Below are 60,948 nucleotides of genomic sequence, written 5' to 3' on the forward strand. Positions count from 1 at the left end.
TCAGCTATGAGACAACTTATACCTCCAATAATTGAAGTTCAAGGGGATTATTCACCAATTCATCTTTGAACCCCCGACATAATGATACAATTGTGATCCGGTTAACCATGAATAACTTGTTTCCTAAAAAAGAGATAGAAGTTTCCAAATGTCATAAAGAAGAAACCATTTCGTTACTTACAAAGATTTTTGTTGTTTTTACCAAAAATCAGGTACAAATGTCATTTTTATGGGGCATTCAGTCTTCAACTCAAAGAAAACTAATAATTTAAAACACCGGAGGATTTTCACAATTGTTAGAAAAACCGGATTTACAAATTGAGAATTGCATAAATTATGTCAGGATTACCAGAAAATATTTATGTAGGTATTGAATTAGTTGCAATCATTTTATAATGCAAATACACATTTCAACCATATGCAAGAAAGAGATACCTATTTTCGATAATAACACGATTCAGAATAATTTTGAAGGATTTTTTTTGATAAAAAGGCCTGACCAAAAAAATGCTCTGAGAACGAAAAAATTGGGGCAAATTACAGTGGAACCTTGGTACCACTCTATTGATCTTTTCATTTATAAAGTACAATTTTGTAATATTTTCGTATCTCAGATGCATATTTTTTCCGAAAAATTATCCTGTTCTTCCACATGATAATAAATGAATAATCAATTAACTGGTTCCCGTTATAATATTTTTATTACTGGTATCTATTTGAACATTGAAAATTGAAATGCTCACCAACAAAACAATTTGAGGTGATTTTGTAATTTTCTAAGCACATTTTCATTGAAAGTGCAAAATGGTATTTTCCTAATGAATGATAATTTGTGACGGTCTTGAAGAAATTTACGAGCATAAATTCGGACAAAAAATTCTATTAAAATGTGTCTGCTGGGAGAAAAAAATACTGAAAAGGATCAGCTTTCCACAATATGTGCTCAAGTGTGGTTTCATTTATTTTTGGTCATCGATGATACTTACTCACCAGGGAGATAATAACAGACAAACAATCGTCCGATACTCATCTCAACATGTCTTGTTGAGGAAATTCATCCTACCGGTGTAAAAATCGGAGTACATGCCAACACTTTCAAAATTAGTCAAAAATTCTGTGGAATTTTAGAAATTTCAAGTGTTCACTCAACTATTGCTGCTTTTTATCGGAAATAAGGCGAAATGAATTCAACAGTTGAAAGAAAGAACAGCCTAAAACGCACGAGAAGAAACGCAAACGAATGTCTTCCTATTATTCAGCAATATACGATAGATTTTGAAACGTTTTTAATCTAAAATTCTATTCAGAAAATACGTAAAACAAAATATTATCTTAAACATCCGGTGTGCCTATTTTTCTGAAAAAATCACTTCTTGAGACCTACCTAGTAATCAATGAATACGGTTCAAACACATTTTCAATAAATATAGGTGAATAAAAATTAACATTACCATAATATAAACGATTAGAAAATGGCACAAAAAACTTTATTACATATAATGTATATACTGGTGCAAAATTTATTGGAAAAGATTACTATCCACCTACCTGTAGTCAGTTAACTATTTATACTATAATTGTAAATAGGGATGGTTTGCTCGGATGTATATTTGAAACAAGTAAAAATTCATCCGGAAATAATAATTGACAAATTCGTTCATCAAACAAATTCACTGGTCTATACATCGTGCATTGTACTCATCCTATTTGAGATAACAGAAACTGGTTCATTATTGTTACTGGTTTAAATGAAGTACAAGGTGAATAAGCAAACTATTTTCATCCATATTCTGTACCAAAATGATGCATTTTCAACTCTGTTAAATGCAAATTCCACTTCGGCGAATTAATCCATCAGATCAAAAATTTATTCATCAAAGACCACCCATCAATAACTTGCTGTGTAAAATAACACGATCTATTGGGAAAAACTTGACGTAATAATTGGAAATCATATGGAGTTTAAACCGGACCTACCCAAACACACCAAAACATCTATTTTCTAATGAAAGATGCAATATTCTACTGATAAGTGAACAGTATCTTTCATTATTCGTGTTTATGTGTGTTTGAGTGATAATTGCATTATTGATCCAAGGCATGCGTGTATCTATCAATTTAAACCTATTGGTTCAATAAAATAATATCCGAAGCTTGTAAAAATTCCGCCTTACAAGTAGAATAATACGTGTACATGCATTATAAAACATTTAAACCGGTGAAATATAGTGTCAGCAAAAATTAATTATCAACATTTAGTTAGACTGTAGGAAGATTTTATTCAATACCTACATATTGCAATATCTGACTAGAATGAAGAAAGATACAGATACGCGAATTAGAATAATCTTGAACCGGTAGAATAGAAAAGGAAAATATTAAAATATCAACTATTGCAGTACTTCACAAAAATTTTATTCAATACCCCTGACAATGGCAGAAAAAAGTGAAACGAGCGATAAACCGGTTAATAAGAATTATAAAATCGAACTGATCATCTATCCGGAATGTAATATAACTATTACTGAAAGGAAGGAGTATGGGATAGTAGCGAATTGAGCATGCGGCCATATTTTTCACAGGAAATGCTACAATGCCATGGGTAAAATTGCAAATTCGATCCCAAATGCTCCGTAGACGGTTGTTCAAAAGAAATCAATAACCCAGTCGTTTTAACTCTCAATATAATCATCCTCGAAACTGCAATCATTGAAGCAGATGAGATCCAACGATTAAATGACATCATCAAGGGGAACGTCGTTAAATTGCAATATTAGAGAAAAAATGCAGTGACCTTACATACATGTCCAAGGCCGTTCTTAAAAAGAAAAGGATCGATCAATGATGAAGATAAATCAGACCTGAAGGTCAAGAAAAATAAATTGGAACCGGTTAATAAAATATACAATTCTAATATGACATGGTCAAAATTTTACGATTTTATCCGTTTCAGCAATTCACAAATTCGGTTGGACTTACCAAATAACAATACAATTCCGATGGGAATCGTTCTCCTTTAAAAATAGTAATTCACGACAATTTGGAATTATATTTTAACTCAAAAAGCCAGCCAGATGTAAATTTATTATTAGTTTCGGGGCAATGAGATATACACATTTCTACCAGAGCAAAAATGTGCAGGTTTTGACACACGTGTACATATGTTTGTTTTCAAACAAGTTCACTACAGCCTCTGCTAGTGGTTTGTACATTGTGTTCTACCTAATCTAGATTCTAGATAACGAATACGAGTAAGTTCGTTATTATTGTTCATTGAAATGAAATCCTAGCCAAAAATAAACCAACTATTTTCATCCTTAGTTTATACCAAGACGATGCATTTTTTTTTTTTACTCTGTCATTTATTTTTTAAAAAAACACAATTTAAACTATACTTCGGCGAATTAATTCTTCCGATTGAAAATTTGTTTATCAAATACCAGCCATCACTAACTTGCTGTGTAAGATGAATAATGCAATATTGATTTCTATGGTTATCAATTTTACTTTCCGTGTACTGGAATAAGGCATTATTACAATCAGAAGAGGCAGTTAGGTAATTTGAGAAATAAATGTCATTATTTACAATTTCATTCTTTTATAACAGAGAATCAAGATTTGAACCGCATTGTGACTTGTTTTTACCCATCTACAACTCCACTGGTTGAAGAATTTTATACTCCACAAACATAATATTGATCCGGATTATTCTAAAAATTAACAAATTGCCCATACTCATGGGGCATCTCAGAGTAAGAAATAGGTACTCACAATATCCTAGAAAATAATACATTCAATTCTACCGGTTATTATCATTTTTACCACGGTCACGCCACATATTCATCAGATAATATGTAACTTGGGTATTTTTTTTTATTTTAATGCACAAACTTGAGATTCTAAAAATCTCATTTTTCCGGAAAACAGTAAAAAACCATGCAACATGACACTTTATTATTTATATCCGGTTCAATACTATATTTTATACAGGCACATAATTTATGCTGTTTATCAACACCTCTTATGTCATGAAATGGCATAGGCATAGTTATTTGTACAAAACCAGAGACACGGACAAAAAGTATTTAATAATTCTTGCCAAAAATTGTATGAATTGACAGTAAAATCATACTATTTCAACCGGTTGAGTATTCAGAACTGATAACGAGTGTGCTCTCGTCTTAACTCAATTTAATATAGGCACGGTTCAACAAAAAGTATAATTATTCGATAATTGATATGTGATATGACGAATATTGATCAGCTATCAGTGCTCATTTTGATATTTCCTCTCTCCCACTCGGAATTCCCCTCCTCATAAATTCGATGTCCTGAAGAAATATCAATATTTTAATCGATTTGAAAACAAAAACTCGAAAAACGGAAATATTATCATTTTGTAGGAATGTACATTACTTAATAAAAAAAAAAAAAATAAAAAAAGGGGGGAGGCATATCTGCAGTACCTCTAATTGTCAATTGTACTATAAGCTATTAAAACATGCCAAACCATAGGCTTATCTGTTTTTTATACGGAAATATGTTGAGAGAAACACCTCAAGTAAAATTACTGTTTCTGATGCAAAATATCATAAAGTTCACAAGTACAATTTTTCCAAACCAAAATGGGTTTTTAAATTTCAAAGAACTGAATCCTAAACTCCACCGGTACCTATTAAGACAAATTTCCGGCGTTATTTTACTAAAAAATACATGGTCTCTGCCTCGAAAAATACTGATCACCGGTACAATCATAAAAAGAAGTAACTCAATGTAAGGGACACGTTTTTTTTTTATTAATATTATCAACCTCCGATTGAAAAGGATCTTAAATACCAACTCGTAGAGATCATCAATTTGTTGCTATTTATGAGAGAACCTCCAAGAATTTGATCTCATTCCGGTTTTTTACTCAACTGTTCTATTTAGCAAAAACCAAAACCATGATTTGGAAAGTGGAAACAATTTTCATGGAAAACTTTAACCTACGTAAATAAATTGACTTGAGTTGTTGAAAGTATTGCGATTTCCTTAAAATTATCAAAATACTCGTACCTAAGTTGACAGGGAACCAATATCCATAATACCACCTGTCAAATTAACACCTTACTGCATCATTTCAGGTGCCTACCTGAAATTACATGGAAATTACAAATACTGTCAGTTTGTAGATTATGGTGAAGTTTTGCCTTCTAATTTATCTAAACTTAATGGAGGCACTTTTGAAATAAGACACAAAAACAAAATAAGCATTTGAATGGAGCAACATAAAGTTGGCAAATGTATAAATTAGTCACTTCTCTTTGTTGGTATTTACGCATACATACTTTCACGAAAGTTATGGTGATTTGATAATATTGAACTGCGAAAATACCATATTACGCCACTGTATCAAAGCATACATGAAACGAAGGCTTGTTGGTTATGTTGCTTATTTTAAATGTCCCATGGAATCCGGCTAAATAATAAATAATAATAATTGATGAAACAGTTTTCATTCCCTTCCAGAATCATGGATATTCCAAAAATTAAACTAACAGGATACATATCTGAGAGTGTAACTTTCAGGAGAAGTTCTTTCATTTCATTATTTTTTACAAAGTATCACTATCAAGAAGAATTTTTATTATTTGTGATGATCGTGTGATTAAGTCTTCAATTTTCTGTCTTTCCTGAGTGTTCTCTTGAGCATATTGTTTTTACATACCCATCTATCAAATGCAGTAAATTTTTCAATTTTTAAAGAAAAATAAAGTTTGCTACAGTTTTATTTTAATAACAACAATGTACAAACATGGTCGACTAGATCTTGGATGCTCTGATGAAATTAATTCTGATCATCTCATTGGGAATTATACAGAATATTAGTACAATTCACATCCTTTGAAATACACCTAAGAAAGAACCTACATTATATTCTAGAGAAATTGTTAACTGATTTCACTCCTGCAGACATATCTAAAGCTCTTTTTTCTAACTGGAAATGGATCTGCATGATTGGTACTTAATGGGTCTATCGATCTATAAACTAACGCAGATATACAGAATTATCCAGATTTGCCAATTGATCAAAGAACTTATGGTCAAAAATACACTGGATTTAAAACAGGAGAATAATTGCAAATTAAAGACTTTATTGCCGGCTACATCACATAATAGACCAGAGACCACGAATTGATGATCCCAGTCACCGGAAATTATAATTTTACAATTTTTTACAAAAATCATTTAACAAAAACTTTTATTTTCATGTCTTTGTTCTTTATTTTTTATGATTATTTTTGTTTTTCTACTCATTTGAGGATTTCATTTTTTTTTTATGGTTGTTTATTTGTTTATTTTTATATAACAACTTTGAATTTGAATTTTTTTTTTTAGGCCATAAGATTGTTTTTATGCTTAGATACAAAAAATCTAAGTTGTTTAGATACTATTATTTATGACATTTTTTTTTTATTTTGATATCTACAAGAAGTAGTTTATTTATTTCTCATTTCTCATAATTTAATGGTATTTTTTTTTTTAACATTTTTTTTTATTCTCATTTATACTTTGATTTGTATCAAATTTTTTTTTTATTATTTGTCATTATTTTGGCGTTTTTAAACTTGTCTGGCTGATATGTTTGGCCATTTTTTCTATATTTTCTTTTATAATTTTTTTTATTAATATATATTTATTGTGTTTTGTGAACTACTCTGGTCAGAATCTCAAAATTTTTCAATTCAGGGGCAATTTATACCTTCGTCAATATTTACCCTTTCTATCCTTTCCTTCTCGGAAAACCTCCTATATTCGTTGTCTTATTGAATTAATAAATTTTTTATTCTTAAAGAATTTGTTAATTCAAGGGGCAATGTAGTGGGAGGTTTTTCCCTCTTTCCTCACGTTATTTGCTGGGTAAATATTTCCTTAAACGAAACTACCTTATTAATCTGCCTCCCACCTATATCATGATGAACCAATCATCTCATTGCACCGGTTAAATTATCATTATAGTAATCGACTAGCGGCGTTTTGCCGAACTTTTGTATGAGCTATCAACAATCCGAAGCTCCGTGTAAAACTTCAGTAGGTCCGAGCACCTCGGCCTGCTCATTCGATGTAAGTAGTGAAAAGTTAAACCGGTGTTATTTATTATGAAGTATGATACACGTTATATGAATCTCTATGAGACTATTCAATTATTCAACAACATAATTAAAACTGAACTTTTAATTATCCACAAAAACACTCACTCTTTTCCTATATTCGTCTTAATTTCCGTTTTTATTCTTCAAGAATAGGTGAAGTAAATTCATCCGGTTGTTTTAGGGTAGCTGCCACCTTTTTCGGCTGATTTCTCTGACCAAGGTATGCAAATTGGTTTTTTTTATTTAGTTTTAAGCTGCACGATTTTCTTTATCTTTGTTTTCATTTTTGTTGCTCAATATAAAATCTCAAAGCAGTGTGCTTGTTATTTTCTTCAAGTTCGATGGGTTAGGGGTGCCCGTTTTATCCCTTCATATTATTCTTGGTATACCTATTTTCTCCGTCCTGTGGTAGTTATTTAATGGTGAAAGACCCTGATTTTAATTACTCATCCGGTTACATTATTTCTATATATGAATCTTTATGGTAAATCTTCGAGATACATTCGTTTCATGATCAATATTGTGCCAATGCTAATATTGGTCCATTTGGGTTCAATATATTAATTCTGAAATGGGTCCAAGATTTTATGTTTTCTTTTTTCATTTTTATTTATTATGTCCGAATAACCTATGGTGAGGCGGTAAGTCGCCAGACATGGGTGTGCTTTGATTAGCTAGGTCATTTCCCAGGGGCTAATTCATTTCTTTTTGGTACTTGGGATGATTCGTGCTTGAAAAGGAATTTTCGGCACGCTTCAAGATGTGTATTTTTGCCCATTGGAAAAAATGCCAAAATTTGAAAATATTAAATATTCCATCTTTTGCGATGCTACCTATCCGAAATCAAGCTCCGACCTATTTTCGACGTTCCGAATGGGTAAAACCCCCATTTCAACCATTCTGGAGCCTCCAAGGATTTTTTATAATTTCTCCAGAAACTTGAAACTGCTCTGGAATGGCTAAAAATCAACTTCAGCACAAATCACTTTATTTGGGGGCAATTTGGATTGCTTTTAACCATTTTTTGCGGTTGTCGCAAAAATCAGCGTCTGCCGGTTCACATGTAAGTATATTTTTGTCTATTGACTTGTGCAATGAATGAACGGCAAAATTTGAAAATGTTTAATATTCCATCTATTGTGATGCTACCTATCCTGATTCAAACTCCAACATGTGTTTTTTTTTCCAAAGAAAGTACATACATACCTATGAGCCTACTTGGTACTGCACATGTACCTACAAGTCAATGGGCAAAATACACATCTGAACCGGCAGACGCCGATTTTCGCTACAACCGCAAAAATTGGTTAAAGGCAACCCACATAGGCCCCAAATTGAGTGATTTGTGCTGAAGTTGATTTTTAGCCATTCCAGAGCTATTTCAAGTTTCTGGAGAAATGATAAAAAATCGCTGGAAGCTCCAGAATGACTGGTATTGAGGTTTTACGAATTTCGATAGTTGTAAATGAGTTAGGGACGCCATCTGAACCACTTCCCGAGAAAATTTCAATTTTCATCAATATTTTCTATTTTTGGTATTATTTGGTAATTTTTTGATTTTTCAATTTTCAAAAATTCACCAAAAATCGAGAAATCAACTTCAGCACTTGAAATTTTGGATTTGGGGTCCTGAGGTAGTCCCCTTTCGATCTAGCTTTGATTCGTTCATTTTCGTTTCTGCCGGTTCAGGTAGTTCCCTTGTAAGGTCTCGCTTTCTGCAGCCAAAAATAGCAAAAAATCCTACTTTCCGTCAAAATTGCCGTTTTTTCGCAGAAAATTTCCAAAGTTCTCAATTTTTTTCCCAATAATTCCCGAGAAATTGTCAAAGTCCCGCTGTGGGCCAAAAATTCCAAAAAGTTTTTTTTTCTCTCAAAATGGTCCAGAATTCTCGCGGTTTTGATTAAAATTGAGAAAACGTATATTTTTTTCCAGTAATAATTGTCACAATACGCTACATATTGCTAAAATTGTCAAAGTCCGGGTAGTTGCCAAAAATTGTTAAAAAATGTCTTTCTTTTGCTAAAATTGTGCGAGTATTGCTTTTCGACAAAATATGTAAATTCACGGTTTTTCAAAAATGACAAAAATGTTTGCTTTTTAGCAAAATGATATGGCTCAAAATGGTGTCTTTTCACTTTTTCTCAAAAAATTTTCAAGTCTGTTTTTTTTTTGACAAAACCCACAAAGATGTAAGTAAGTAGGTATTATTTTTTGGTACTTGATTAAATGATTATGGTGCCCAACTGAAGGCTGTGCTTTTGGCTAAAAAAATCGTCAAAGTCTCGCTTATTGCCTAAAATTGACAAAATTCTCGCTTTTTCAAAATTTTACGAAACCAAAAAAAGAGCGTAGAAGTATTAAAATTACCGAAAATCATTTCAAATTAATGAAATTTTGGTAAAATTCGCCGAAAGTGCTAGAAAAAGTGTTGAAACGAGGTAAAAAAGCGCTCAACATTACCAAAAACTGATGATAATTTTGTAAAATTTAACAGAATTAAGCGAGAATTACCCGAATAAAATTGTTGAACTTTCTTTCACACATGTTGATGTTGAGACTTCGAAAAAGTTTCTGCAAAATCATCAAAAAAGGATGAAATTTCCTTAAAAAGTATCAAAATTTTGCCATAATTGTAGTAATAAACATCATTGAAATTGCTTAACAACGCGCATACAACGTCAAAATTGATCTAAGCTCATTAATTAGTGTCAACTCAATAATTTTGGTTATGGTTATGGTTTTTGGCGCATTTTAGTGGTCAAAATCCATAAAAATTACGGTCAAGGTTAACATACTTGATTTCAGCATCAAGTCCAAAATTCGGACCGTTATGGTTTCTTTTGGTTTGAACCATTTATTGACTCCGTCTTAAAGGAACGGAGGGGGGGAGGGGGTAATTTGATAAAAAACCAAAAAATGTCATCTTATACGTTCCAGATCTCGGATTTCAATAAATTTTCAAAAAATATAAAACTAAATTTTCTCACAAGGGAACCTCTCGAGGTGTCCGCCTCCGATTTGAACGGAACCGCGATTTTTGAAAAGAGCATGTTCCAAAACCCCCAAATCCAAATTTTCAGCTGCCCGAGTTCATTTTTCGATTTTTGGCGAATTTTTGAAAATCCAAAATTGACTATTTTGGTGATTTATGCTTTTTTTTAGAAAAAAGGACGTACTTGATCAGTAAAAATGTCCAAAATAAGTCCTAATACATACTGATATTAACCCCCAAATTCAAATGTCGCCATTTCCAGCCATTCTGGAGCCTCCAGCGCTATTTTTCAATTTCTCCAGAATTTTGAATTTGCTCCAGAAGGCGTGAATATGAAGTTGGGCAGCTAAAAGTCTAGTTGTGTGTTATACTCGATCTTTTTAACAAGTTTATCCACATTTGAGCCGATTCTGGAGGGGACACCTCAAGAGTGGTTTTTTGACCAGCTTTTTTTCAAAATAAAAATATCCAAAAACCAAAAATTCCTCGTTTGTGAGAACATTTTTAAAATTTGCGCGAATCGCTGTATTTTGTCATTAATTAACCACACGAGAGGGAATTTCACCATTTCCAGCCTTTCTTGGGCCTCCCTTTAATTTTTGGATATTTTTATTACGAAAAAAGCTGGTCAAAAACCCACTCTTGAGGTGTCCCCTCCAGAATCGGCTCAAATGTGGATAAACTTGTTAAAAAGATCGAGTATAACACACAACTAGACTTTTAGCTGCCCAACTTCATATTCACGCCTTCTGGAGCAAATTCAAAATTCTGGAGAAATTGAAAAATCGCGCTGGAGTCTCCAGAATGGCTGGAAATGGCGAAATTTGGTTTTGAGGGGTAAATATCAGTTTTAGGACTCAAGTACGTACTTTTTTTTAAAAAAAAGCATAAATCACCAAAATAGTCAATTTTGCATTTGAGGAGCGATATTCCAAAACGCACTTAAGACCATTTTTTTCGAATTGCGTTTTTTGGCGCCTTCTGGTGGATAATGTATGCACCTTCATACCTACACTTCTAATCTACCCAAATACAGCGCGAATCCCATCTAAAAAATCAATTTTTAAAAAAATTAAAAAATGAAAGTCTCGCCAAAACGGCCTTTATCCAGTGATTGTTGGAAATGTGTTTTAATTAAAGAGCAGGGCTATTCCACGTCAATTGGACCAAGAAGTGGTAGGGGGTTCGGCGATTTTTTTGAAATTTTTCCTGTGGAAAGACCTTCCGAAGGGATGACCAATGGTGCAAATCGCATCCCTCTAGCCCATTTTTAAAGGTAGCCAGTTTCAGTGATCCTAAAATATCATCCATTTCAACAGTGGATTACTCAATATAACCGCGATACCTCCTGAAATGGAACTTTTTCTCATAGTTAGGGTTTTTGAAAGGCTTTTGCCCAGGCATCGTAGCCAAATTTTTCTAAAAAAAGTGACTTTAGTGACTTTTATCAGTGAAAAAAGTGACCAATTTTTTTTAAATTCCAGCGTTCAGGAGCGCAAAAAATCGAAAAACAAAAGCAAAAAAACTTTCAATATCTCACCTAAAAATTATTAATGATGTTTTTTTGAAGGAAGTTGATTTTGAAAATGAAAAAAGATAGGCCTAATCAAGGGCGAAAGCTCTTGAAAATTTGTATTTTGAGAGGCAAAAAAACATGTTTTTTTGTAAGAAGTTTATTTTTTGGCTTTAGAACTTGATTTTAAAAAAAAATCTCTTTATTTTGAAAAAGAAAAGAAAACAAACCCGAGCGAAGCGAGGGCAAAAGCTTTCGAAAATTGATGTTTCGAAAAGTAAAAATTTGTGTTCTTAAAATTCTGAAATTGTTTAATAAAGAAAATTGGCATAAAATCCTTTGAAAATGAGTAAAAAAACGATAATTTGGATGAAAATTTTGTTTAAAAAACGAAAAAAAAAAAAACAAAATAGTGACTTTTTTGGAAGAAAAGTGACCAATAGTGATTTTTTGATGAAAAAAGTTACCAAAAGTTACTTTTCGTGATAAAAGTGACTAAGTCACTATAAAAGTGACCGGCTACGATGCCTGGTGTTGCCACTTTATTTTCTACAAAAAATTAGCTCAAAAAGTTTCAAAACATAGTTTTCATATCGTTCGGACTCTCAAAAATTCTGAAAAAAATATATTATGCACAACTTTTTATGCTGAACAACATATTAAAAAAGTGGCATGGTAACATGTTGCAAAGTCGATTTTAAAAAATTCAAAGTTTGCAAAAAAACGCGATTTTTTTATTCAAAACATGAAAAAAAGTTTTTATAGGTGAAGTTGACCCATTTGACCCCTATTTTTACGTACCTATCTGTCGGAAAAGTTGAAAAACCCCTTTCACCCGATGAAATGAAAAACAACTTTAAAAAAAAAATAATCTCGACGAACAGTTGAGAAATAGCTATTGAAACATTAATCATTTTTCATTTTGAAAAAAATTTTCCGAAACGGCCTTTGTCAACATAGGTCACTTTCATGAACGCTCAGAGGCACTAATCAACATATCGCGTAAAAATTGTTAAAGCATAGCACCAGGGAAGTGTTTGGGTAGGTAACAGAACAATCACCAATGCCAAATGTAACGTAACCTCTTACGTACCACGTTTTTTCCTTCTCCTGTAAAATTTCAAAAAGTGGACTAAGGGCGTTTTGGAATATCGCTCCTCATTTTCAAAAATTCCCCAAAAATCGAAAAATGAACTTGGGCAGCTGAAAATTTGTATTTGGGGGTTTTAGAACATGTTTTTCCCAAAAATCGCGGTCCCATTCAAATCGGAGGCGGACACCTCAAGAGGTACCTTTGTCAGATAGATTTCGATAGCCCTACCAGTTTGGGGGGGAGGGGGTGTCTCTTTAAGGGGATAGAGCATTGTTGGAGCAAATTAGAACATTTAGTCCAGGTGTTAGCGCATTTTTCCATTTCCCCCTCTGGTGGAGTGGTAGCGCTACCTATGCAGTCAAAAATCGTTGAAAATTATAAATGTTGAAGAATAGTGTATATCGGTAGAGCTGTTCAGAGCACTCAGTCCCAACGTTAGAGCACTTTCCTTTCTTCCCTCACTTTTTTTTTTGAAAAATAAAAAAAAAATTAGGTAGCAGTTAGACCGGCAAAATTAGCGAAATTCATGCAAAAGTTCAGAACATTTGTGAAGCTGGTCAAGCACCCACTCCAGACGATTTTGATTTTTGTAGGTTTGGGAAGTCAGACAAGTGCAGGGTGCCCAGAAATGTCGAGTACCCCTAAGAAAGTTTTTCATTAAAAATATAGGTTGGCAACGTGAAATATATGCATATGATTGGTGGAATGTTATCTGTCCAGCCCAACAACCAATCATGCGCTATCATTATTACGCGTATCATTCACTGTGATCAATCAAAGTATTTTAGTAGAAAACTTTTTTAGGGGTACTCGATATTTCTGGGCACCCTGTAGACAGACAAATGGGTTAATGACCTTAAGAGGTCAGACTGACAAACAGGCGGTCAGATGACCTTGGAAATCCAGACAGACAGGTCAATGACCTTCATTCAGAGGCAAGTGCTCTAACAATAACGCCCAGACTGGGTGCTCTAACTTGCTCAAACGATGCTCTATCTCTTCGAGGGGTCCCACTCCCCTCATGAAACTGATAGGTCCGGCGGCGCGGCGGAATCTATCTCATTGTCTCCAAAGAATGAGTACCTACCTATCTATCGTAGGTACGAGTAATTTGTAAAAATTTCAAATTGTACATAATGTGAAAAATCGAACCTCACATTTGAGTGTGTTGAAAAAAAAAACTGAAGAATTTGATTGAAAATTAGATGAAAATGTGGAAAGTAGGACGCACGTTACCAGAGTTTTCCCAAGTTGAATTGGTAGGTCTAGGCTCTAGGTAGTAGGTGCATACTCGTTTATTACTTGTAACTTACCCGAGTACTCCCTTCAACGATAGCCTATCGTACTCGTACGAGTGTCGAGTATATCTTGAACCTTGAAAACTATTTGTACCTCTACCTACTCTAATTCGAATCGAAATATTCAACAGTTTTTTTTTCGTGTGTTTTTTTTCTGTCATAGTCGAGTTAATATACTCGTAGTATAGATATACGGGCAACTTTATCAAGGATCACTAGTTCACGAAACACCTCACAATTATCGCAGCACAGCCGCGAGCCGCGAGCGTAATTTTACGTTTGTATTTTTATACACATACTCGTAGAGTAGGTGATAGCGTAGCTTACTCGTACATGTGTGTCTGTGTACATTTCGTGCGTATGTATGTATACTTATCTAATATTTTCTATAATTCCTAATACAAGCCAGCTACCCGGTCCCGGTTTATATTTTACTTGTACGAGTAAATATGCATTGCAGTTGTAGATCTAGGTACTAGGTAGCTGCTAGAGCTACGTATGTACTCGCTACCACCTTCCTATAGATATGCTAGGTATTACGATGTTCGAAATGATTAGGTAATCGTTCGCAATCGATTTATCGTGATTCGGAAATCGTGTACTCGACTACTCGTATACGTGTACTATGGCGTAAAAATTTGCTCTAGACCTTTCTAAGTGCAAGTTGTGCGTACCTACTTATGGTAGGTCTAGGTACTAGCGCCAGTATTGAAATTTTCGTTCAAGTTGACACTGCCAAAATGTGTTTTAAACCGAGTATTCGTACAAATTGCGTATAATTTAGGACTAAGGTGAAGGTACGCGCTCGTAAATTAATTTGTTCCGTGTATCTATCGTACTCGTATATGGGGCTTGAAATTGTTGTAATTGCGCGATGAATTTTTTTTCGTACGTTTACACGACGTTCAATTTGACGTGCCAGTGTTTCAGAGATAATCGTAATCGTTCGTAAATTATTTTTCGTTCATTTACTTACGTAGTGAGTTCGATATATTTACGTATTTTCCTATCTTCGATGATCGGAACGAAATCATAGTACGTATATACGTACTCGTACGTAGACGTAGACGCGGGATGGAGCCGGAGGGCACTGATGGCGACTTGGAAAGCGTGCGTTTCATCGCCGAAAAAACTAATTGCTCGATTGTAACATCGCCAAGCAAGGATGGAGATGGTAAACGCATTCTCGAGCATGCGGCTGCGAAATGGGATCGTGTCGCGTTAATAAGACAGGTAGATTCAATTTGCTTCATAATCACCGAGTATGTAGTATTGTAGTACGGTAGCTACGAGTATTATTTACTTGTACCTACAGTGTTTGTAGTCCATAGTCCTATACCGGCTATGCGAGTAAACGCGATGGCTTAGTTGTTGGCAGCGTGGGGCGCCGTAATCGGTTCCATTTCATTCGGCATGACGACTGGATTTTCGGCTACATTGTCGCACAATTTGAACAGAGGCGATGAAGCGATCGAAATCGACCAAAACGCCGAATCGTGGATAGGTGAGTTTTCTCTTCTCAAATGCCTCGAGAGTCGAGATGTTTGCTTTAATTTTAATTTGAAAAAATTGGCAGCTAGCAGCGTGGTGTTGTGGATGCTGATGGGCGTAATTTGCGGCAGCGTTTGTATGCGATTGTACGGTAGAAGAATAGCCCAGCTGTGCTTGTACGTGAATTGGATTTGCGGCTGGTTAATCGTGTCGTACTCGCGCAACGTTTGGAGTCTGCTGGCCGGATGCGTGCTGATAGGACTAAGCGCCGGAAGTCATTCGGTGGTTTCGGCCGTATACGTGGGCGAAATATCGGAGCCCGGTTTTCGGGGCTTAATCAGCGTACAAATCAGTCTGGGGGTAGCCGTTGGTATCCTCATCAGCCACGCGCAGGGTGTACTGCTCGATTGGAGAACGGCTCTGCGAAGTAGCGCCGTATTGCCGGCCATCGCTTTGGCCTTGGTGTCTACGTTCGCTTGCGAATCTCCTACGTGGCTGCTGCTCAAAGGACGCGTTCAAACCGCCAAAAATGTATTTTTGAGGTTACGAAACGACGCTTTGAATTGCGAAAACGAGCTAAACTCGTTGATCGACGCGGCCGCTGCTTATTCTAATCGTCAATCCCAATCGCAATCGTCCGCGTCCTCCTGGAGACGACAAATGTCGTCGAAAGCTTTTCGCAAATCGTTTCTAGTGCTGAACGTTTTATTCGTCGTCCAGCAAGGTTCCGGATTGAATGTAATCGTATTTTACGCCGTCACAATGCTGAAAACCTTATCCGCCGATAGCCAAAGTAGCAGCTCCGCCGCCGCCGCCACCGCCGATCTGCCTTCTTCGATGATCATCGTCGATACGGTGCGATTTTTCGCCACCTTGGCCGCCTGCGTATTGATCAAAGTCACCGGCCGACGCAAGTTGTACTTTTGCTCGGCCTGCGGAGCTGTGCTGTCGCTTTGCGCCGTCATCGTCTGTACGCTTTATCAACTTTCTCATCTTACGTTAGTCCTGCTGATGTGCGCTTATATCGCTTTTCTGTACGTTGGCGTGTCGCCGATACCGTGGATAATGGTTGGCGAAGTGAGTGAAAACCACTATATCGTACTTGTAATGTCGCCCCGTAATCGGTTCATTGCACGTCAAATCAGCCCAACATTCCGTACATCCAATTTGATGAAATTTTCACTTTATTCTGCTCGCCATTGGCGATTTACCTTGATTGCCAAAATTGACAAAACGTTTCGCCTTTTAGCAAAATGACTGGAAAAACACGATTTTTCCAACAAAAAAAAAAGAGCATCCTAAAATTAAGATTTTCTTCCATAAATTACCAAAACGTCTCGATTTTACCAAATATAGCCCATTTTTTTGACAAAAATTGAGAACTAATATCACTTTTTCACCAATAATTATTGTCAAAATCATTCTTTTCAACAAATATTCTCGTTTTTTGGCATAGTTTTTGCTCCCAAGTCTCGTTTTTGTTTTTATTTATACTTTGTTGAAAGAAAAAAAAAATAATATACTCACGTAAAATAATCATTCCTAATGCGAGGAAGGAACCTGAAAAAAAATAACATCGAGAGGAGTAGCTTAACCCAAAGCCAGTCTGATTTGACGTAGAATGGCCAACTTTCTGCTGATTTTTAATCTGTAATTTTTGTATGTACTTTTTTCGTGTTGCAGTTATATCCGGCCAATTTGAAAGAATTCGGCATTTGTATTAGCAGTTTTTGTTGTTTTCTTACCATGTTGACGGTGGTGAAAAGCGCTTTATTTTTCATCGTTCATCTAGGAACTGCCATCACATTCGCCATCTACGCTACTGTCATGTTAGTCGGCGTTGTATTTTTGTACTTTCATTTGCCAGAAACGAACAATATCACTTTGCAACAAATCGAGAAAAATCTCAACAGTTGAAGTTGTACGAGGTGTACTCTTAAATAGTTTCTCTCCGTGTTACCGAAGGCGATAATACCAACGCAAATTATGTATCATTTTTTAAAATAAAAAATGAAATATCGATTAAAAACTTTCTTCGATTCATTCAAATACCTAGAACATAATACTGAACAAACCAATGAACAAACGAGCTTATTAAAATAGTCATTTTTAGGAAAAAAATAGGAATATAAAAACGCGAAGAATTACAGGTACGAACATAAAACAAGAGTATTATTAATAAGAGAGCGATAAAATTCAGTTAAAATCGTTTTTAGTTACTCCCGGCGGTAAAGGAATATCAAACACGACCGGTGGATTGATAGGAAGGTAATTGATGTTGCAGGTCGAAGCGTTGATAAAGATGATTTTGCCATCCGAAGTTACTCCATAACCTGCAATGTACGTACGGTAAATATTTAGTATTTTGTTCGATTACGTATCATCATCTGCGAACTGATTGAATTACCTTCGTGAATATGTCCGAATATGTGATATTTAGGAAGTACTCGCTGTTGCACCGTGGACAAAAGTTCGACGCAGCCTGCGCGTGCTCCGGTACAACATAAATCGCCGAAACCCAACGGTGGCCCATGCGTGACTAAGATATCCGTACCTTCCGGTATCAAATCCCATTTGTCCAAACAGTCTTGTCCACGAGGTAAATTAAACGCCCAGTTACAAAATTCCGGTTGCCTAAAGTGTAAAAATGAAGAAAAAAAACGTAAATAATATTTTTAGAGTGAAATAATTCTCCGACTGCCGAAAGTAGCCATCTGTGCCAACGTTGGTGTTTGGCGATATATGTACTTATAATAAGCTTACCACGGTGTTCCGTAGATTTTTATTCCATACACGCTTATTTGCGAATCTTCTAAATATACGCAGTTGGTAAGCTTCTGTCTGATATCAGGTTTTTCCACTGCCTGTTTCAGATCGTTTCTGTCGAGTCCTAAAGTGGGTATTTCGTCTACTCGATTGCCTCGTTGGTAGGATATTCTGTTGGTCAACGGATGGGTGAACGTCGGATCAAAACTCAATTCGTGGTTACCGGCGATGACTATTTTGTGTTTGTGAGGAAGTTTTTCTACGAAAATGGCAGAAATACGGATGACAATGACAGAAAACTGTTGGTCGGATACCGTCGCGTCGTTTACGCAACTGGTAAGAAATTACGTTGATATTTTAATCGTGTAATTATTAATAATTACCTAGCCAAGTGTTGAAATTCACGACTTCTTCTTCGCCGCCGCATCGGGTAAAGTCGCCGGCGTGGATAAATATGTCGCCTTCTGGGATATCGTATTTTAGATGCGATGTTAAAGAATGCGTGTCACTCATGCAAACGACGCGCACCTGTAAATGAAGCAAATCATCGTGATGTACGAGTAAATAATATCTACGAAAGTATCGAAATAATTACACGAGGTACTCACCATGTTATCGGTGACGTTTGTTTTCGGCGCCGCAACATTTATTTTGAACACTTTCTGCGTTTTTGATATCACATCCCACGCCGCAGTTGGATTCTCGGTCAAGCTGTGTATCGCGATTTTCATGTTCGCTAATTTACTGAAAATCGCTTTTTTGAATAATTTTATTATTACCATTAATGGTTAAATCATGGATATCGTAACCGTAAGTGGACGATTCGGTGTCACTGCGTTTTCTGCTCGCTGAACCAGAGTTATATTATTATGAAAATGCGTTGCAACGTACTTCCGCTTGCTTTCTCACTTACACATCTGATGCTGGACACTGGAAGATTGCAGCATTTTCAAAGGCTGAATAACGATGCATCGTTGAGATGCAATTAATGTAATGATGCACTTTTCATTGCTAATTGCATGAGAAACCAGTTTCAAGTTTGTTATTGTTGTTATTAGTGATAAGGAAGTGTTTTGGTTTCGTGTTTACGCGAGTTACGGTAATTTACCGTTAGTTCCTTAATTTACCGTAATACGAAAGTTGTTGTAGCCGTGCCCACTTCACGAATCGACGTGACGCACCAATCCGGTTCCTGTTTCCGTTACGTTCGCGGCTGTCGCGGCACGAATTGACGTGACGTGCCAATGCGGTTACGGTTTTCGTTACGTGGCCGGCCTGAACCGGAACCCGCCTCTCCCCCTCTCTACAACCATTTTGTAGTTGTAATTGTAAATAAAAGATGATAAATTTTTTTCAATGGGTGTGTTTGCTGGTGTTTGAATAAAACTTGAACTTTTTAACGATTTAATTTAATTAAATAATACTATTTCGTCGTCATTTATCATTCCCGAGTGCGATTAGTTTGTTGAGCGTTCAATTGTTACTACATTCTTGTCGAATTAATCGATTGATTTCGGCTGGTTTGCGAAGAAATGCTGAAGAATTACGTTACAGAAGCTCGTAAACAGGTGGGTGATATGAAAAATACTTATATTATTTTTGTCGACTTTGCTTTATAACGAATACGATAAGTTCTCGTTAATCCTTATTCTTCGTTTCTGCGGCGAATCACTCAATTTGATAAACGATATTGAATTTTTCAGGTAGAATGTCAACTTTAGACGCTGATCTGAGATACAAAGATAATCCGCTGTACGAGTTCCACGAGCCAAGCGATTACTCGGTTTTCTATATTACTCTAGCATTTTGCTCAGCGCTCGCCCTGTTCCTTCTCGTCGTGAACGTTTACTTCTGTTGCTTCTCGGAGCATAAAAACTACTGGGTGAACACCTATACAGGTTATACATTTTCCGGTTAACTACTGTTCTCGCTAAGGTTCCACTTTACGATCAACTTACGTAATTTTCTTTTACATTTTGTAGGAAATTATTGGATTCTACCGTTTTGGGTTCGAACTCCGGCCGATCAAGTGCCTTTTGATTTGAAAGAACTCGAGTGGGTCATTCAACCCGAACGTTCCGTGTATCAAGCTCAAATTTCCGAAGAGTATTTGGAGTTGCAGAGAAAAGAAAGCGATATTTAGCGTCGTCGGTGAAAATGTTTCACGTTTATTATCCGCCTTTGTTCTTTTTAGCCATTTTCATCGTATTGGTGATCGTGTTGTTGCTGCGACACGGTCCACGATTCTTGAACATTCGCCATACCACCAATCCGGCATCTGCCGATTGGTTCGATCGTAATTACGAACAAAGAGTATCTCACGCCTAACTTATCACGATTATGAATTATTAATTCACTTGCTACTAATTAGACTTCGATCGGCGATCGCAGACGATGGACACGTTAATCTATTACTCGAATCTCGGTTTTGACTCTCGACACTCGTCATCGTCGTTGTCTAATTGGTAATCTTTCGTAATAATAGTTTCAAGTATTATCGTTATTATTTTATTTATTATTAGGTATTAAGGTACGAATGTACTACGAAATGTATCGGTATCTGTAATTTGTAAGTCTGATCCGTATGTCTCTCGAGCACCCTTCCAAAATTGAACTCGAGTTTCACACGATCGAGTTGTGTTATTCGCCATTTATCGTTTCACTCAAACCGTACGAATCTCTCAATTCACTTAAAGTATTTCAATTTTACGTTGGTATTTTTAAAAGTTTAATAATTCAAAAGTTTGTGATAATCATACATATTATGTAGTTGATGAATCGATGATATTCCGTCCTTATTTGTATGCAACTTTTATATTTGACGTTATTTTTATATGATATTGTTTTTTACGACTTTTATATCGTTTTATTGTTCATTTTTTTTTTTTTTTTGTCTTAATAACTTTTTGCAATTGTGTTCGAGTATTTTATGATACATTATCATGTTTTTTCAGTATTCTATAATGCTCAAACATACGACAACGTGTGCCTTTTTTCCACTCCGCTCCACTCCTTGTGACCAAAAAATGATACTTTATAGAACGTAGGTGATATTTGTTCACTCTTATGAGAAATCACTTCGTGTGCGATGATATTTTCATTTTTGCAACGAGATGTATATTTTGATATTTTTTGTAACTGTCCGTCCATTTTTTTTTCTGATACAGCTGCTATTTTACCGAATGGAGATCACGTTTTAATAAATTTTTCATTTTATTATTTATTGCGTTGGTTTTTATCGCCGGACCGTGTTGATATCACGTTATTCGGTTGTTGTATGAATTTTATGCAATAGTTTATGTACATGTATGATGTAGTATGTTCTGATCTGTACTTTGAGTTTATCGTTTTCTTTAATATTTTCCGATGAAACATCAAATACTGTTTGTGGCAGACTTAGCCATTCCAACTCTGTGTAAGCAAGTATTTGACATTTAAACGGTGACACGAGAACGAGATAACCAATTCGGTGACGTACCTAGTACCTACCTACTGAGGTGAGAAAAGTACCCATACATCGAATGTTTTACGAAGCTGCGTGAAAATTTCGACATGTCGAAGTCGTACTCAAACTCCGATCTCGGGCCATTTTTAATGGAAGAAAAGAGCGAAGGGGGGAGATTCCCTCGCCATGCGAGCAAACAGAGGTTGAATGAGTTTTTGTACCTAGACCTAGTACCTGCGTTTATTTAGCTTCGATGTATTTCCAAGTGTTGATCGAGTGTCTGTATCGCAGACGAGCAGGTACATCTACATATGTACTTGTTGTACAATGATTGACGATAGACAAGACAGCAGACGATTAAGGACACGCGATTCGACCGTCGACGATGGCTAGGCTATGTGAGACTGTAAGAGGCGCCTCGTTTGTTCAATCGCCGCACCGCGCCTCGTCTTTTGGAAATGGAATAATAGAAGTTGCCGAGCACTTGCGGCGAAACAGATACCGGTCAGGCAGAAATGTCAAAAATTCGTAAATAAAACAATCGACAATCGCGATCGCAGACATTATTGGAACCAGACAGTTGATTTTTCGATTAGTTCTGCGCAGTAGGGTGGATATGCTCATTGCTCGTGCAAAAAATAAAACTCGGGAGACTGCTTTTTTCGGGAGTGTTGGCGTGAAAAAATTGTATTTTTCGAAAGTTCTCAAGAACGATACAATACACGAGTGTTGATGTTGATGTTGAATCGTAGATCACTAGGTGTGTGTTAGTGATTTTGAACTTTTGCGTTCGATAGCCGATAGGTAACCTACGAGTACAATTGTTGAATTGCGCTCAAAAAATGCAATGAAACTGAATTTTACGAATAGAGCGTTGAAAAAATTGCTGAAATTTTAACCCTGCAACATACGTAATGGAATTTCAATACGTATATGAGATAGCCTCGATTTATATTTACGTGTACATACAAGTACTTTGTATGTTTTATAATTTTATTAGCAATCAATTAATGAACGAATGTTGTTTCTTATTTGTTTCAGGTGAGTAAGACTCGTGTTTTAATTATTCGTGAAAATAGAACTACTCGTTCCTTCATCCTTTAAGCACTACCGTCGCATATTGATCCCGAGAAATGTAACAAAAACCAGTTGTTGATACTAGTTTTAATGTAAGTAGAAGTACCTACCTACTTACATCTGTTATACACTACGAACTAGGTACTTACCTGCAAATCGAATTTTTATACTATTTCAGGAGTTTTCAATTGAATTTTACCAGGTCGTGAAATTTTGTTGCGATTTCATTGCTCTCACCATCCACAGTTGTTGGTTTTTCATTTTACGACGAAAAAGTCACTGAAAGTTTCAACTTTCCAACGTGGAATTAAAGAAGTCTCCTCAAATTGAAAAAAAATCTTCATTTAAAAATTTTCTATTTTTGACATTTTGGGTGAAAATTTGTTCGAATAACCAGGATTTAAAAAAAAAAACTTCCGTGGTCCTCCAAACAGTGTTGGTTCAATTGTGTGGTGCATCCCTCCCCCCCCCCCAACATGGAAAAATCAAACAGGAAAAAATAAGCAGTTGAAGTTCGTAAAAATTATTTTGAAAAATTTTCAGTTCCGATCAGAATCCTTATCAAGAAATGAATATCTAAATATTGTTGGGAGAAGGGAGACCGAAGGAGAATTTTTTCTTTTCAGAAGGATTTTGAAAATAAATGAGAGCTACAAAAATATCCTCATAAATTTCAATTTTTCATTTTTTCGCCACTTTCCATTTTTTGGGCCTCGGGCCTGTATTTTCTTTGTTTTCTGGATATTTTTTAGGTGGGGGGGGGGTCAGTACTGGTTATAGTAAAATTTTCGTACTTGATGTTAATCATTGCCAGTGAGCAGTAATTCTTCTCCTCTTTTGATGAAGCTGATTTGTCTTTGTCGATATAAATGAGTGCAGTACTCGTATGTAGATGTACATTGTACTTATTGTTAGTTGTACATGTACTGTACCTATACACTACTCACACGCAGTGTAGAACTGTCAATTTACTGCCTATTTTTAAATTTAATGCAAGTTGATAGCCTTTTACATGTAAAAATGAATGTGATGTTTGTTTTAGGTAATATAAATAATGTATCAGTAACAGTATGGTGGTAGAGGTGGTTCTAGTCTGGTCATGTGGAGACTGTGTGGTATGGTGTATGGTGTATTTTGTATACAGAGTATACAAAACACATCGTACATCTACATACTCCATACTCGGTACATTACATTTACGTCGGTGGTACTGGTACTGGGACTGGGTACTATTACTATAACTACATATACTAATGCTTTGGAAGAAAGGGAAGTATTAGTATATGCGCAAAGGTATTTGCGCAACCAAAAGTCCAGGGAAGCTGCGAGTGCGATGCTATGAGGATGAAATCAATAGCATATCGTATCTCGTATTCTTACTCTTACAAAATTATGCTACCTATTCTGTTCTCGTTCACGTTCACGTCGTATTCTCGGTACTTGTATTCGATTTCGTTTTTGTGTCGGTTCGAGACCATCCTGTGCGAACAAAAGCAGTAATATCGTCCTACTGGTGGCCTTTTTCATTCAAAAAAATTTTTTTTCCCGGATTCTTCGGTTTTTTTTGAGGATTGTATTATTTATAACGTCGCCGCCGCTGGAACAGAGGGTGTGTTACGTGTTATCGAAATTATTCATTCAACGTTGATCGTCTTCGCATCTTGTCAAGGTACCTATACCATTCATCTCATCTCATAATTCATCTATCCGCTATCTCTTATCTGTTATTATTGTTAATAAGCGCTTTACTCTTTTACTCGAGTACGAGTCGATGACTCGATTAACTGATTTCTTTTCACCCGAATCGTGTAACGTGTAGTGTTTTATGCATTATGTATTTACGAGTATGTATTTATAAATTGTGCGTAAAATACTCGTACCCTACTAGGCAGTAGGCAGTAGGCACCTGCTTGTCGCTGACCGCTGCTGACGGTTCGTTATAGTTTTGTTTTGATTTTTAAATTTTGTTTCGGACCGAGGGTGGATAGAAAGGAAGCGGTGCGGTGGCTACTAAATGCCTTTGCTTGCCCTTATCTTATACGATTTCATATACATGTATGTATTTTAATTTAGCTAATTACTCGGCTGGTTCGAGTTATACGTAGATCCGAAGCGAAAAGTTGGCCCTTTACTCAATTGCGATGTAGTCGCCCGAATGACGCGACATACGCTCCTTACAAACGAGTACTATTGGGTATACTCGTACAATACGAATGCGAATGCGAATAAGTATGTGGCCTCTGAGCCTCTAGTGCGATTGAATGGTTTGACCCATGCTACGAGTACGAGTGTGTAAACTGGCGATGGCGATGGATGGCGCGTCGTAGTCGATTAAAATTTATGGAAATTTTCGCCGGACAACTAATTACGAGTATAACGAACTAGATGCGATGAAATTAAACACTTGGCGTACCAGTACAATTAAGTAAGCGAAGAAGCCTGACGCTTCGCTGGTGCAACCAATCATCGTCATCGTCAAAAAGTTGTACCTACTTGTATAAAAGGCATCAGCTGTAGCTGGAATTTAAGCGATTATCACACTCTTTAGTTGGTAGGTAGGTACAAGATTACGAGCTTCAAATGCATACCTACCTACGAGTACGTATAGCAATAGCCATTAGCCAATACCTTTGCGGTCATCAGATGGGTGAAAAATGTAGCTAAGCACTTGCTGTCGCTACGACCATCTACGAGTAGGTAGATATAGGTACACACTACATACTATGTGTAATTATAATCGGATTCGGAGCAAAGATTACCTTCGAACTTTACACAGTACTCGAGAGATAGGTTATGTAGACGTAGACATGTGATGTATGTAGTGTAAGTACTTGATACCATACATATTTTAGGTCTTACGTAGACTCACTTGCAGTTGCACCATATGTACCTACCTAACCTAAGTAGACGAGTAATAATACCTAATATGTAAGGCACGAGCTATGTACTCGAACTCGTACTCGTATTTTGATCTTCTCACCGAGCTGTTGTGAAGAGTTGGAGTACTGACGATGACGATAGACGATGAGAAGACGATGACAAACGACAAGTTCATCGTACTGGTCGTACGTGCTACGTGCTATACCTGGGAGCTGTTGCTGTACCTATGCTATGTACGAGTATGAGTATGTGTATAAGAGACGCCGCACTACACCGCCACCCTGCGGCTGCAGAGTGCAGATACGCAGCGACGTACACGGTGCACGGTGCACAGTACACGCTATGAGTACATTATCTCGTGCTTACCGCCGCTTACCTGCTTGACCTTAAACAATCGAGTCAGTGAAAATTGAATACTCGCTACCATATAATACCTACATAAATGGGTAGGTACTAGGTACCTTACTCGTATTATGTCCAAGTCGAAGCTGAATGCTGCAGGATTCGTCACGTTTCCACATTACGCTGTCTTCGAGATCTATTGCCGCGATGTTGAGGATGGTTCGAATATTCAGTGACAGAATCTGCAACTTGATTACGTTCATTAATTAGTCAAATAGTCATCGACTCGTCGTAGATTGTGAATTTTCAATTCATCGAACTATGTACTTGAAAGACGCACCGCGTGCAAATTAATTCACTCATTGACCAAAACATAAGACTGTTCACTTAAGTTCCTTTCAAATGAACCAGTTTTAGCAAATAATCAACAAGAGGTTTGCCGAACAGGAAAAATCTCCCCCCCCCCGCCCACGGGAAAATTTGGGCGAAAATTTGGGGAAAAATTTTGTAAGCAGGGAAAATCAAAGAATTTATCCCAATCATTCATTCTCCTTTTTCTTTCTCCAACCAAAATTAGATAATAGAAAAATTAACCTCTCACATCAAAAATAATGTCGTTTTACTTTTGAAAGGAGGAGTCCCGATAAGGCCACTTTTTGGCCCCAGGCCAGTTATCGACTCGACCACTCTTAAAATGTTGTAATAAATGTCCAAAGTACAACCCAAAATGACCATTTTTTGGGCTCCAGGGGTTCCCAAAGTTGTGAGTACAAAAAGAATTTTAGGAAACACTGGGTATTATTTTCAAAAAGTTTTTTAGCGTAAAATATCGGTTTGAACTTGATGGACGTTATGCGAAGTGATTTTCCTATTTTCGACCCTCGTGGGCAGAAATTAGGGAGTTTTGATTTTTGGAAAATTTTGAAACCACCATTTTGAATCTACCCCTTTGAGCCCCCCTATAAAGCTTTTCACAGTTTATTAGTATCTGAAAGATCTTCATTCTACCAAATTTTGAGCTCAATAAAATTTTCCGCTGGTACTCAGAAATCCAGTTTTCCATTTTTTTCGCAATTTCGAAATTATGGGAACCTCTGGAAATCTAGAAACCTGCGATTTGCGCCAAACGTATCGTTTTGAGGTATATATTCGATTATCTCGATGAAAAAGTTTAATTAAGCTCCCTGTATATTCGTAATTTTGAACCCTTTTTTTAGAGCCCCCCACTTTAGGCACCCCTAAAAAAGGTGTTTGAGCAAATTTTTTCAAATGAATCGAAGAATTTACATTTGAACCACACTGGCAAGTGCTCGATAATTTTTCATTTGATTTTTCCTGTAACTTTCAAAATTGAGCTTTTTTGGGCCAAATTCTGAGATTTTACTTCGTTGAAATCGTGAAAACGTGATTTGGGCGTTTTTTTAAAGAGTAAAATCTCAGAATTTGGCCCAAAAAAGCTTAATTTTGAAAGTTACAGGAAAAATCAAATGAAAAATGATCGCGAATTTTAATTTTTTGTGTGGTATAAAAGCATCATTTCTCGAACGTTTAAAATTGTTCAACATTTTTGTTTCCAACTCCCCCTTCTCAAAAATTTAGTCCAACCACATCAGGATAATTAGCACGAAGTATACCGAATGGGGGAGGGTCGGGGTCTGGAGTAAAAAGTATAGGTAGTGTAAAATTACTGCTACGCTGAAATGTAAGCCAACGGAGATTTTCTCGATTTTTTTGTCATTTTTTTTTTCGAATTTATTTTTATACCGGAAAAGCTTAATCAATTTAAACGACGATAGCGCGTTCGTGATGATTACGTTGCGCATTGCTTAGTTGATATTAATGATGGTGATAATCGAGTTGGAATGAATACTTTTTTCGTTGGAAATTTTTCATTTCCTCCGCACGTCCACGTACATTGTACTTCTATATGTGACTACGTATGTACTGTGTAGTGTGTAGTACATACGTAATACTTATTTTACTTACGTACATACAGATTGTACTTGAATTACTTGGTTTACCTACTTATTGACTATACCTATCCGATCCATGATTCCTAGTTCCTCACTTCCTACCCCATACCGACCATCTATACGACCTGCCAGCGACTAAAGAAAAAGTATGCGGCCACTGCTTCGAATTTTGAAACTTTGTGCAAGTTTTGCTCGTGGTTTAGAACTCTTGTAATGGAATTTCAGATCATTACCTCATTCCAACCCAGATCCATAGTCAACTAACAAATTTTTAAAAAATGGTTATCGATAGTAATTTTTAATAATAAAATTAAGAAATTCGCTGTTTTTATTGGCGAAATTAAAATTTCCGAACTTTCAGAAATGTCACACACTGCCAAGAGTCATTAATTTATGGAAATTTTTGGTAATTTTTTCCAACCTTTCTTCCTTCCTAATAACACACTTTCAATACGAGTTATCATGTTTGAGATCACGAACACCCCCCCCCCCCCCCACATCACACTATATTTATGTCAGGACTTATTACGTAAAAGAGATGACTCCGAAGGTGCTCAATTTTCACGATTTGGGAACCCCCGAATCGTGCAATTCAATTACAAAAATGTGATGTGGTTTCGGGTTTGAGAAGAGGTGCTCTTTTTTTGACGGTATGTGGAAAATACATACGAATTGTTTCGAATAAAGCGACTTTTTCAGAAAAGAGCCCATTATTAGAATTGCTGTAATTGGGGTCGTATTTGGCTTCATTTTGTGGGGAATTTTATGTAAATGATTTTTTTTTTTTTGGTCGGAGCTAGTTTTTGTGCTGTTGTCGAAAAACTGAAATTTTTAACCCATTGTGCCCTTCAAAGGGGTCAGATCCGAGGGTGCCTTGGTGAATTTTAACTGGTGTTTGGGCATATTTTTTGTTGGTCTGTCTGCGTATGGTACTTGGAATTTTGATGCTACCACAATACGAATGCCTAAAGCAGTGCTATGTGCCACTTGGCAGTTGGCACTTGACTGGCGTTGGTGTCGCAGTCGCTGAGTCGCGTACTCGCGCATAGTGCACATATACGGCGTGCCTAATTTCGCTAATAGCAGTAATAGCTGCGACTGCCAAGTGCGAACTCTGAGCCGCGTAAGCGTAATTACCATCTGCCAGCGCAATTAAGGAAATAGAAATGGAAATAAACGGGCAGCTGCGCCGCACCGCGACGACGCCGCGCTCCCGCTAGCATTATCATCGGACGCGTTTATCGGTTTCATCGTTTCCGCCGACTTGATTTATTCGCCAATTTTACCATTTACTTAGCAGCCATGCTACGATATACGGTTCCGGCGGAGCTGAGCGGAGTACGAATCACTTGGAAAACTTGACGTTGGCTGTACCCTCAAATTTTGGCGCTGGCGCTGGCGATTGCCGTCCTGGCTGCGTGCGAATGTTCTTTGGTAGTCGAGTCTTGATACTCTTGAACGATGGGGAGGGGGGGGGGATCTTATTGGAATGTGTAGAAAATTTTTTCCATCTCTCAACTCGAATGTGGAGATTATGATCACTTGTTGTTACATACCTCTCCTCTACCTATACCTATTTAAGGTGGTAAATTGCAGTTAGGTGCGCTTAATTAAATGAAAATTTTACATTACATTTAGAAGAGTATGAAATGTTTATTTCTCTACGTAGGAGTATGGTTCATTTAAGTGCAAACAGCAGCGTTATTGATAAGATACGAGTGAGTATTTATGTACAATTTTATGGTGTTATATCGAACGATAACCCCACGTACGCCTCTATGTATTGTTTTCAAATATATACTCGTAAATTGCAAGTAGGTATTCGGTATTGTGTGCTATTCTCCTAAAGAATGTGGTGTACTATGCTTATGCTATGTAATGTATGCCAACATGTAGGTACTGATAGGAGGTATCTCTAATTACTTGCCCGAGGAAAGGCTTACAATGCTAGAAATCGTCAACTTTGGTGTAAAAGTTACCGTTATACGGTTGCAGAATAAGAGCGAATTATCCGAATATTACGTACGTTTGTACGTATTTAAAATGTGAATTAGTTACTCCACCTCTACTTACTACCTATATACATATACCTACACTACACGTTACACGAACCTAAAATCTGGCTAAATTTTCATTTTGCATTTTAATGCTGCCTGATTGGTTGGCTATACCTACTCGTATGTTGTCTGATTGGCTGATTTAATGGTTTTTATAGATGATATGGTTTCACAATGCGTGTGTTTGGGTGGCGATTGTGCTGATTTCAATTGCTATTACGGTCGTTCACAGCGATCCGCTACCAGCAGCCAAATCTAAAGTCGTCTCCGAAACATCTAAATCCAATACTAGACACGATCATTCCGCAGATGGTGAGTATATAAGTACGACTACGAGTCAACTCCATATTGTGTGCCGATTTTGTCATCTATTTAAAAAAAAAAAAAACCAAAAAGAAGTCTGGACTTTATCCCTTGAGCGATGACTTAATTTTATGCTGACATCGCTGAGGAAACCTCCGGGTTTGAGCCGGAGGTTTCCTCAGTGATGTCAGCTTTCAAGGGATATGTATGTAATCGTAGATTGTCTCGCTACGTACGAGTATTAGTATGAAAATATAGCGTAAACTTGAATTCAATTCGATGTTATCAGATTGCCAATACACGAAAGGACCGTGGTCGACGTGCAACCAGCAAACTTACACAAAAAATCGTACGTTGACTTTGAAAGCCGGCCAAAATGAAGCTAAATGCCAAAAAACCAAAACGATTGAAAAAAAATGCAAGAAAGGTACGTTTTGCCCCTATAAATTGTATTTATCACGCTTTAGTTGGGTATATGTTACTTGGTTACTCGAGTGAGAAAGCAGCGTAGCTTTGGCGTATGTGTGGTGTTAGGGACAGGGAGGTACCTCCGTCGTGGGTCGCGTCGTGGGCTTCGTGCGCCGAAATTTATTTAATTTTTTGCGGCGCACAAAAAAAATGGCCACAGAAGGTACCCAACCCGTTCCCAGACCCTGTGCGACACACTGCGTGACTTACCAAGTCGACATTCCGTTTCCTGGAACTGTAATATTAGTACCTACTCGTAGTATACCGGTTTTTTGTTTTTGTTTGATTGTGGTTTTTTTTTGCGGTATCAAAAAGGTTGCCGATACGAGAAAGGAACTTGGAGTAAATGTAACGCCGACAACCAAATGGTTCGCACGGACGTGCTTAGAAATCCTAACGAGAGTGACCAGTCTTGCGAGAAAACCAGAGTGACTAGGAAAAGCTGCAAAAACAAAAACGACCGTCAGACCAAAGGTTCCGATTTTTTTCTTCTTTTACGTTATACTCGTAGTTATACCATACCTTACATACGTAGTATGAGGACCTTACTTTGGTATAGGTACTTAATATACGAACTACCTACCTATTTGATACCTACTCGCTGTAATAGACGGTCAGGTGAACGAACCTATGTGTACTCGTAGGTAGGCTGATGTTTTCATCATGGGAATTGGCCATTGAGTACTTTTTCAGCGGTAATAAGTACTCGTAGCAATAGAATGGTTTACCCTTGTAGGGGTAAAGATGATTCCCAGAAAGCCCGAAAACTGAAGCATTTTACAAAATTGGGCAAAGTGCGAGACAAATTGTATAAAACATTGTCAAAGAGTTGAAAAAATGTTGCAGAGAGTCTGGACAAACTCTTTGAAAAAAAAGTTACTTATATGTAGTTGGAAAAATACTCCTTATGGGATTTTTCTCGGTGGCTTAAGATATCTACATCAGTTGGGAATGAATAAATTCGATTTTATAAAGTCAAGATCAAGTGCGGATTGGTTTATGTTTGTCTTTTTTTTTTTCATTTTGTACCTAATATTCGCAGATTTATCTGAAATTGAGAATTCAACTAGGATAATTTTCTCATTCGAAGACGAGTGTATCGAGTGGAGTGGTTCCTTTGAAAGATGTTATCAAAACGCGTTTTCAAAACCAAATTCCTCATAACCCACGTGTGATGTTTCTTTTTTTGTGAAGGCAGGGGAGAGAGGGGAGCTCCTTAGACTGACAAGGGGGCGTTCAGAAGCGAGTTGCCTTGTCTACCTTGATCATGGCCGCAAGCTTGGAGCGGAATACGAGTTGAAAAACGCTGTAATCTGAACGTTTATAATAAGATTACAACCCTAAAATCACGTTTCCTGTCTCGTCTATGTACAGCGCGTAACTACAGCATATTATTGTAGGCTATATTTGTGTTAACGTAGAACGTAGCATCGAGAAAGTCGAAAGATACACCTTTACCTAATACCTACCTAATTTAAACGTGAAACTTTGTATACGTTTTAGGACAGAAAAGAAAACACAAACAACAAGATACATCGACGGTGAAAAACAAGAGTAAACAAGATTAGATAGGCATACGTATAGTTATTTTTTTCATCTTGTCGACATCTTCTTATACTTACTTCATGTTCATATCAAACAAATCGATTCCACGAGATTGAAGAACACCCCTTATAAAAACGTGTTTTTTATTTATTTATTTTTTATTTGAAAGAAGAAGAAAAAAAAATAGAAAAATTTATACCTATTTATAATGTACCTAATTAGAAGCGTGTTTAAATTGCTAGATAATTATTTTTATTACGTTTTGTATCGCGTATACGCGTACGCGTCATTTTGCTTTCTTTTATGTACACCTACTCGTACTTTTTGCCAAATTTTTCTGCCCATCCCTCTTGCCGTAAAAAATGGTGTATCCACAATCCCACAGCCTCGGATTAACGTACTCGTACATTGATTGGTGCCGAATTGCCGATATACTCGTATGTGTCCTCCGGAATGGCATCGTCACTAGAATCTCGTTCATTATCCGTTCTACATACATAGGCCGAATTAACCCTTATAGTATGATTTGGACAACGTAACTACTGTACTCGTATTTAGGTACCATAATCCTCTCATCCTCGTGTGCGACTAGAGTCAAATGATAGCCGATGGATTCCGTATTTGTACCAACGAGTACTTATCTAAAATCTGAATTGATATTTAGGCCCTATAATTTCATTAGTTAACGCTGTCACAAAGCGTGCGTACGTGTGTAGGCTGTGTACCTCATAATAATAATTAATGTATTGGAATGTACGTAGACGTACATGATATGTAGGTACTCGTAGCTTAAATTGACCTACGGCATAATGCTCATTCATAAGTCTACTTATGTGTGTTTTTTTTTGTTTTTTTTTTGCGTATATGTATTTACTGTATCGAAACGAACTACATATTTTATCGTTGTATCTACTTATGTACCTTTGAAGTTTCGGACAATATTATACGATACTCCGTATCTACCTATGTACTACCTTAGTATCTAGAATCTAGTATCTGCTATTCACTCGCACCTAATCAATCGCTACTGAATTTATAATCGATTAATCGTCATCAACGAGCAAAGAATGTATTTCATTTATATTTTTCTTTGTACTGTTTAGCGTTTACCTACTTACTTATTGCTGAATTTTTTTTCTTCGTTTTGTACTATATATTTTGACTATTTTAGAATGAAAGTGGCCTATTTTTTAAAAAACACATTTTTATTATTTTCTTACCTATGTTGTGCCAATCTCCGTACAGTGGGTAGGTCTAGGTGGTACGTAGCTATACGTACCTTGGATATTCGAAGACCTACCATGTGAACAGTGAACAAAGATCAATCATCACTATCGATGATCGAACGTAGGTATCTCATATGTAGATGGATATTGGATACCATATGTATCTAGTATCTACCTTCCAAGTTCGAACTCTTGCGTAGTTATCCAAAGTCCCCCCCCCCCAATTTGTTAATGTTTTGAAAAATTCGAATTTGAATTAGAAGGTGATCTTTTTTCATCGGTCAGCTGTGACCATCTGGTCGGAACAGTAAGCTCCTCAGCTCGGGACTTTTGCTGGATGCGAAGAAGAAAACATTGCTTCTTCTTTCAATTTGCTTCGAGAGAACCGTAGAAAGGGTAATACGCAGCCTAGCACTAATAGTACCAAACATCCCAATTTCAATGTAGGTATCAATTATTAATACGTGAACGGGAAGAGTATAGGTACAGGTACGTAGATTAATGAAAAAGAATGCGAATTCTCCGGTGCCAAAAAACATAGTCATTAGGTATTAATAATTGTGAACTGTGTGATGACGGCGAGTATACAAAGTAGTTGAGTTTTGTTCTGTTTATCTGTCTCGAGTACTTATGTTTTTAAAATTGACTATTCTTATTTTTGAATTATAATAGCCAAAAGGCACTAAAAGTTTATGGTTTACCTATTTCAATTCAACCAGCAATAACATCATCACTCATCAGTTGACAATAATGGGTAATCTTGATTTAACGTTCGACGTTCTGATAATGAGTCAGTCTCGGTATATCGCACATCTATCATCTTTCAGCAGAGGTTGGTCCCCGTGTCATTCAGCGTCTTTAATACAAGATTATACGAGTCCACAATCTCTTCTCTTCGACGACGATAATCGTTTCTCTATAATGAAGCGCATTATCGTGTAGAATTATTAAAATCAAGCTAGTAAACAATCAGATTCCTGTTACAAATGAGAGTCAAGAAGGCGAGAAAAATTTAAAAACATTAATCAACATTTTATTAAGCTAACAAAACAAAACCGTAGGTACATAATTTTTCGTAAATTTACATCGAATGGTCATCAACTAACTGCGAGCATAATTTATGCTGATGGGCCGGCGTTTTGAAATAATCGTCGTGTAGTATAGCTCGCTTTTTACCCAATAATACAGTCTTGAAACTAGGTGTAACCGTGGTAAACTCGTGTCTGTAAAGTCGCCACGGTAGAAACGAATTCATATAAATGGCGACGAACTTGTTGGAATTTTTTTCCATATATATGCGTAACGGATGCAGACAAGAGAATCTATTTAGTAAAATACCCAACGTAAAGGTTACCGATGCTATAGCGTAACACTGAGTTTCCGTCAACAACATCAAACTTTGCGACATCAAATCCATGCCGTATTCGCTGTGAAAGATGAATTTTCCGTGTCGTTCGTTGTATATAACGCATACCATGACAGGAATTCCGAGTGCTTTAATATTGGAGACGATTGCTGCGGCGCGAAGTCGTCTTGGTTTTCTCAAACGATACAATATTTCGCTGTCTAACGCTACGTTGTCCGTTTTCTTCAGCTTCATTTCACCTTCGTAGACCCCGATCGGAAGTTGATAAGTTCGTTTACATAACAAAATTTGACTAGATCGCAGACGAAATTTTCCAGACGAACACGAGCCACACAGCATTCCAGTTGGAAATGAATGACCAACTTTGTATAGAGCGTTCATTGTTGCGTGTTAATCCAAGTTAAAGATGAGATTACCGTAGATGATTGAAATTTCATCGATTAGTTTGATTCCGCGAACAAAAAGATCAACCGGTACGCGACTGAGTTGGATTCTGCGTTTGGAAAAACATTGATAATCGCTTAGATACTGACTTGAAATGATCGTATACAAAACCGCCGACTGTACTCTGTACTATTTTGTCACATTTCTGTACCGGAATTCAATTAATTATCTGCGTATTGAATAATAAAATTAAAAATTAAAAATGTTCAAACTTTGAATTTGACTTCTGTCCTTATCACTGTTTTCGGCATGTCCTTATCAAGCGAAGAAAACAGATGTAAATAATGCATCGAAACCGAAACCGAAACCGAACTCTAAACGAAATCCGTATCGATTGATGTAGTTCCGGTGCGGTTCTAGTCTAGTGTCTATCTCTATAGGTTCCGTTGAATATTGAGAAAATGGAAAATGAAATAATTAATCATCTCCCTCCTGACAGTTGACACTCCTGACTGTGATCCTGATCCTGATTCCTGTCATCCTGTGAACCAACTAGTTACGTTACTACTGAGGAACGAAAGAAATTTTTCAGAGCTTTTCTTTTCATATATTTTTATGATAATCAATTTATCATGATTCATATTTCATGTTTTGTTGAACTTCTGAATAATTGGAAATTACGGCGACGGCCGATCTTACACGAAATTCGAAAATGATTAGGAATTTGGATTGCCAATTTTATAATTTCACGTTTCAAACATTCAAAGTAAATGAATTATGACAAAATTCAAATTTTGCAGAAAATCAACGGCCAATTATCAAGTAGGTATGTCAATCTGAACCAAACCGAAGCTAGCCTTATTGTCACTATCATCTATCATGATTGCACTTCATAGGCAGTAGACGGAGCAATTAGTGAGCAGTGAGCATTGAGCAGAGTATGCATGAATAGATACGACAATTGAAAATAAACCAATACACTTGAACTTTCTTCCATTATTTTATTTATCTACATAAAACAATAAAATGATAAAAATTCACTCGTAAAAAAAATATTAGCGACTAAAAATATACACAGTCATTATAATTTCTATCATACATATAATCCAGCAGGTATATCGCTAGTAGGTATAACAATAATGACGATGTGTCTGGGAACAAAATAACCGTAAACTGTACATAATTAGGCGACCCACTAATTCGTTAGGAATGTTCGGACAACGTTTTAGAATGAAAAGTACTTCTGAATTATCGAGATCCTATTCTATATCGTCGATCGAATACGGAGCTTGACATACTGGGCAAGCACTCTGAAAATAAAAATAAACGTATTCGTATTTAGGTTCACATGATGTCAGTTGAATACGCATTACCTACGTCTACGTAATGTACGATATTAATGTTGTTTAATTGTGCTCATTTTTTTTTACCTGCAGCGCTTGACCTTCAGCTGTTGAACTTAAATGGTCACTAATGCATCTACAATGAAACCTGTGAGTGCATGGCAAAATTGTCAAATCGTACTCGGTGTTTTGAATATTACGAAAACAAATTCGGCATCGGTTTTCATTGCCTCTGCGAACAAATGAAATGAAGAAGTTCAGTACGATTCTTTTAGGCCTCGATAAGTTTTTACTTTTGGCGTATTATGATACGTAGAAGAATGGTGTAATATTGAAATCGTCGGAGTATACCTGTCTGGCTGAACATCGACTTGATTTGGCCTTTCTTGAATTACAGGCTGAAGCGCTCCATCTCCTCGCCTATTCCGCCGACGAGGATCTGCATTCACGACGTGTAATTGTTCTCCACCGTTCAAGGCATAATAGACGGTCAAAGCACCAACTGTGATGGCTGTAACAACAGCTAAACCAAGCATTTGAATAACACCACTCGGCATGATTTTCGATTTTAGAAAGCGATCATGATGATTTAAGTAAATATGAACCGTTCACGTAGATGACGGTAGCTTGTTAATTATTTTACACGTAAATAACAATGAGTAATTAAAAATTGGTCGTGAAACGAGCTAAACTGAGTACGTAGTTTTTTATTTTACAACAAAAATAAAATAGATAACAGCAAGAATAACAATAACAAATAACGTAACGAATAACCAAGCAACGATAACCGAATAACCGAAAACAGTATAATGAATTGCACGGTGTACCGTTGTCCGAAGTCAAAAAAAGTGAAAAAAATTCAACTGTGTGGGGAAGGGGAAGGGAAAGCTCTAAAGTGCAAAAAAACGATAAAATGCTCGTTTTCCGCCGTTTATTATTCGTTTCGAAATGATTAGCATTTGTTTTACTTATTTTTACTTCTTTTCTTAATTGATGAATTATAGTGTACGTTTTTCAACTATCCGGTTAAATACTTATTTACAGTTATAATCACGATGTGTTCAATTTGAGTAACCCGTATCTCGATCCGGTGTTTCCATAACCGCTCTTCATTATCATCTCGTTGAATCGTGCATTAGCCGGCGTAAGATTGCAACTGTATAATATAATACTCTACTCAAAATGGCTGTTCCCCCAGAAATTTGGATGAATGGGAAGTTCAAATCGATCATTAGCTCACCGGAGAATAGTTTCATAGCCAATTCAACTCGATATTCGTGCAAGACTAGTGAGTAAAAACTTCGTAGACGGATTGGTTGAAATACGTAGAATCGAATATTTACTCTACTTTCGTTTTGCAGGTTTAAATATCGAAATTGAAGAAACGTTCAGTGTGCCTTACCATTCTAAAACCATGGATAATATCATCTCGGAAACGAGAACTAGCGAGTATGGAAGATGTTCATCCAAAGCGACGTCGGGTTACGACTCTCAGACCAGTTAGATATCATTCTGTTCTTTCATATTTTGCTGTATAAATTCTAGATTTTTCCATTAATTCCGCTTCTTTTTAACGCTATTTCAGGTGTGGAATCGCTTTGTCGTCAGTTTTTGGAAATCGTCGAAGTTTATAACTCTCGCGAACAAGTGTTCGATATGATGAGTACTTTTTTCAACACTTGTTCAGATTTCGCTCAATGTTCGGCAAATTTACGCTCGCAGGTGAAATCGCAATGATTTTTGTTTTACCAACGGTTGCATTCCGTTATATTGAATATAGATGAAGTGAACCAACTTTTTTCAATTTTTTCGCAGGATAAAATATGGCTAGAAAATGAGAAAAACACTTGGAGGCTGATGTACGCTTTGTACGAAAACCGTTTACATTATGTGAACGAAGATTTATGCGTGAACCTTGATAATGATCTCGATATTATGAAAAATCTTTTTCAAAACAACGATTCTATGAGAGAGGTAACTTCTTTTTGTTTTTTTTGGTCGAATTCGTATTTTTGTGTTTTGGAAATGTATATTATAAAATGTGAAACTCGAATAGTGTCAATTGGTGGTGGATTGGTTGGAAGAATGCGCCGCTGTACGTACTGATCGGAATGGACAACCGAAAATGTCTCACTTTACAGACAAAACCGTTGTTTGGGAGAATACTTTACAACAGTTACAAGTATTTGCATTTGTTTTAGTAAAGATTGCTGTATCTTCCATGCGATTGTACTTGTAAGTTGTATGTACACGAATGGGAATAATTTCAGATAAGAAATGTAGCGTACTCCAGTCAACGTGCTCTTGTCACCGCTATGGACCCTGACGCTCCGCAGAGGCAAAAGAAACAAATACACGATTTAGACGAGGTAACTGTCGCGTTGAATCTGCCGCATTACTCAATATATTCTGACGCGACCTTTACATATTCGAATTTATTTATTCGCAGGAAGACGAGACCCGTTTATTGGAACAAATATTTTTGGAAATTCGTTGCGGTAGACTAAATAAAGCCGTGGAAATCTGCTGTCTATGTGGACACAAGTGGCGCGCAGCTATTCTGCAAGGTTGGATGTTATTCAACGATCCCAATTTTAAAAGTTCGGACGGAGCGTTAATTTCAGCTTTCGGAAATCCTCACAGGTAGTTGGCGAATAATGTTCTTTTACCGTAAACATCGTAATATTATATCGTGTCAACAACTTAACACTAATTCGTTCGCTTTTCAGAGATATTTGGCGCGTGTGCGCGTGGCGTTTAATCCAAAATTCGCAATGTTCTAATATCTGGAAAGCGATTCTAGGAATATTTTGCGGTAATTTATCGGTGTTAGTACCGCATTGTAAAGATTGGGAAGATCTGTTGTGGGCTTACATGAAAGTGTACATAGACGTTAAAGTTGAACAAGAAATTCGTGCCGCGAACACCAAACCTCGGGCCGAGTATCCGGATCAGTATTGGGATTTTAAGTAAGTGAAATTGACGAACGTAGGTATCCTGAGTGATGGCAGAGGCTTAATCGAAATCTTTCGCCATTTGTTCAGGTTCAGTGTGAACGAGATATTCGAAGAATTAGCCGGATTCAACGACAACGATATCAGAGTAGAAGCTTGTACGCCGGAACGAATCGTGCAGCGTCTAATTATCACCGATCGCATTCCAGATTTGATATCGGCGATGTCTGATTGGTGTTGTCAGGAGAATCCTAATCCGCATTTAATAAGAATGGCCGCTCACGTCGTAATTTGTTTGCGATTAGTAGGCGTGCATAGTGATACCAGGAAATCAGACGTTATTCTACGTTCGTACGTGAAGGTAAAATGATAAAACTGTGACTCTCTTCGGTCTATCGAAATTGTTGTTCGTTACATTGTTTTTTTTTTCAATTGGTCAGATTTTAATGAAAATCGGAGATGCGAAATTAGTAGCTTATTATACGGCTATGCTGAACGAAGAAGATCAGATAGTTTACTACTCGGAATTCTTACAAAGTATAACTGACGAAAGCGAACGCATAAAATGTTTAGAAGCGGCCGAAATGTGTAATTTGCAAATAGAAGCCATTACTAAATACGTTGTTCAAGTCATAAGGTATGTACCGATGTGCTTATGTAATGGTTGAACGAGCACGGTGCTAATATCGCGTAAATTGTACTTTTGTTTAGAAACAAGGCAAACGAAGAGAGCAAATCGCTTGATTTAGCTACCGGAATAACCAAAGAAGATCAAGAGAAAATATCGGCTTTAGATTTAATCATGCATTATTCGCAGCAAAGACACGAAGCTATATGGGAAACGAACGCGCTAGTCCGGTATTTCCTTAGTCAACGAAACATACAAGCGGCTAATTACGCTTTCTGCAAAGTAACCACCATTAACGTGTTTAATGATTACGTTAATTATTCCGTTTCGTTAGATCGCTAATTTCTATTACATTTCAGATCCCGGAAGATTCGATAAATATGATATTAGAACAACTGGAAATAGATAAAGAAACGTTGCACACGAATCCGGAAAGCGTTCCTAGTAAAATATACGCCAGTATCAGAGAATATTTTTCGTACAAGGTTTATCTGGTGAGTGCACCGTACCGTATAAGTTACGCGTAAATAGCGCGCAGATTTTATCGATTCGTTGAAATTCAACTGGGATTTATTTGCAGAATGCCGAAATGAGATTCGCCGATTGGTTTCATACGTTCCATAAATTGGAACCATCGCGTCCTCAAAAACCGTCCGACGATGCTCAGTTTACTCAAAAAGTCGCCTACGAACATCATCTTACGCAGTATAACAATGACTATCAAAGATGGACCAGTTCTGTAGACGAACAGACTAAGGTGCGTAGTTCGCTCGCATTGTCTGACATCAGCTGCGTTGATCGGCGACACTTATTAAATCGTCGATACTAATATTTTGATTTAATGGTTAGATTGTGAAATCGCATTTATACAACGTTTTATTGTTCCCTGATGGCGGATGGCTCGTTGAAAACCGATATTTCGAAGACTCGTCGCGAATTGCGCAAATGAATGCGCTTCGTAAATTGTGTATACCGAAGGTAAAATTTGATTCATTTCATCGCTAGTGTCTGTTTATTTCGCTAGATAATCGATCGACTTCCGAATTATCTATCTATACCTACGTCATGTTTTGCGTGTTTTTAGATTGTAATTTTACTGCATACTGTACTTCACTCGATACAGTTATACGACGAATGTTTAAAGTTGGCTGAAATAATAACTTCCGAAGAAAACGAAATTTATAAAGTTTGTAGCAGATTGTACATTTAGAATTAGCTTCTCGAAATTCTCAAATTACGCAATCGTAAAATAATAATTCATCGGGTAACGTTTTCTGTGTGTTTTTTTCAGGCGTATTCTAAACAAGATCTCGGCGAAATTTTAAAGAAGATTTGCGATTCCTCCGTATGTCTTCTAAATAATGGAAAAGATCCTTGGAGTTTACCGGTGTCATCGTGAAAACCATCGTGTTATGACGATTCGTTAGAAAATTACGATGGTTCAGCTGTTCGTTTACCGTTTGCGAATTCACATGTATTTAATTAAGAATCTTTTTTTTTTATTTCGTCTTCTTTTAGCATTTGTATTTTTATTTTTTTGAAATTGAAAATTTTTTCTCAATGTATTCGTCTATTTTTAATGAATAAGCAAATAAGCATTTCTGACGTTTGTAAGATGATAACACCTTGGTATGTGCAACCGTACGTGTAAGTGTTGCTGTAGCTGTCTTCAATTTTTGCTATTTTCAGTTTTTTGAAATATCAACTGTCCATAGAGGTAAGAAATTAGAATGCTTGCGAATACCGGACGAAGAAATTGTTGATAGTAGGCTAGATAGTAGATACTCGTCCTAAAGTTCAAACTGGACGATGATGTTTGTAAATGGAAATCCACCCGAGGAGTTTTTTTGTTGAAAATGACGATCGACTTGTAAGGTGATAGAAGAATAATGATGACAATAATGCGGGTGAATTAGTGTTTTGTGCGATGTTATTGTCAGTGGTGTTGAAATTCGATCACTTGTGCAGTCAGAGTTCCCGTTGCACCGGAGGCAAAAGCTGTAGCAGACGGTGTCGGTATTAATTTGGACAATTATTCTCCAATAAACTGTACGTATTTACGCAAATCTATTGTTATCGCGTGATTATGAAGCCTAAGAATAGAAATTTAGTTATGGAAAATTTCATCGTATACAAAGAATCGACGTCATCGGACTGTTTATTTATTCCTCGTAGTCCATTGTTGAGAAGCAAAGCGATTAAAAAAAGTAACAATGGTGAAAATTGCACGAGGATTGTTAATAAGTATTGCATGTGTTAGCTGAAATAGTGAAATACTTATGTCGGAATAAAATGCTCTTGCACTTTTCTTATGACATAATGCATTGTTACCTACTACATTATGCTAGAATGTAGAATCAAAATAGTTGTTGATTTGATTGATAATTTGGTAGTCAGATTGGCGAGTGATATTGATGTTAGATGTAAATTGAAACCATTTCGTTCCGAAATTATTAATGACGTATGTAGGTAAATTTCAAATTTGTAAAAATTGAGCTAAATTTTTTATTTTGGCAGAAGTTGTCACAAGTAGCGCGATCATCGGTAATATTCTTACTTAATTCTTATCAGTTGTTACTTCGGCGAGGGGAGTAAATTGAGTAAATACAATCGAAATTGGAACACGAATGATGGCGTTAATTTAATTAGATGACATTATATGTGATTATTAATTTATTTTCCGTGAAAAATGTGACATAACCGTAAGTTTTGTTAGTAGTTAGATTGTTGGTAATGGATGCCAATGTTAACCGAAACGGATATTAGCTGCATATCGATGAATTGGATCTCAATATTTGAAACATGAGTACGAGTTTTAAGAGTTACGTTGATTTGGATAAAAGCGATCAGGTAACGTAACAATATAGAGAACCTATTCACCTTACTACGTGTATGTATAATTCTAACACATCTCGTTATTTTCCAGACGCTTGACAGCAGTGCGGATGAATCTTTCAACGAGCAACTGACACCGAAAACGTTACGCGGTAATTCATACATTTACTTGTCGTAGAGTGCATCAATTTGCCCAATAATTCCTGTCAATTACACACCCCGGTCTAAATGAATGTATCGTGTGTTTTTAGGCGAAATGATCATAGCGAAAGCTCATTATGTGCTGCTTTTCACTCCGATTACCAGCCAGAAAAATGGTAAATCTGGCGTTCTAACGGTTACCAACTTTAGATTATCGTTCGTTACATCCGAAGATAAACCCGCCGAAGTAAGTGACGAGTAATGTAATTTTGGTTGCATTCTTGTTCTAAATTGTAGTATGTATCGAGCAATGCCTCCGAATTTTCAGTTTTTGTTCTCTAATACGAATTTATATTTTTTTTTCAAATTAGGATTCGTTGTATCAAGAAAACTTTTTTTTGGGACAATACGACGTATGCCTGTCTAATGTCGATTCGCTGTATTTATTCGCAAATGACAAAAAGAAAAAACTATTACCTGATACACGAGTTCCTGATAAAGTGAAAACGCTTCAAGTTTTATGTAAAGTAAGCTCAACCAACGGTGTACTTGGCCGCTTTCGATCGCTTTCGTTTTATTTTCATCAATCGTAGGTACTCGTAGATTCGTATTAATTTCGAATGCGCTGAATTTTTGCAGAATATGAAAGTATTAACGTTTAGTTTTAAATTTTCGCCTGTGGGACATGGTAAACAGTTGACCACTGGTTTACTGCATCATGCCTTCCCTAAACGCCATCGGCTTCTATTTGCTTACGATTACAGGTTCGTAATACGAGTGTATACTAATTTAATATGTACTTTTGATTTTATTTCGTGTTATTTTATTATTTTTCTTCGTATGTTGCAGCGAACCGTACGTAGAGTACAAAACTCAAGTACCTAACTTTCGAAATCCAGAATCGTGGGAACAAGAAATGGAAAGAACCGGATGTAAAGGATGGCGTATATCGCGACTAAATCGAGATTTTATTTTTTCTCCTAGGTGCGTATTCTTTCAACGGATTTGACCGATCACCGATGGGTCATTGGAAGAGCCTATTTTGATACGATGTTTTGTTTTTGGTTTTTTATGTGCCCGAATTCGAATAGTTTACCACAAGTGTTCGTAGTTTGCAAAGACGTCAGCGATAAGCAAATAAACGAAGCGGCGCAGTATTTTCGTTGTAAACGGCCTCCGTTGTGGTGTTGGAGTTCGAAAAGCGGAGCTGCTTTGGTTAGAATGGCTGATTTAATTCCCGCTGATCAAGATCGGTGAGTAATTTAGTACTATAGATACCGATACCGATACGTTTACGTAGTTAGGCGATAGCCTGCGATGATTCGATCATTAAAAAATGTTCAATCAGTTATAGAAGTCACGAAAACACTATGCTGGAGAGCGTTAGGCGTTCGCATCCGCGTAAGACTGCGCCGATAGTTATCGACCTCACTAAGGACGCGCCATCACCTCGTGATTTGGAGCTGAGTTACGCAAAATTACGAGAATTATGCGCACCGGGTAAATGAACATTTTTCAATTGTAAGAGCACGGTTTTCTGTAGTTGGATAATTTTGAAAAATTGTCGTTTTGCGTCGGATTTTTGCAGATAGTTCGAGACAATTTTGGATACAAGACAACCATTTCTATTCCTTGTTGGAGAGTTGCAAATGGCTGTTGTATGTTTCTAATTGTTTGGTTAAAGCTGACGAATCTGCTAAATTATTGCGTAAAGAAATTACCGTCGTTCTTCAAGGTTTGCGGTTAAGTACAGACCACAAATATCGCTATTTTCGTACTGTCTTTGTAATAATAACTTGGTTTCGATTTCACGTTCGCAGAATTGGAGGGTCGCGATATTTGTTGCGTTGTTTCTTCTTTAACGATGTTGCTGCTTGATCCGCATTACCGAACGTTTAATGGTTTTCAGTCTCTTATCCAGAAAGAATGGGTCATTATGGGCCATCCGTTTTGTTCTAGACTTAGTCACGTATACACTCAGGAAGATAATCAACAAGTGGGTGATGCGGTTTTTTTAAAATCGACGAAAATTCGCTCTACGTGTTCGTATAATTTTCTACGTCCATGTTTTGTGTTTCAGAGTCCAGTTTTCTTATTATTTTTAGACTGCGTTTGGCAAATCTTGCAGCAATTTCCCACCCAGTTTGAATTCACCGAGACGTATTTAACGACGTTATGGGATTCGGCGCATATCTCTATATTCGATACTTTCCTATTCGATTGTGACAAGGACAGGCTGAATGCGGTCAATGTGAGTATCGTTTCCACTTGTTTAGTATCCGTTCGTTTCATCGTATACTTCGTACCTCGTATTAATCGTAAATCATGTTTTATTTCTGAAGGATTCGCAGAACCCTTTGGTGCTGCGCAATATTTGGGATTGGGGAGAAATGTTTCCGGATAAAGACATATCTTTGTTTTATAACCCTCTCTACGTTGAACCACCTTCACTTACGCCATCTGAGCCGTTATGTATTCAACCTTACGTTTCGGATTTACAACTTTGGTCGCAATGTTATTTTAGGTTTTTACCTTTGTTGGAAATTACCGAAGGTGGTAAGCCCCAGGTAAGCGATAATCATGCGTATTCGTCGATGTTTCATCAGTTTCGTGTATAATTTACATATCCTTACGTTGATTCAAGATTGATTTGACTGCACGAGCTTTACTTTCGGAAGATGAATCGTCGGAGGACGTATTTTCGGGCGCTTATCACGTCGGATCGTTTTTTCCATTCACGCATTGGAGAACGCAGACCAAAGTTCCACCTTCGTCTTTATACGTTAATACTAGTTTTACCCTAAATAACAGCGACGTACAGCTTGATACTCAATCTGTAATGACTGTAACGCATTTATAACATCTACTACCGAACTTCAGTATTTATTTTTCTAACAAGTGCATTGGTAGTCTTCCTGCTGTAATTATTTTTTATTTGACAATATTTTATCATTTTATGTACCTGAGTCATTTAAGAAAGTATTGTATTTCGCGTGAGAAATGATTTTATTTTGTTTGTCGTCGGTGAAATGGCGTCGGAACGCCTATCATTATTATTGTAATTAAGGGTATGTTGGTTGAATTTATTACGCTGTCGAAACCCCCCACAATAATTTTCTCGTTACGTTTTTATATCGCTGAAAAAATGAAAAAAAAATATCCCTACGTTTTTATCGTAACTTTGATTTTTTGTTCCAAATTTCGTTATGTTTCCGTTTCGTTTTTTCTTTATCATCGTGTTTTTCATAGTATTTTGTTTCAGCTTCAATTTTTTGTCGTGTTTAACGTTATTACTGAATTTTTTCGTTTTTATTTAGTTTTACCAAAAAAGTGCCTTTTTGGATTTTTGTTACAATTATTTTTGCTTTAGAAATATCGTGATTTTTTTTCGTTTTGGTTTTAAAAAATATGGTTTTCGTAACGTTATACTGAAAGAACTTTGGTTATAGTTATGCCTAGCGCTTGAGTTATACACTTTCAGCATGGAATTTTTCTGAATTCTGTTATGTTTTCGTTGCGCTTTTCATAGTGTAAAAAAACTAAATTTTTTTCACTGCGTGACTGCGTTTTTGTTTTAACTTTGATTTTTTTGTTCCAGATTTCGTTGTTTCCGTTTTTTCTGCGTGACGTTTTTCATGGTGTTAGTAAAAACGATTTGTCGATTTTTTTTTATATTTTTGTTTTAGCTTCGATTTATTTTGTTATGTTTAACGTTATCGCTGAATTTTTTCGTTTTATCGTTTTCATCTAGTTTTGCGGTCAAGTTTTGTCATCATAACGTTATATGTACTGAAAAAAAATCCGTTTGTTATACCTTTACCGTGGAATTTCAAATTTCGTCGTGTTTTCGAGTCTGGTTCGTTGTGTATTTAGTTTTCATTTTTTGTAACCACCCTTCTTTTTTATTTATTTTGCCATCGCTGTTTCTGAGCACCCTGTATACTTGGATGACGTCATCAATATCGCTCAGCGTGATGTAGGCATTTCTTATCTTTATACCAATCAGTGTAAAACCGATGATTCATCCAACAAGGTTTAAGCAAATTTTATAGACCCCATGCTGAGACATCTGCCTTTATCATCTGTATGTAACAGGTGTTTTAAATTTTCAAAAGTATACAATGGTGAAAGAGATAATAAAATTTTCGAAAACGAATGATGGTATAAAAGATAAGATAACATTCACCTGCCCACCTGCGGACGTGAGGTAGAATTCTTTTATGAGTAATAATTTTTGAAATCCCAACAATGAAGAAGCAATTTGGTCACGTCTCGGCATTAAATTTATTTTGAAATAACAGTTCCGGCTTGCAACAATGCCTTGTAGGAGGGGTCTGGGTTATCGGGTTTTCCCTACTCTGGTTGACTGTCTGCTTTGCAAAATTGCCCAGTGGGAGGGGCTTCACTCACTCCTATTCTGTTTTGTTGTTGACTTCGGCCGCATTTTGAAATTTTCGATGACAGTTCGATTTCGGCCTTCGAAGCTGATGGACAGTCGCGAGTTTCTTCCGTTTGCGATGGTTGTGCGCCGTGTTTTCGTGTAGTTTAGTGCCCGTTTTTTGATTTCTTAGTTCGCGTACAATATATTATGTAGCTGACGTAACCCTTTGCTGTAATATCGGTAAGTGCATTTTTATTTATTTCATTTTTATTAACTAGTTATTCCTGTTGAATAAATTGCCTGCTATTTTAATTCGAAAAGCCAGTAATTTTTTTGTTTGTTTGGTAGTTGAAGTTATTTTTTTCCCTGAACTAGTGAGATCATCGGAGAAGGTCGTTATTTTGGTGATTTGATTTTGTTATTTTTCGATTAATTATTGGAATTTAATTCAGTTAGAATTTCTAATTGATTTTGTATTTTTTCTGTTTCGTTTTACTTTATTTTCAAAAGTTGTCGGAATTTTTGTACATTTGAAGCTATGCAATCCGCACAAAGTTGGCAAGCTCACTAGACTTTCCCATATTTGCTTTACCCTTGATTGTAGAAAATTTAATATTTTAGGGCATGGATTTTTTGCTTTCTTATTGGGTAATGTAATTGTTGACGCTGATTTTTCATCTTTCAAAACCTGGTTTAGGAATAAACTCATCTGTTTAGGTTAGCTATTTCCTTGACTTTTTTTTTAATCCATTAAACTTTTTTTTGACACTTGATTTTTTGTGAGTAGAATTTTGTTTTCAGGATAAATTTTTCTATTACTGGATTTAAAAATTGATTTTTTTTTAAATTTTCATCAACGTTGAATTTTTTAAATTTTTATTAGTAATGCCGAATTTCTGAATTATGTTTCTTTTCAAATCAAACCAATAATTTCTCATTTTCAAATCAAATCAACAGGTAATTACTAATTTTTCAAAATGTAGTTCAATTTTCAAAGAGAAATTTTATTAATTTTATTCAGGAACGTTGAATTTTTAATGAGAAATTTTATTTTGTGTTCCCCATCAACTAAATCAGTTTTGGAGTACCTACTGCTAATTATCCGCTCTGTAAATTTTCAAGTAAGTACGTGTTGGGATTCTGTTTGAAACTTCATTTTAGGGTTTTTTGTTCTTGCTATAATTTTATATTTTTTTCTCCAATTAGTTTTACTTGTATTTAAAAAGATCATTCGTGCATTTAAAAAACAGATCTTTCACCCAAACTTTTTTTTGAAGCCCCTTTCCATCAATTGATGTACATGAGTTCTGGAAAAACGTATCAACATTTTTTAGAACTTGGGATTTTTTCAAATTGTTGGTTTTTTTTCAAAAAGGTTGAATTTTTAACATTTTATCGCTTTGGTTTCAGTTTTTTTAAAGGAATATTTCAATAAGTTGCAATTGGTAAAGTATTAAAATTTTTAGAACTTAGAAATAATTTTCAAATTGTTTTTCCAAGTTTTCAAGATTTTATCATTTAAATTTCATTTTTTTTAGTCGTTTTCTAAAAAGTTATGTTAATAGGTTGCAATTTTTCAATTTTTGTCTATTGGAATTTTTATGAGTTTTTTTAAAAATTAATAGTTTTTTTTCAAAGGGTTGGATTTTTTCTCAAACGTGTTTTTCAAGTTTTTAAGATTTTATCATTTAAATTTAAATTTTAACTTTGGGTTTTTTGCAAAATTGTTCAATTTCTGTTCTTCTTTCAAAGAGTTTTTCTCAAATTTTTGAGATTTTATTATTTAATTTCCATTTTTTGAAAACTGTAATGTTACAAACTTCTTCAATTGCTGGAGTTTTTTCTAAGTGGTTTTAAATTTCAAATTTTATTTATTTCGCTATATTTTTTAAAAATTTCAAAATTCTATTTGATTTTTTCAAATTACTGTGTTTTTTTTTGAAAGTAGTTGCATTTTTTCTCAAATTTTTCAGATTTAATCATTCTATTTCAATTTTTTTATTGATTATTTCTCTGAATTAATTTAAATTTTGAATAATATTGACCATTTATGGTTATACATTTTTTTTTAATTTGAAAATTTTATGAAGGTTCTATTTTTTTAAATTATCAACTTCTGAAATTGGTCAGTTTTTTCTTAGCTATTTCAATTTCAAATCTTTTTCAATTGTATTGATTTATTAATTTTCTTTTAAATAAGTAAGTACATTTTAATTTTTTGTGTATTTACAATTTTTGATCCTAATATTTTAAATTACCTATTCTTATCATTCATATCTTAAAATTTTATTTGATGTTGAGCTTTTGAAATTTGTCAGTTTTTACCAGCATCATTGAATTTTTAGATTACTTTTTCCCCTTTTTCTAATTACTTACTTGTACTAATTTTTGGAACACTCGTGGGAAGATCTGCATAATTTTTGACTTGTTGATCAAAATTTTATTCTTCACGCTTTTCTGTATTTCTAAATCAGTTTGGTTTGTTGAAAAAAGTGTGTAATTTTTATGAAAATTTTAAATGTAAGTTTTCAAATCTTAATTTTCTTGTGAAAAGCTGACTACATTGAACAGCTAATAATCACTAATCAGCAACGAGGGATTGACTTGCGGTTGCGTATTTACGGCAAACTAGTTATGCAAATCTATTAACATTGGTGTTGCTGACATGTTTTAAGTAAAAACTCCGGCTACTGTGTACAGCTGGGCTTATGATTGTCCGTAACTCTTACGGCCGTAATTTTTTTTCTTCTTTTCTGTAAAAAAAAAAAGTTACCATATGGACAATGTGAACTACATACACCATAGCAATTCTTGTATTTAACTTTTCTGTAACAGACTGTAATTTAAATTACGGCTAGTTACGGACAATCATAAGCCCACCTTACACGTAATTGCAGAAGATAGGTTGGATTTTTTACCAATTAATTTGTGTTATGGAGTGTTTGTAACAAAAATGATGGTAGATTTTGTTTTTAATGCGACTATTTTGCGAGTGCAAACTAATTTTATATTGCTTTCTAGCGCGAGTATTTGCGACACCTGGGATGCTGTAGTGATTTATTTAGGCAAAATATACCAGTTATTACCACCTACCTTTATGATTTTCTTCCTCCTTTTTTGAAATTATGTGTAAGATTCATTGTTTTGAAGTTGTATGGCTTGGCTGCATAAAATACTGGAATTGAATTTTTGTGAACTTACCTCATACTCTAGTCGTTTTTTTGATTACCTTGCATTTTCAGCACTTTAATTTCTTCAAGTAGGTACCTAATAGTTTTGTATAGCGTGTATTTTGATTTTTGAAAAAACTGTAAGTAATTTAACATAATTTTAGAATTTCAACACTGGAGAATAGTTTGTCCCCACTTTTTGATGCAATTTTTTCAAAACTCTTGTTTGGCCATCTTGTACTTGTGCACTTCTTTTCACGTGGGTGGTTCATTTCTCATTCTCACCCTGTTTCTGGGATTTATTTATGGCACAGCAAATTGGTGGTTAAGAAATGGTTATGTTTCTGTTGTTGAATTTCTTTTATAATTAGTGAACGTGCAGTTCTTCAATTCTTTATACCAAGTAGGCCTAATTTAGAAGCGAGATTATAATTTTGGAGCTCAGTCCGCATTTTACCTCCGTTGAGTGCATTACCTACTGGAGTGTTGTTTTTTTTCATGTTTGCTTTATGTTTGTTTTTATATATTAGTTAAATATTTAAATTGCTTACATTCTCCCTTTTTCATTTGAATTTTACTATCGATACAAATTGGTAAATTATGAAAATTGAAATGATTTAAATTAGGTACTTACTTACTTTCTCCTTTTCATTTTAATTTGATTTTAACTTTTCATTTTTCGATATTTTCATTTGGTTGTTTTTATACATTTCTAGGTTGTTGTCTTTTCAAATTGTGATTTTTATTTTTTCACAATTTTTGTTTCATTATTTCATATATTTGTGTGTTTTTTACTTTAATTTTTTCATAATTCTGTTTATTCTTTTTTAAATTTTCTAAAATTTTTGCTTTGATTTTTGATTTGTGGTTCACTTTTTCCAACGTTTTATTTGTTTGTTTGATTTTGGATTTTTTTTGTTTCCTGCATTTTTTTGTTTTGTTCTCATAGCTTTTTGTCAAGTTTCAATTATTTTTATACCTATTTTTTGTCCTCTTGCTTCTTCAGTTTCAAATTTTTTGGTTTTTTTTTTGGCTCAGATAAATTTTTTCAAAGTTCTGTGGGGGTTATTGGGTTTACCTTTTTTAATATTTTATTGTTCATTTTTTATTTTTTGTGTTTTTTTGATTATTTTGATACTGTTGCTTTGTTTTTTTGTGTAATGTCTTATTTTTAATTTGAATGTTTATGATTTTCATTATCTTTCTCATTTTATTTTTTGCTATCAACTTTTCATTTTCAGTTTTAATTTTTCAAAAATTTAGTCCTTTATTGTTTTTTTTTGTCTGTTGCAACTTTTTCCTTTACTTTTTGCATTTTTAATGTTTCAACATTCTATTTTTACTTTACACCTAAATTTTTTTCATTATTTTTGGGGTGTTTTGGCTGTTTCAATCTTTTCAAAATTCTGTGGGATTAACTATTTGGTTCAACTTTTTAAATATTCTGTTGTTCATTTTTGATTTATTTGATATTGTTGCTTTGTTTTTTCATAACTTTTGTTATCTTATCATATTTTTTGGTTTCAACTTTTCATTTTCAGTTTCAATTTTTCAAAAATTTAGTTCATTATTGTTTTCTTGGTCTGTTTTAACTTTCCATTTTCAACGTTTTCAAAATTTTGGTTTTAGGTATGTTGTTTGGTTGCTTTTTTTTGAGTTTTGATCTCATTTATTTTTTTTAGTTTTAAAAGTTGTTTGTGTTTTTGTGCTCTTTTTTCTTGATTTCAGCACCTTACTTGTTTCCATTATTTTCAATGTCAACGTTTGTTTGTTTGTTTGTTTCAACTTTACTATTTTTACTTTTACTTTTGTCCCAGGGTTGTTGCGGATCACGGAAATTTGATCCGAATCACGGATCACGAATCATTGAGAAATTTGTGATCCGGATCACGGATCAAAGATCTTCCGGGAAATTGTGATCCGGATCACGAATCACGAATCACTCCAGAAAAAAGTGATCCGGATCAAATTTCACGGATCGTTTTTCGGATCATTTCAAGGAAATTGTACTGGGTACTAAATTGGTTTTTTTAAATTGAAGATTGAACAAAAACGTGAAAAAACGAAATAGTCTCCATTTTATTTTCAAAAAATTTGCAATAACACATTATACAGGGGTAGGAAAAAGTCAGCCTCAGCTTGAAAATTTGCAAAAATTGAAAAATAATGAAATTTTTACATTTCAAAAAATTTTAGTTTTTTGTCAATAAATCAAAAACTAAGCATCCTAGAGAAAAACTAATGAGATCATGTCGATTGGAAATTTAATTCTCTACAATTTTGGTCATGTGTAATTTTTTCGTAGGACGCTTCCTTTCGCCTCCAGATTGACTTTTATGAAACACAGTGTGCAAATTTTTCAAAAAATAATTTTCAAAAAGTTTTACTCGCGGGTTTTTGTCAAAAAATCAAAAACTAGGCATCCTAGCGAAAAACGAATGACATTATGTCGATTTTACCTACATCAATATCCAACAAATTGAGTTCAACTCCATTAATTTTTAATAAAATCGAATTTTCAAAGCAAAAACATGCAGCAATGCAGCATTACTGGTGAAAAAAAAGGATCCGTGAAAAAATGATCTGCGGAAAATTTTGAATCGGATCATAGATCACGAATCCTTGTGGAATAATGATCCGGATCACGGATCACGATTCCTACTGCAGAAAATGATCCGGATCACGGATACAGATCACTCAAATGTGATCCGGATCACGTAATGATCCGGATCACAACAACCCTGTTTTGTCCATTATTTTTAATTTCAACGTTTTCAAAATTTTGGTTCTTTGTTTTTTGGTTTCATCATTAGAATTTTATTTTTTGCTTGTTTCTGAGTTTTTGATTTCAGTTGAATTCGTTTTTTTGTTTTTGTTTCAAGTTTTAAAAGTTGTTTGTGTTTTTTTGCTCTTTTTTCTTATTTCAACTTTCAGTCACATTTTTCTGAAGTTTTCATGTTATTTGGCAAGTTTTCATTTTTCAGTTTCAATTTTCCAAAAAATGTTTGTTTCTATTATTTTTTTTTGTTTTACGTATTTTTTGTTTCATTTTCAGATTTTTTCCCAAATTTCATTTATTTTTGTTTTTTAATTTTTCAAAGTTCCATATTTTTGGTGTTCTGATGGACTAGTTTTGTTTTATGGACTTGGACTTGTTTATTTTGTTTCAATTTTTCCAAACATTTTTTTGTTCATTTACGACATTTTGTTTTCTCTGAATTTGTCGTTTTTTTTTTCATTTTCCCCAAATTTTATTTACTTACCAATTTTTGTTGTTCTATTTTCGACGTTTGAATTTGCATTTTTCAACTTTCCAGTAAATTTTTTATACCTAATTTTAGTTTTTTCCATTATTTTGATTTCAATTTTGTATAAGTACAGATGAGAATTTTCAAGATTGTAAATTTTGATGTCATTGTGGGGTGAAATTTTTAGTAGTTTGATCGTCGGAGATAAGATAACTATCTGGAATTGAAAAGAATATTTGGGAACCACCTGCTCATGGCTGTATAAATAAGAAATTTCCAATAGGATTGTGAAATTTGATTACTCATTGCGGTGTGAAATCTTTTGTAGTCTGGCCGCCTATTGTGAAATGAATTTACATACGTGAAATTTCTATAAAGATTTATTTAAAATATTCACGAACCACCTGCTGTGCGATTTTGGAACATCTCCTTTGTTAAAATTTTATTTCTCTCTTTCCACCTGCCGGCTGTGACTGGTGGTGTTGTTGTGGGGGATGTGTGGTGGGTGTGGGTTATTTTAAAATTTGTTTACTTAAATGCAATACAAATTCCGGAGCTCAGTCCGCGTTTTGCCTTCGTGGAGAGCACTACTGCTCTTCGGTCTTATGTTTTTTGACTTCGTGATTTTTATGAGAATAGTTTATCAATTTCGCGGTGCTAAATTTTGGAATTTTAAGTGTCATTTAAACGAAGAATGTTTGGCCAAAATTAATGAATTTTTTCATTTTCATAGTCTTTTTTTGGTTTTGAATTAAAAATTCCTCAAAATTATTTTTTCAATTGTCAGTTTTAAGGCAATCTAAATTTTGAATTATTTTGGAAGGTACACCTATTATAATTTACATTTCGATTTCCAAATTTCATTTTTTAAATTTGAATCAGTTCTCTTCTGGCTACCTGCAGGAGTTGATATCCTCTTAGACTTAGACTAGGTAGTCAGAAGAGACTTAGGGATCATTCTAGTAGATTTGTAATAAAGGATATCGAGTAAAGCTCAGACTCTTCTCCTTTAGTACAAGTCTACTTGAATTAGGTCAGGTGTCTCGGATGTGTTGTCATCTTATACGTTTACATATTTTCATGTAAATGTATAAGATGACCACACATTAAATCTGTCTGAAATTCGAATTGTGTTACGTAAGTGGCACCTTTTGATTGCAGAATGCAGACGCAGGGTCTTTCTATTATTCAGGCTCTCTCCCCGAAATGTTATTTTTATTCAAATGGTCGTCCATTTGTCTAGAAATACTTACTCGTAGTCGGTTTGTTTTGCATACGGGACTCTGCCTGGTGAGGATGTCGGTCACCTTACCTGCCTCACTGGGTCAGTTTCACGTAACGCAAAACTACCAGGTAGCCGCGCAAAGGTCACAGCTGACGGCGCGGTACGTCTATGTAACCCCCGCATTACGCGGAAACCTTGGCTTCCGAAAGCTCGTGCGCAGCGAGGGTGTAGGCCACAGACTGGACGCTCCGTCACTCGTTAATTCAGGTGCCCTACGTAGCCCGCTTGCGGGAATTAAGTAAATCGTGTCGGGAGGAGAAGAAGGTTTTGTGACCGTCATCCAGGCGCACGCCGGGCCGGTAGGGGCCAAGGAGGATTAGCCCCTGCTACGGCTTCGCGTACACGCTTACCTTTACGTTGACCGTCGTCACGATCCGTTGATCGCTCAGGCCAGTAAGTCCGAAGAGCAGTTGGAGTTCTGAGTAGGTGGTCAGTCGTACTGGTCGGTGTGTACGAGTTGTCAAGCACTCTGTGGCGACATCCACCCCATGACTTATGACTAGGAGCTTGACCAGTGCCTAGTGTATGTACTTGTGACTACACATGGCCGGGTCGCTCTGCAAACTTTACTCGCTCAGCATTGAGTATAGCATTTGCATATTTGCATTTATGTTTATACTTCAATAAGATTATTGACTTGTCGATGTATAATAAATTCCATTGAGGTTTATTTGGCTAAGTCAAATTTATAGGAAAACGTCCGACTTGAGTCTATCTAATATGTACTTATGCTCAAGTCAAAAAGCATTGAAATTTTGCTACGTCAAATTATTGTTCTTCATTGAAACTTGAGTCCAATACTCTTCATTGAGAAACATAACTTATGAGTTAGGTATCAAGTCTTTAATTTTATAGTTGAAGAAAAAAAAATTATAATTTTTATTTTTAAAAAAATCGATAAAAAATAAATAAATTGATTCGATAAAATCGACTCGATAAAAAGTCGATAGTCGATAAAAACGATAAATTGGCTCGATAAAAAGTCGATAAAGTCGATAAATCGACTCGAAAAATGCTCATTATCCATTTTCAACGTTTTTTTTCAGTTACTAAAAAGAGCGTCCGGTAGGAACCTCTTTGCCCAGCCGCGCCATCTCCAAAGCCGGATACTCGGGCCGCTTGTGCAGTCCTACCCAGCTTCAAAGTAGGCGCCACAAAAATACGTATAAAATAAGCAGACTTTTGGCCGGGGGTGCCTGATAAGCTCGTCAAGCCCGTATCCAGGATTTCCTCCTGGGGGGTGATGAATGACTCATAAGTAGGGGACAAAAATCACAAAATTCCCAACGAGCTCATATGCATAAAAATTTTAATGGTAGGCACATTTCAGCCATTTCATGCTGAATTTCAGCTTGAAAACGTGTTGCTCAGAGTGAGATTTTTGAAATTTACCCAGTAAATTGTTTATACCTATTTATAATGAAATTCAGATAAGCACGAGCGAAGCGAGGGCAAAATTTTGGAAATTTGTCAATCCAAAGAATAAAAAATACTACATTTCTGATTGTAAAATTGATTTTTCTGGATTTGACTTGACACTCCTCACATCCTTAGACTTGAATTAGTAATTTGTTGAACTAGGGAGCGATAATGATTTTTGACGATTTTCGAGGTTTATTGCCTAAGCGTCGCGAGAAAAATAATTCAAAATTGTCGAAAATCATTTTTACTCCTGAGTTGGATAACATATTTTTCGTTGGTGAGGGAGAAAAATCTCAGTACCTATTCAATTCCAATAATGATCAGTAAGCTGGAGCAAAAGGAGCAGTTTTTCTCCCTTATAATAACGAAAAAATATGCTTCCAGAAATTTCGATTTCAAAAAAGGAAAGCAAACAAAAGCATTGGAAATTTATAATTCAAGAAACAAAAATACTTAATTAGTACATAGATTATGCAACTATGTACCTAGGGAGATAATGTGATTTTCAATGAATTTTGAAATTTGTAGCAAATTATCTCCCTAGAAATGCAAAACAACATGATTTTTTTCCTGTGTTTCAATGCAAGAAATCGTAGGAAATTATATTAACCTAAGGATTTTTTGGCCCTGGGGGGTGATTGTACCCCAAATCACCCCCCCCCCCTGAATACGCCCTTGAAGCTCGTGATTCGAAACACTGAGACCCGAGGCAGGTATGGGGACCGACATCCTCAGTGCTCAGCATCAAGTCCGCAAGATTACCGTTCACAAGAAGCATCTGATATAGATGGAGTAAACCATCTACTCGAAAATTACCTCGAGTGAGAGAAAACCTACCTAACCAAGACTAAACCCTCGTCTCACAATATGAACAGAGCTACGAAACATCAGCAACTACTGTCGTCTCGCAACTCCATCCACAATGCTGACATTTGTGATACGTTGCCTTCTCACACACGCGAGTGTAAGAGAAGACAACGTACACCAAGACACGCCTAAACCGCGATTAATTTAGAGTCCAAAACTTATTATTTTTCACATACCAACGCCGAAACAAAATTTTTCAAAATGTCGAACCAAAACAAGCGTGTCAATCACGCCCCCCTGTCGCGTTAGCACGCACGCCGAACTTGTGATTCAAGTCCGGCGAGGTCCCAGCCCCCACGACGTGGACGTGCGACTAGGAGTTGGAGCAGGAAACGGATCCTGCTCCCATTCAGGGGCCATAATAATTTAATCACTTACCGTTTTCTTTACAAAATTGAAAGAAATGTAAGAAGTACTGTCGGTGAAATCTGACACCGGAAATCACTCGCCATCTCAAAAAACCCAAAGAACCGAAAATTCAATTCGATTGCGCAGCAATTTCGAGAGGTCATTTTTTTAAAAGAGTGCAATTTGTGCGAAAAAATGACAACTCGAAATTGCGACGCAAACGCAATTGACCCGAATTTTCGGTTATTGGGTTTTTTTTTTGGGATGGCGAGTTCATTTCCGGTGTCAGATTTCTCCGCCGGCGCTTCCTTCTACTCAAAATGGCTCACTATATTCGAGCTAAAAAATGAATCAGTTGCAAAAAGAAGGAAGCGTCGTCGGGAAAATCTGACAACGGAAATGAACTCGACTATCTCAAAAAACCCAATGATTGAAAGCTCAACTGGATTGCAACGCAATTTCAAACGGTCATTTTTTTGAAAAAACAGTGCAATTTGTGCTAAAAAAAATGACCACTCGAACTTGCGGTGCAATTCAGTTGATTTTTAGCCTGAGAGGTGTTTTGGATGGTGAGTTCATTTCCGGTGTCAGATTTACCCGACAGTGCTTCTTTTCTGCGCCAAAATAGGCAATTTGTAAGCTAAAAAAATATGAGCTATTTAAAAGAGAAGGAAGCACCGTCGGGAAAATCTGACAACAGACTCACTCTCAAAAAACCCCAATGCTCGAAAATTTAACTGGGCTGCGCCGCGATTTCGAAGAGCAATTTTTTTGAAAAGAGGTGCAATTTATGCTTGCTGCGCAGCGAAAGGTGTTTTGGGATGTGCGTCAAAATAGACAATTTCTAACAATAAGCTACAAAAAGATGAGCTATTAAATTGGAAGGAAGCACCGTCGGGAAAATCTGACCACGGAAATAAACTCGCCGACCTAAAAAACCTTGGAAGTACAAAAAAACTGGAAAAAGTAACCAAAAAGATTTTTTTAATATAAAGAAAAGAGGTGACCAAAAAACATTAATCCAAACAAAACATTACATTTTATTTTATTTTAGAATAACAAAAAACAACAAAAATCTCAATAGGTAAGGTAAGTATATCACTTTTTTCAAAAAGTCATTAAAATTTTAATAGCAAAAGTTCAAAACAGAGATGAGGGAGTCTACCGAAATAGGGTGGAACAAACTTTAATCGTTTAAAAAAGCCCATAAACAAAAGTATTGCACCAAAAAAAAACATGAAAATTCGGGGGAAATTGTCAAAATAAAAACCAATCATCAAGTCTCCAAACGGTCAAAAACACGAAAAAAATCTGCAAAAAAGGAAATTTTGCAATTCAAGCAGAAAAAATTAGTAAAACTTGGGCCAAAATTTGGGCAAAAACACGAATTGATAAAATTTGATACAAAATTGTGGAAATCATGAAAATGGAAAACTGTTGAAAATTCAGTTCAGAAAAAATCACTGAGAATTCAGAACAGACTGGAGATACTTCGCCAAAATTTAAAGAGAAAAAAAATGGAAACATCAGGAAAATCATTGAAAAACTAAAAAAAGAGAACTCACAAAAAAACACTAATACCTGTCAAAATTGGTAAAAATCTACAAAATAATATAAAAATCAGCAAATTAAAAATTAAAGAACCAGCTCTAAAACATTAGAAACAAATGCCAAGGAGCAACTCGGGTGTTCTCACTAAAAACAGGTAAAAATATTTTTCTAATGTAATTAGATTATCCAAGTACCAAATATGAACCCAAAACAAAATTTGATCTGAAAATTTGTTTTCTGATACCTAAAGGCTAAATTAATATGTACATGCAAATTTTTGAGGCCCATGCAGTTCAACTAGAATTACTGTGAAGGTACACTACATATTGAAAAGTACCAAAATTAATTGAAACCATCCAATTGTAAAAATATAAATATATAACAACTTCAGTACTTAAGTTCCATGGAGAAGGGGCATTGTCATTCATTTTTTATTTTCACAATTTTGAACATATTAAAAAAAAATAAATTTCACCATATTCAGTGATGTGTTCTTACATGAAAAACAATCCTTGTAGAGAAAAGTTTCCAGTCCATTTGAACATATTGTAAAAATCAGTAAAAAAAAATAATAATGAAGGCCCCCGATTGGCAAAAGAGGTCGTCAGATTTTGGGATATGACTATCAGAATAAATCTGACGACGAAACGGAACTAATGTGACTGGGGTTCTGACTGAGGATATGACTACTGTAATTAATTAGGGAAATATACGAGTTATTGAGATCAGAATAGCGGATATTTCATCTAAAAGTACTGATTTATCATTTATGTAAGTCCACAGCTTGTAAAAAGTTCATTTGAATAATTAATTAACCACTTTTACACGTTTTTTTCAAAATGGTTGTCAGAAAAGAAAAAAATGACTGGTGGTATGACTGGTGATCTGACTAGTCCAAAAATGGAAGTAGCCATATTTGATTTTTTGTTTTGTGATTGGTTGATTTTTTTTGGTAGTCACAACTGAAAAATGTGACTGAGGTTATGACCGAAGAAATGATTGTCAGATTTTCAACAGCTCTTGCCAATCGGGCCCCTTTTCCATCTAACGCCTCATTTTTTAAAATCACTAAAAACTTGAATCGGAATGCATAAATTTTGAAAAGCAACCTTTACAGTGAAACTACACAGGTATTATCTATCTAATATCTAAATAATAGGTAATGTTCAATTATTCACTTACCCATCGGGACACAGGCACATTTGCATTTTTCACAAACACCGCAAAAAACGAAACACAGAACACTTGAACGCGTATGTACATCAAATAAGAATAACATCAACCCTTGATAGAACGCTAACCCACCCTAAACCGAACGAGTATTAAAAAAATTTGAACCACGCGAACACAACACATGTTTACTTCAAGAGCGCTGGTGGCAAACTGACAGAAACCAAACCTCAGCCAACGCTTATAGGATCTA

The 60,948-nt window shown here is 35.7% G+C and overlaps 7 protein-coding genes across 11 annotated transcripts; 5 read left to right on the forward strand and 2 right to left on the reverse strand.

The window, feature by feature from the left end:
- The first annotated feature begins 14,313 nt into the window (after positions 1 to 14,313).
- Positions 14,314 to 17,549, forward strand: LOC135844081 (facilitated trehalose transporter Tret1-like). Of its 2 annotated transcripts, none has more exons than XM_065362186.1 (4): positions 14,314 to 15,262; positions 15,398 to 15,533; positions 15,606 to 16,597; positions 17,204 to 17,549. In XM_065362186.1, the coding sequence occupies exons 1-4, from the start codon at positions 15,104 to 15,106 to the stop codon at positions 17,435 to 17,437; spliced, it is 1,521 nt and encodes a 506-aa protein (XP_065218258.1). In that variant the 5' UTR covers positions 14,314 to 15,103; the 3' UTR covers positions 17,438 to 17,549. The 2 variants fall into 2 exon arrangements, with proteins under 2 accessions (XP_065218258.1, XP_065218259.1); XM_065362187.1 differs by having other exon boundaries at positions 15,128 to 15,262; positions 15,345 to 15,533.
- On the reverse strand, positions 17,537 to 19,335 carry LOC135844082 (metallophosphoesterase MPPED2). Its single transcript, XM_065362188.1, has 5 exons — positions 18,895 to 19,335; positions 18,670 to 18,814; positions 18,284 to 18,545; positions 17,928 to 18,154; positions 17,537 to 17,853 (listed from the first exon to the last, which is right to left on the reverse strand). Exons 1-5 carry the CDS (start codon positions 19,066 to 19,068, stop codon positions 17,717 to 17,719), a joined length of 945 nt encoding a protein of 314 aa, XP_065218260.1. The 5' UTR covers positions 19,069 to 19,335; the 3' UTR covers positions 17,537 to 17,716.
- A 280-nt stretch (positions 19,336 to 19,615) lies between these two features.
- Positions 19,616 to 21,507, forward strand: wrm1 (wurmchen 1). The gene is made up of 3 exons (XM_065362191.1): positions 19,616 to 19,854; positions 19,990 to 20,184; positions 20,269 to 21,507. The coding sequence occupies exons 2-3, from the start codon at positions 19,995 to 19,997 to the stop codon at positions 20,427 to 20,429; spliced, it is 351 nt and encodes a 116-aa protein (XP_065218263.1). The 5' UTR covers positions 19,616 to 19,854; positions 19,990 to 19,994; the 3' UTR covers positions 20,430 to 21,507.
- Positions 21,508 to 24,158: 2,651 nt separating this feature from the next.
- On the forward strand, positions 24,159 to 33,459 carry LOC135844083 (uncharacterized). Its single transcript, XM_065362189.1, has 5 exons — positions 24,159 to 24,477; positions 30,219 to 30,372; positions 30,653 to 30,790; positions 31,147 to 31,305; positions 32,335 to 33,459. Exons 2-5 carry the CDS (start codon positions 30,219 to 30,221, stop codon positions 32,397 to 32,399), a joined length of 516 nt encoding a protein of 171 aa, XP_065218261.1. The 5' UTR covers positions 24,159 to 24,477; the 3' UTR covers positions 32,400 to 33,459.
- A 2,874-nt stretch (positions 33,460 to 36,333) lies between these two features.
- Positions 36,334 to 37,424, reverse strand: LOC135844084 (uncharacterized). Its single transcript, XM_065362190.1, has 3 exons — positions 37,047 to 37,424; positions 36,783 to 36,927; positions 36,334 to 36,662 (listed from the first exon to the last, which is right to left on the reverse strand). Exons 1-3 carry the CDS (start codon positions 37,250 to 37,252, stop codon positions 36,612 to 36,614), a joined length of 402 nt encoding a protein of 133 aa, XP_065218262.1. The 5' UTR covers positions 37,253 to 37,424; the 3' UTR covers positions 36,334 to 36,611.
- A 141-nt stretch (positions 37,425 to 37,565) lies between these two features.
- Positions 37,566 to 41,842, forward strand: Nup107 (nuclear pore complex protein Nup107). The gene is made up of 16 exons (XM_065362181.1): positions 37,566 to 37,983; positions 38,057 to 38,194; positions 38,281 to 38,417; positions 38,511 to 38,669; positions 38,752 to 38,877; positions 38,966 to 39,064; positions 39,145 to 39,338; positions 39,425 to 39,664; positions 39,740 to 40,010; positions 40,090 to 40,286; positions 40,361 to 40,559; positions 40,637 to 40,771; positions 40,858 to 41,034; positions 41,127 to 41,255; positions 41,362 to 41,463; positions 41,569 to 41,842. The coding sequence occupies exons 1-16, from the start codon at positions 37,878 to 37,880 to the stop codon at positions 41,674 to 41,676; spliced, it is 2,517 nt and encodes an 838-aa protein (XP_065218253.1). The 5' UTR covers positions 37,566 to 37,877; the 3' UTR covers positions 41,677 to 41,842.
- A 148-nt stretch (positions 41,843 to 41,990) lies between these two features.
- Positions 41,991 to 46,254, forward strand: LOC135844080 (myotubularin-related protein 10-B). 4 transcript variants are annotated; one of them, XM_065362184.1, is made up of 14 exons: positions 41,991 to 42,326; positions 42,994 to 43,127; positions 43,204 to 43,264; positions 43,364 to 43,500; positions 43,625 to 43,780; positions 43,893 to 44,017; positions 44,103 to 44,237; positions 44,345 to 44,506; positions 44,602 to 44,753; positions 44,842 to 44,988; positions 45,074 to 45,249; positions 45,334 to 45,504; positions 45,596 to 45,820; positions 45,898 to 46,254. In XM_065362184.1, the coding sequence occupies exons 2-14, from the start codon at positions 43,080 to 43,082 to the stop codon at positions 46,111 to 46,113; spliced, it is 1,911 nt and encodes a 636-aa protein (XP_065218256.1). In that variant the 5' UTR covers positions 41,991 to 42,326; positions 42,994 to 43,079; the 3' UTR covers positions 46,114 to 46,254. The 4 variants fall into 4 exon arrangements, with proteins under 4 accessions (XP_065218256.1, XP_065218255.1, XP_065218257.1 ...); XM_065362183.1 differs by lacking the exon at positions 41,991 to 42,326 and adding an exon at positions 42,536 to 42,821; XM_065362185.1 differs by lacking the exon at positions 41,991 to 42,326 and having other exon boundaries at positions 42,845 to 43,127; positions 44,608 to 44,753.
- The last annotated feature ends 14,694 nt before the right edge of the window (positions 46,255 to 60,948 follow it).

This window comes from Planococcus citri, chromosome 4 (genome assembly GCF_950023065.1).
Source record: "Planococcus citri chromosome 4, ihPlaCitr1.1, whole genome shotgun sequence".
Lineage (NCBI taxonomy): Eukaryota > Metazoa > Arthropoda > Insecta > Hemiptera > Pseudococcidae > Planococcus > Planococcus citri.

Excerpts from the sequence above, each read along its gene's own strand:
- LOC135844081 (XM_065362186.1), top strand. The coding sequence starts at position 15,104 with ATGGAGCCGGAGGGCACTGATGGCGACTTGGAAAGCGTGCGTTTCATC. Across the intron at positions 15,263-15,397 it reads GTGTCGCGTTAATAAGACAG|TTGTTGGCAGCGTGGGGCGC; the intron begins GTAGATTCAATT and ends GCGATGGCTTAG. Across the intron at positions 16,598-17,203 it reads CGTGGATAATGGTTGGCGAA|TTATATCCGGCCAATTTGAA; the intron begins GTGAGTGAAAAC and ends TTCGTGTTGCAG.
- LOC135844082 (XM_065362188.1), bottom strand. The coding sequence starts at position 19,068 with ATGGTAATAATAAAATTATTCAAAAAAGCGATTTTCAGTAAATTAGCG. Across the intron at positions 18,546-18,669 it reads GAATTTCAACACTTGGCTAG|AAAAACTTCCTCACAAACAC; the intron begins GTAATTATTAAT and ends CCATTTTCGTAG. Across the intron at positions 18,155-18,283 it reads AAAATCTACGGAACACCGTG|GCAACCGGAATTTTGTAACT; the intron begins GTAAGCTTATTA and ends TTTACACTTTAG.
- wrm1 (XM_065362191.1), top strand. The coding sequence starts at position 19,995 with ATGTCAACTTTAGACGCTGATCTGAGATACAAAGATAATCCGCTGTAC. Across the intron at positions 20,185-20,268 it reads CTGGGTGAACACCTATACAG|GAAATTATTGGATTCTACCG; the intron begins GTTATACATTTT and ends TACATTTTGTAG.
- LOC135844083 (XM_065362189.1), top strand. The coding sequence starts at position 30,219 with ATGATATGGTTTCACAATGCGTGTGTTTGGGTGGCGATTGTGCTGATT. Across the intron at positions 30,373-30,652 it reads ACACGATCATTCCGCAGATG|ATTGCCAATACACGAAAGGA; the intron begins GTGAGTATATAA and ends CGATGTTATCAG. Across the intron at positions 30,791-31,146 it reads TGAAAAAAAATGCAAGAAAG|GTTGCCGATACGAGAAAGGA; the intron begins GTACGTTTTGCC and ends GGTATCAAAAAG.
- LOC135844084 (XM_065362190.1), bottom strand. The coding sequence starts at position 37,252 with ATGCCGAGTGGTGTTATTCAAATGCTTGGTTTAGCTGTTGTTACAGCC. Across the intron at positions 36,928-37,046 it reads GTCGATGTTCAGCCAGACAG|AGGCAATGAAAACCGATGCC; the intron begins GTATACTCCGAC and ends ATTTGTTCGCAG. Across the intron at positions 36,663-36,782 it reads CTGAAGGTCAAGCGCTGCAG|AGTGCTTGCCCAGTATGTCA; the intron begins GTAAAAAAAAAT and ends TTTTATTTTCAG.
- Nup107 (XM_065362181.1), top strand. The coding sequence starts at position 37,878 with ATGGCTGTTCCCCCAGAAATTTGGATGAATGGGAAGTTCAAATCGATC. Across the intron at positions 40,287-40,360 it reads TACGTTGTTCAAGTCATAAG|AAACAAGGCAAACGAAGAGA; the intron begins GTATGTACCGAT and ends ACTTTTGTTTAG. Across the intron at positions 41,464-41,568 it reads AAGAAAACGAAATTTATAAA|GCGTATTCTAAACAAGATCT; the intron begins GTTTGTAGCAGA and ends TGTTTTTTTCAG.
- LOC135844080 (XM_065362184.1), top strand. The coding sequence starts at position 43,080 with ATGAGTACGAGTTTTAAGAGTTACGTTGATTTGGATAAAAGCGATCAG. Across the intron at positions 44,238-44,344 it reads GATTTTATTTTTTCTCCTAG|TTTACCACAAGTGTTCGTAG; the intron begins GTGCGTATTCTT and ends GAATTCGAATAG. Across the intron at positions 45,250-45,333 it reads CTCAGGAAGATAATCAACAA|AGTCCAGTTTTCTTATTATT; the intron begins GTGGGTGATGCG and ends TTTGTGTTTCAG.